Raw genomic sequence first — 71,214 nt, forward strand, 5'->3', positions numbered from 1 at the left:
TGAGCCACACGCAGGACATGAGAGGCACATATTCAGTTGTACCCAGTTAGAATATAATTAGTTCAAATCATGCTAATTGCTAGTTAATTTTCATTTAGCCGTTGATCGATGGTTAAACTTTAAAAGTCAAGATAACTAGTAAGCAGCCAGATTCAAATTTTAATCCGGCGTCAGTACATATTCAGTACCTAGCTAGAATATACTGATTAGTTCTAATTAACTCTATTTAGGGTTAAAAAAAAGGATCACTTAATTATCAGCATCACTTGTACAAGACCCAGCACATATCTCTACCGGATTCCTTCATCGACTATTTTTGAATCTTTCACCGGCACGACGCGGTAGGTTAGCTGATCATTCATTGCGATAGTTATTGCGTGCAGGCCACTGCCCACCTCGCCAACTGCACACGCTGAGATCAGCCGCCGAAAGGAACGTCTCCCTTCTACTGTTCTTCTTCACCATAGGTCTGCTCCCCGGCGAAACAACTAAACCACAACAGGAATATTAGGCTTAGGTCCGCTGGGAGTAAACATTCATCATTTTAAACCCAGTTTCAGCGTAAGATCGACCTCAATCTCAATAACTATCATCATGACAACGAACCAGACATATGTTAGTAGATTCTTAATCGACGACCTAGAATTATAATCATATCATAAGTTGATACCAGGCGCATCAACTGGTTGTCAACTAATTATTGACTTAATAGTACAGTACACAATATTCAGTTCTACTAGTATTCAACGAGGAAATGTCCTGATGACTCAGGTGAAACAATTCAATCATGTCTACAGTATTTCCTTGCCACAGCTGCTCCTCCTGTGACCAAGCACGCCACAGTTTGAACACTTGGGAGCTTTCCTGGGAGGTTTTGGAAGGTCGCCACGGTCAGGGCAAGTGGTGCTCTTATGACCTTCCTTTCGACAAATCTTACAAAACCTAGATCGTTTCACGGGCTTCTCATAAGGCGGCTTGTCGCGGCTTGTGGTTGGCCTTCCCATTGCTCTATTCCGTTTCGGGGCGCTGATTGAAGAGATGACATTGTCGTCTCCATCTAACTCACCGTCTTCCGTTCTATCAGCTAGTGCTGCAGCTTCCCTATTTGCAACACCCATCCCATCTCGTTCCGCACAAATTGGTGCCAGCTTGGCTTTAGCTTGTTGCAGCAGTAACATGGTCGCTTCATAAGATTGTACATTTGCATCACCCATTCGAACAAGCTCTAGCGCGGATAAATACAGCTTGGTATGTCTTGTAGTATCTGACTTCGGCCGTCCTTGATCATTCTGATACATCACTATATCCTCAGGGAGAATGTCCCGTGCATCCCTAGTCCATCGCTTGACAACATGTTCCGCTGGAATCTCACCCAGACGGACGTGTAGTATAACCTGACAATCCAATAGCAGAATCTGATAGACAATCATCTCATATCATAAAACTCAAGACAAACAATTTGATCAAGCGTTCTGAATTTACCTTAATCGCGTGGCAGCACAACATCCCAGAGTGGGCAAAGAACCCACACTTACATATGAATTCATCCTTCAACTCGTTTGTTTCCACTTTGAAACTAGCTTTGCACCACTTTTCCCTTGATGGCGAGTCAACATGATTCGCCAAATAAATTTTCTGCGAAACAACTTCCTCGATGTTGTACAAACCGGATTTGTACAACTCATCTCCAAACTGCTCAAACATAGTTCTGGTGTATATTCTGCTTGCGTGCCATCCAAGGGGGAAGTTCCCCTTCAAAATAATTCCGGCCTGTGATAATGAACAAATAATGTAAACATGAGGATCGACAACTAACTAGATATGCCAAGACAATGCATAACTAAAACACTTACTATCGATGTCCTCTTTTCCTGATAACTCTCCTCAGACTCGCGATCGAACTGTATTTTCTCAAACTGCTTAACAAACAGATGCATTGGGCAACCAGGCGGGATGTATCCCTTCAGTAGGTGATTTGCACTTTCACTCCTCTGCGTAATAGTCATCTTGGCACAGAACACACCCATGAAGTAAGGTTTTGCCCACATCTTCCGCACTTCATAAACCTGAGTCAGGAATGGATGCTTCTGCAAACCATACTTTGTTAGCATATCACTCCACCCAGTCTCAAATTCTTCCACCGTCAACACATGGTGAACAAGCATGTGGAAGTCCGTCTTGAACTCTGATTTCTTGCCATAGAGTATTCCAAGGCTCTCCTTCGCCTTCCGAAGAACATGCCACTTGCACCACCGGTGAGTTGTGTCAGGTAGTTCAGCTTTAATTGCCAACTCCATAGCACGCGCTTGGTCTGAAAAATGTCCATCGTAAATTAATCAGAACATCAAGTTAAGGTACATAAAACACAAACTGGCAAACACCTGTGTGTCTCACCGGTTAGTATGGTTAGTGGAGCCTTCCCACCAACCATTCTGATAAACTCCTTGAACACCCATTTGAAACTTTCGACCTTCTCGTCTCGCATCATGACACCGCCAAATATAATACTCTGGAAGTGATTGTTTACTCCAACAAATAAGCCAAAAGGCATATCGTACAAGTTCGTCCGGTAAGTGATGTCGAAAGTTATAGCATCACCGAAATACTTGTACTGCTCGATTCCCCGACCTGTCGCCCACATCAGTGTTTTTATACGGCTCTCTTCATCGACCTGGATGTTGTATGTAAAATCATGATTTGTTGCTTTTAAATCTTGGAGGAGACCTATTGTCTTGGTAGCATCATTGTCCGATTGCTCCCTGCTCAACTTGCCACACAGTGTGCGCAAAGACCTCTTGGTGAATGGTACATTCTCCAAAGTTCCAAAAAAACTACTGACAATGCTATAGACCTTGCTAAGACTAACGTTATTCTCCCTGAGCTGCAGCACCAGATTCCTAGTGTACCTATCAATGTGCCTGTGTGATTTCCAATGCAACTTCTCTCCGCAAGTCAGAGACATGCGGTGGTTGTGAACTGTACGGTGTTCGCATATGTACCAACCATTGTCTGATGACCTCAACAATCTGATCATGGCTGTACACTCGCACCTTGTAGACCTGCTGTTTTTGACGGGCTTCCCATGGTAAGCATGAAATGAGACCAAACAGAAAATTGGAATTAAACAACAAGGATATGTAATGTTCAATTAAAATGGTGTAACACATACCGCGCAACCACAGACAATCTCCTGCATACATTTCATTCGGTGAACATTCAATCGGCTCTTTGCTAACCTAACCCCAAATCTGCTTTCCCATGAATATAGGTTGTAGAAGTCGTAAGCCTCGTCCAGGGAATCAAAGGATTTGCCAACGGTTGGGTTCACTACAATTCCCTCCTTGCGTTCAACAAATTCCCTAACAGAAATTTCCAGAGCACTTTTTCTGTTCGGATTGAACTCCCTTTCGGCAGCAGCCTTTCCCACACGCACCCTGCATGACCCAGCAAAATTTACACACGCAATCGATATTCAGTCTAATCTTTAGTGCCCAACAGTAGCATAATTATTCTGATTTGTCCATCCCAACACCAAGAATCTCATGCAAGAGGAATATTATTATCCCAGGATTACCAAACCTTTTCTAAATCAAACATAAACAAAACACACCTTGTTCAATGAGCTACCACTGTTTACAACAATCTAAAAACGTCAAAAGTACTCTGTACTAGATTTTGGGGGAAATACGGGTGTTAATTGATTTGAATATTAGACTAACTACACAGAGACAAACCAATCAAGCTACGTGTGTATCCAAAGCAAAAATTGACCCATAGATAAGACCATAGTGTCGCAAGCACTGTAGATATTCATACATTCCAGATTTTTCAAGTTCTTACCTTTTAATCCATCCAGATGTTGCCTCAGCGGTCGCATCTTGCCCTCCTGAATCCCCCACCACTGCATCATCCGCACTCGCCTGGGACGAGGCAGATCCTTGCGTGCCAAAACTCTCGCACACACCCGCCCTTGCCGCGCGTACAGGAGCTTGAACATGATGCGCCGATGCAGCGCCCGTTCGTTCTAGCACCCCGAGCCTGGACATCGGTCCTGATGACATTGAGCCATTTTGGTCCAACTCCCCGGCAGTCCTCCTTGATTCTGCAGAGGGAGGAGGAACAAGACTGTACCTAGAAAACAAAATCATCCGGATTTGATTCACAAGCTCGAACTGAAAACAGGTACAGATCTGACGAACTCACCTTGATAGTTCATGGTCGCCCAGGAATTCCATCTTCAGAGTGTCTGATCTCCACACGGGCTGTCGTGGAAATCCACGGCGAAAGGACCTCGCGAAGAAATTTTTGATGCCCAGCGCTAATCTGGAAGAAGATCTGCAGTGGTTTGGGGGGACGGGGAAACACAAACCTGCCATGTTATTTACTCCCGCAGGGTACTGTTCCTGCTCCATCAATACGTCCAAAACATTTAACCAAAAGGGGCTATTCTGTACCAACGTGGGCCCAAAAAGGAGCGGACGCGTTTTGTACTACCACGTATTATACAGCATGTCCCGTTGTATAACAAGGCCAAGACTGTTTGTAAGGCTGGTCGTAATGGTAGTATCATAGCTAGTATCATGCATGCCAACTAGGCTATTTTGATGAGGTGTCATAGTATTAAATGAAGAAAAAGAGGGTGTAGTATCATATCATGATACCGTATCATATTAAATGATATGCTACTTTGTGTCATGCATGGCAATAAATAAAGTACTACATGGTACTAATATATGATACTATGCATTAGGGAGGTAGTATCATACACTAGTATCATATGCATGATACTAGTATATGATACTCCCCATTACAACTAGCCTAATGCCAGCATGGGCAACAGCTCGGGAATCGCGAGACTGATATGGCCGGACAAGATACCGGCCTCACAGGTGCTCGTCCACTGAAAATCCGCTCTGATTATTAGAGACCCTGTGTTGGTTTGTTGTTGTTTCCTTCAGGAGATATTTGGGATCGAAGGGTGTATTATGCCAAATGTTGCATGACGGCTGTTGAGTCTGATTTGCCACATTGAATTATTTGGTCATAAACACACTAGTTTGATTAATCGAGCTGATATCTATATCATTAATATTATTTAGACGATTATTCAAGCTAGTTAATGATCTGTAAATTGCTTAGGCTGGTCACAATGGGCAGGAACTTAGGAGTAACATCACACACTCCAATACAAGTTTGCTTATGTGGCACATATTTAATAAAGAGAGAGGTGCTTGTGGTAACTAGCTAAGTTATCGAAACATCACACACTTCAAAAAACAATGAGTCTATATCCTAATAAATACATCGATGCATGACACTACATACATGTTCCTACCCACTATGAAGGTAGTAATATAATCTAGGAAACTGTGTTCCGGTGCCTTGCTATTACAATTTCCCATACTTCGTTGGGGATGTAGATCAACAAGAGGGGGTAGAGGTCAGTTTCAATGACAACGTACAGGAGGACATTTATCCATGTGCTTCCTTTGAGCCTGCTGATTTCTGTGCTTCCTTTCGTAAAGCTTCCTTTGGTACGTGCTTACAGGAAAAACTGAAACCTGGTCGAGCTGGGAACATTTATAAAGAAAAGGTGTAAATCAGCTTTGTGTATAATTCAAAGAAGCATCAACTTGTATGTATGTGCTGCCGGCGGAAGCATCAAATTGTATGTATGTGCTGCCGACGGATCTGTAAAATTCCGAAAACCTTCAAGTGTCTTATTGTATGTATGTGTTGTATTATTGAATCGGGCCTTGTTGAATGGATGAAGGGTTTAGCGTTTAGGGAACCTGATTTAGGCGGACCTGATTCGGCGCAGCCTTCGTGAGATCGACGGCACCCTCACTGGCAGATGCGTGCGTGGTGTTGTGCGGCGGGCTCCCACGGATCGGCGGCGGCATAGGCGTCAGTGGGATTGTGCGGTGGCACTGTCACCTATGTGCATGATCTGCGCCGGCCTTCATGAGATCGGCTGCGGACAAGCCGGGATAGACGACAGAAGGGATCGATGGCGGCGGCGAAGTGATCGATGGCGGTTGGGGTGGTTCACGTCGTCGTAGGAAAATTTCGAGGGCAGCCTAATTGTGCGAGGGGGCCGGCGTCCTGGTTCGTTTTTTTTGTGTGGGATAGGAGGAGTCGAAAAAACCATACGGGGTGGGAAGAGGATGAAAAAAAACCTGCGAAGGTGGGAGGTGGGACGAAAATAAACCGTACCAGGCTACCAACTCGTCCATTAGGAATAGAGAAGTGGTAGTTCTGTGGGACGCAAACCTCTAAAGTGGTAGTTTTTTTGTCAATCACTCGATATTAGGCTATTTTTAAGAGCATCTTCAACACTGATCCACAAATTCGCTCCGGCATCGTTTGGCATATAGAGAGGACCAGCGTGTGTCAAGGCAACAGAGGCGAGCACTAAACAGCTGGGTGTTCACAGGGTGCCGCTGGAGTTCGATTGTCAAGTGTTGGTTAAGGCGCTGAACTCTGATGAGTATGAGCAGGCAATGATTGGCGTTCTTGTACGCGCAGTTCGTATCACACAAACTTTAAGTCTTTTAGCTTTAATTTCTGTAACCCGGACTGTAATAAGGTTGCCCATAGAGTAGCTGCTTATAGCTACAGGGTAGGAGCAGCTGACCTTTCGTGGATTGATCAGGCCAGCGAGTTGGCTGTGCAGGTTTAGGGGTGGAATGAAATCTTAAGAAAAGGAGTTTCCTAGCTTACGTGTCTCTCTTTGCTGCTTCAAGATCTGCGCAAATAATCTGACACCACAAAATGTGTATGCGACGAGAGCCCAAAAATCTGACAGTCAAATTTTATCAACTCCGAAATAAAAATGAAGACTCGCTAAGATGGCCGTTACGCTCTTCCTCCTCTACCTTGGTATAAATAAGGTTCCAGAACAGACAAAGAGACGCACACAATGTACACAGAGGCTGGATGTGTGCTCTTTGAATTTGTATCCTTTTGATGGACGCGGATTTGGTGAACATGGGTGCACGCGCACCCTTTATAAATAGTAAATTCGAAAAAATGTTAGAAAAAATTAAAAAAATCTGATTTTTTTTGTAATATACATGGTCAACCAGTATACTCGCATATGAAGGTGGCACAAATTGGTGCCAGCTTGGCTTTAGCTTGTTGCAGCAGTAACATGGTCGCTTCATAAGATTGTACATTTGCATCACCCATTCGAACAAGCTCTAGCGCGGATAAATACAGCTTGGTATGTCTTGTAGTATCTGACTTCGGCCGCCCTTGATCATTCTGATACATCACTATATCCTCAGGGAGAATGTCCCGTGCATCCCTAGTCCATCGCTTGACAACATGTTCCGCTGGAATCTCACCCAGACGGACGTGTAGTATAACCTGACAATCCAATAGCAGAATCTGATAGACAATCATCTCATATCATAAAACTCAAGACAAACAATTTGATCAAGCGTTCTGAATTTACCTTAATCGCGTGGCAGCACAACATCCCAGAGTGGGCAAAGAACCCACACTTACATATGAATTCATCCTTCAACTCGTTTGTTTCCACTTTGAAACTAGCTTTGCACCACTTTTCCCTTGATGGCGAGTCAACATGATTCGCCAAATAAATTTTCTGCGAAACAACTTCCTCGATGTTGTACAAACCGGATTTGTACAACTCATCTCCAAACTGCTCAAACATAGTTCTGGTGTATATTCTGCTTGCGTGCCATCCAAGGGGGAAGTTCCCCTTCAAAATAATTCCGGCCTGTGATAATGAACAAATAATGCAAACATGAGGATCGACAACTAACTAGATATGCCAAGACAATGCATAACTAAAACACTTACTATCAATGTCCTCTTTTCCTGATAACTCTCCTCAGACTCGCGATCGAACTGTATTTTCTCAAACTGCTTAACAAACAGATGCATTGGGCAACCAGGCGGGATGTATCCCTTCAGTAGGTGATTTGCACTTTCACTCCTCTGCGTACTAGTCATCTTGGCACAGAACACACCCATGAAGTAAGGTTTTGCCCACATCTTCCGCACTTCATAAACCTGAGTCAGGAATGGATGCTTCTGCAAACCATACTTTGTTAGCATATCACTCCACCCAGTCTCAAATTCTTCCACCGTCAACACATGGTGAACAAGCATGTGGAAGTCCGTCTTGAACTCTGATTTCTTGCCATAGAGTACTCCAAGGCTCTCCTTCGCCTTCCGAAGAACATGCCACTTGCACCACCGGTGAGTTGTGTCAGGTAGTTCAGCTTTAATTGCCAACTCCATAGCACGCGCTTGGTCTGAAAAATGTCCATCGTAAATTAATCAGAACATCAAGTTAAGGTACATAAAACACAAACTGGCAAACACCTGTGTGTCTCACCGGTTAGTATGGTTAGTGGAGCCTTCCCACCAACCATTCTGATAAACTCCTTGAACACCCATTTGAAACTTTCGACCTTCTCGTCTCGCATCATGACACCGCCAAATATAATACTCTGGAAGTGATTGTTTACTCCAACAAATAAGCCAAAAGGCATATCGTACAAGTTCGTCCCGTAAGTGATGTCGAAAGTTATAGCATCACCGAAATACTTGTACTGCTCGATTCCCCGACCTGTCGCCCACATCAGTGTTTTTACACGGCTCTCTTCATCGACCTGGATGTTGTATGTAAAATCATGATTTGTTGCTTTTAAATCTTGGAGGAGACCTATTGTCTTGGTAGCATCATTGTCCGATTGCTCCCTGCTCAACTTGCCACACAGTGTGCGCAAAGACCTCTTGGTGAATGGTACATTCTCCAAAGTTCCAAAAAAAACTACTGACAATGCTATAGACCTTGCTAAGACTAACGTTATTCTCCCTGAGCTGCAGCACCAGATTCCTAGTGTACCTATCAATGTGCCTGTGTGATTTCCAATGCAACTTCTCTCCGCAAGTCAGAGACATGCGGTGGTTGTGAACTGTACGGTGTTCGCATATGTACCAACCATTGTCTGATGACCTCAACAATCTGATCATGGCTGTACACTCGCACCTTGTAGACCTGCTGTTTTTGACGGGCTTCCCATGGTAAACATGAAATGAGACCAAATAGAAAATTGGAATTAAACAACAAGGATATGTAATGTTCAATTAGCATGGTGCAACACATACCGCGCAACCACAGACAATCTCCTGCATACATTTCATTCGGTGAACATTCAATCGGCTCTTTGCTAACCTAACCCCAAATCTGCTTTCCCATGAATATAGGTTGTAGAAGTCGTAAGCCTCGTCCAGGGAATCAAAGGATTTGCCAACGGTTGGGTTCACTACAATTCCCTCCTTGCGTTCAACAAATTCCCTAACAGAAATTTCCAGAGCACTTTTTCTGTTCGGATTGAACTCCCTTTCGGCAGCAGCCTTTCCCACACGCACCCTGCATGACCCAGCAAAATTTACACACGCAATCGATATTCAGTCTAATCTTTAGTGCCCAACAGTAGCATAATTATTCTGATTTGTCCATCCCCAACACCAAGAATCTCATGCAAGAGGAATATTATTATCCCAGGATTACCAAACCTTTTCTAAATCAAACATAAACAAAACACACCTTGTTCAATGAGCTACCACTGTTTACAACAATCTAAAAACGTCAAAAGTACTCTGTACTAGATTTTGGGGGAAATACGGGTGTTAATTGATTTGAATATTAGAACAACTACACAGAGACAAACCAATCAAGCTACGTGTGTATCCAAAGCAAAAATTGACCCATAGATAAGACCATAGTGTCGCAAGCACCGTAGATATTCATACATTCCAGATTTTTCAAGTTCTTACCTTTTAATCCATCCAGATGTTGCCTCAGCGGTCGCATCTTGCCCTCCCGAATCCCCCACCACTGCATCATCCGCACTCGCCTGGGACGAGGCAGATCCTTGCGTGCCAAAACTCACGCACACAACCGCCCTTGCCGCGCGTACAGGAGCTTGAACATGATGCGCCGATGCAGCGCCCGTTCGTTCTAGCACCCCGAGCCTGGACATCGGTCCTGATGACATTGAGCCATTTTGGTCCAACTCCCCGGCAGTCCTCCTTGATTCTGCAGAGGGAGGAGGAACAAGACTGTACCTAGAAAACAAAATCATCCGGATTTGATTCACAAGCTCGAACTGAAAACAGGTACAGATCTGACGAACTCACCTTGATAGTTCATGGTCGCCCAGGAATTCCATGTTCAGAGTGTCTGATCTCCACACGGGCTGTCGTGGAAATCCACGGCGAAAGGACCCCGCGAAGAAATTTTTGATGCCCAGCGCTAATCTGGAAGAAGATCTGCAGTGGTTTGGGGGGACGGGGAAACACAAACCTGCCATGTTATTTACTCCCGCAGGGTACTGTTCCTGCTCCATCAATACGTCCAAAACATTTAACCAAAAGGGGCTATTCTGTACCAACGTGGGCCCAAAAAGGAGCGGACGCGTTTTGTACTACCACGTATTATACAGCATGTCCCGTTGTATAACAAGGCCAAGACTGTTTGTAAGGCTGGTCGTAATGGTAGTATCATAGCTACTATCATGCATGCCAACTAGGCTATTTTGATGAGGTGTCATAGTATTAAATGAAGAAAGAGAGGGTGTAGTATCATATCTTGATACCGTATCATATTAAATGATATGCTACTTTGTGTCATGCATGGCAATAAATAAAGTACTACATGATACTAATATATGATACTATGCATTAGGGAGGTAGTATCATACACTAGTATCATATGCATGATACTAGTATATGATACTCCCCATTACAACTAGCCTAATGCCAGCATGGGCAACAGCTCGGGAATCGCGAGACTGATATGGCCGGACAAGATACCGGCCTCACAGGTGCTCGTCCGCTGAAAATCCGCTCTGATTATTAGAGACCCTGTGTTGGTTTGTTGTTGTTTCCTTCAGGAGATATTTGGGATCGAAGGGTGTATTATGCCAAATGCTGCATGACGGATGTTGAGTCTGATTTGCCACATTGAATTATTTGGTCATAAACACACTAGTTTGATTAATCGAGCTGATATCTATATCATTAATATTATTTAGACGATTATTCAAGCTAGTTAATGATCTGTAAATTGCTTAGGCTGGTCACAATGGGCAGGAACTTAGGAGTAACATCACACACTCCAATACAAGTTTGCTTATGTGGCACATATTTAATAAAGAGAGAGGTGCTTGTGGTAACTAGCTAAGTTATCGAAACATCACACACTTCAAAAAACAATGAGTCTATATCCTAATAAATACATCGATGCATGACACTACATACATGTTCCTACCCACTATGAAGGTAGTAATATAATCTAGGAAACTGTGTTCCGGTGCCTTGCTATTACAATTTCCCATACTTCGTTGGGGATGTAGATCAACAAGAGGGGGTAGAGGTCAGTTTCAATGACAACGTACAGGAGGACATTTATCCATGTGCTTCCTTTGAGCCTGCTGATTTCTGTGCTTCCTTTCGTAAAGCTTCCTTTGGTACGTGCTTACAGGAAAAACTGAAACCTGGTCGAGCTGGGAACATTTATAAAGAAAAGGTGTAAATCAGCTTTGTGTATAATTCAAAGAAGCATCAACTTGTATGTATGTGCTGCTGGCGGAAGCATCAAATTGTATGTATGTGCTGCCGACGGATCTGTAAAATTCCGAAAACCTTCAAGTGTCTTATTGTATGTATGTGTTGTATTGTTGAATCGGGCCTTGTTGAATGGATGAAGGGTTTAGCGTTTAGGGAACCTGATTTAGGCGGACCTGATCCGGCGCAGCCTTCGTGAGATCGGCGGCACCCTCAATAGCAGATGCGTGCGTGGTGTTGTGCGGCGGGCTCCCACGGATCGGCGGCGGCATAGGCGTCAGTGGGATTGTGCGGTGGCACTGTCACCTATGTGCATGATCTGCGCCGGCCTTCATGAGATCGGCTGCGGACAAGCCGGGATAGACGACAGAAGGGATCGATGGCGGCGGCGAAGTGATCGATGGCGGTTGGGGTGGTTCACGTCGTCGTAGGAAAATTTCGAGGGCAGCCTAATTGTGCGAGGGGGCCGGCGTCCTGGTTCGTTTTTTTTGTGTGGGACAGGAGGAGTCGAAAAAACCATACGGGGTGGGAAGAGGATGAAGAAAAACCTGCGAAGGTGGGAGGTGGGACGAAAATAAACCGTACCAGGCTACCAACTCGTCCATTAGGAATAGAGAAGTGGTAGTTCTGTGGGACGCAAACCTCTAAAGTGGTAGTTTTTTTGTCAATCACTCGATATTAGGCTATTTTTAAGAGCATCTTCAACACTGATCCACAAATTCGCTCCGGCATCGTTTGGCATATAGAGAGGACCAGCGTGTGTCAAAGCAACAGAGGCGAGCACTAAACAGATGGGTGTTCATAGGGTGCCGCTGGAGTTCGATTGTCAAGTGTTGGTTAAGGCGCTGAACTCTGATGAGTATGAGCAGGCAATGATTGGCGTTCTTCTACGCGCAGTTCGTATCATACAAACTTTAAGTCTTTTAGCTTTAATTTTTGTAACCCGGACTGTAATGAGGTTGCCCATAGAGTAGCTGCTTATAGCTACAGGGTAGGAGCAGCTGACCTTTCGTGGATTGATCAGGCCAGCGAGTTGGCTGTGCAGGTTTAGGGGTGGAATGAAATCTTAAGAAAAGGAGTTTCCTAGCTTACGTGTCTCTCTTTGCTGCTTCAAGATCTGCGCAAATAATCTGACACCACAAAATGTGTATGCGACGAGAGCCCAAAAATCTGACAGTCAAATTTTATCAACTCCGAAATAAAAATGAAGACTCGCTAAGATGGTCGTTACGCTCTTCCTCCTCTACCTTGGTATAAATAAGGTTCCAGAACAGACAAAGAGACGCACACAATGTACACAGAGGCTGGATGTGTGCTCTTTGAATTTGTATCCTTTTGATGGACGCGGATTTGGTGAACATGGGTGCGCGCGCACCCTTTATAAATAGTAAATTCGAAAAAATGTTAGAAAAAATTAAAAAAATCTGATTTTTTTTGTAATATACATGGTCAACCAGTATACTCGCATATGAAGGTGGCACAAATTGGTGCCAGCTTGGCTTTAGCTTGTTGCAGCAGTAACATGGTCGCTTCATAAGATTGTACATTTGCATCACCCATTCGAACAAGCTCTAGCGCGGATAAATACAGCTTGGTATGTCTTGTAGTATCTGACTTCGGCCGCCCTGGATCATTCTGATACATCACTATATCCTCAGGGAGAATGTCCCGTGCATCCCTAGTCCATCGCTTGACAACACGTTCCGCTGGAATCTCACCCAGACGGACGTGTAGTATAACCTGACAATCCAATAGCAGAATCTGATAGACAATCATCTCATATCATAAAACTCAAGACAAACAATTTGATCAAGCGTTCTGAATTTACCTTAATCGCGTGGCAGCACAACATCCCAGAGTGGGCAAAGAACCCACACTTACATATGAATTCATCCTTCAACTCGTTTGTTTCCACTTTGAAACTAGCTTTGCACCACTTTTCCCTTGATGGCGAGTCAACATGATTCGCCAAATAAATTTTCTGCGAAACAACTTCCTCGATGTTGTACAAACCGGATTTGTACAACTCATCTCCAAACTGCTCAAACATAGTTCTGGTGTATATTCTGCTTGCGTGCCATCCAAGGGGGAAGTTCCCCTTCAAAATAATTCCGGCCTGTGATAATGAACAAATAATGCAAACATGAGGATCGACAACTAACTAGATATGCCAAGACAATGCATAACTAAAACACTTACTATCGATGTCCTCTTTTCCTGATAACTCTCCTTAGACTCGCGATCGAATTGTATTTTCTCAAACTGCTTAACAAACAGATGCATTGGGCAACCAGGCAGGATGTATCCCTTCAGTAGGTGATTTGCACTTTCACTCCTCTGCGTAGTAGTCATCTTGGCACAGAACACACCCATGAAGTAAGGCTTTGCCCACATCTTCCGCACTTCATAAACCTGAGTCAGGAATGGATGCTTCTGCAAACCATACTTTGTTAGCATATCACTCCACCCAGTCTCAAATTCTTCCACCATCAACACATGGTGAACAAGCATGTGGAAGTCCATCTTGAACTCTGATTTCTTGCCATAGAGTACTCCAAGGCTCTCCTTCGCCTTCCGAAGAACATGTCACTTGCACCACCGGTGAGTTGTGTCACGTAGTTCAGCTTTAATTGCCAACTCCATAGCACGCGCTTGGTCTGAAAAATGTCATCGTAAATTAATCAGAACATCAAGTTAAGGTACATAAAACACAAACTGGCAAACACCTGTGTGTCTCACCGGTTAGTATGGTTAGTGGAGCCTTCCCACCAACCATTCTGATAAACTCCTTGAACACCCATTTGAAACTTTCGACCTTCTCGTCTCGTATCATGACACCGCCAAATATAATACTCTGGAAGTGATTGTTTACTCCAACAAATAAGCCAAAAGGCATATCGTACAAGTTCGTCCGGTAAGTGATGTCGAAAGTTATAGCATCACCGAAATACTTGTACTGCTCGATTCCCCGACCTGTCGCCCACATCAGTGTTTTTACACGGCTCTCTTCATCGACCTGGATGTTGTATGTAAAATCATGATTTGTTGCTTTTAAATCTTGGAGGAGACCTATTGTCTTGGTAGCATCATTGTCCGATTGCTCCCTGCTCAACTTGCCACACAGTGTGCGCAAAGACCTCTTGGTGAATGGTACATTCTCCAAAGTTCCAAAAAAACTACTGACAATGCTATAGACCTTGCTAAGACTAACGTTATTCTCCCTGAGCTGCAGCACCAGATTCCTAGTGTACCTATCAATGTGCCTGTGTGATTTCCAATGCAACTTCTCTCCGCAAGTCAGAGACATGCGGTGGTTGTGAACTGTACGGTGTTCGCATATGTACCAACCATTGTCTGATGACCTCAACAATCTGATCATGGCTGTACACTCGCACCTTGTAGACCTGCTGTTTTTGACGGGCTTCCCATGGTAAGCATGAAATGAGACCAAACAGAAAATTGGAATTAAACAACAAGGATATGTAATGTTCAATTAGCATGGTGTAACACATACCGCGCAACCACAGACAATCTCCTGCATACATTTCATTCGGTGAACATTCAATCGGCTCTTTGCTAACCTAACCCCAAATCTGCTTTCCCATGAATATAGGTTGTAGAAGTCGTAAGCCTCGTCCAGGGAATCAAAGGATTTGCCAACGGTTGGGTTCACTACAATTCCCTCCTTGCGTTCAACAAATTCCCTAACAGAAATTTCCAGAGCACTTTTTCTGTTCGGATTGAACTCCCTTTCGGCAGCAGCCTTTCCCACACGCACCCTGCATGACCCAGCAAAATTTACACACGCAATCGATATTCAGTCTAATCTTTAGTGCCCAACAGTAGCATAATTATTCTGATTTGTCCATCCCCAACACCAAGAATCTCATGCAAGAGGAATATTATTATCCCAGGATTACCAAACCTTTTCTAAATCAAACATAAACAAAACACACCTTGTTCAATGAGCTACCACTGTTTACAACAATCTAAAAACGTCAAAAGTACTCTGTACTAGATTTTGGGGGAAATACGGGTGTTAATTGATTTGAATATTAGAACAACTACACAGAGACAAACCAATCAAGCTACGTGTGTATCCAAAGCAAAAATTGACCCATAGATAAGACCATAGTGTCGCAAGCACCGTAGATATTCATACATTCCAGATTTTTCAAGTTCTTACCTTTTAATCCATCCAGATGTTGCGTCAGCGGTCGCATCTTGCCCTCCCGAATCCCCCACCACTTCATCATCCGCACTCGCCTGGGACGAGGCAGATCCTTGCATGCCAAAACTCTCGCACACACCCGCCCTTGCCGCGCGTACAGGAGCTTGAACATGATGTGCCGATGCAGCGCCCGTTCGTTCTAGCACCCCGAGCCTGGACATCGGTCCTGATGACATTGAGCCATTTTGGTCCAACTCCCCGGCAGTCCTCCTTGATTCTGCAGAGGGAGGTGGAACAAGACTGTACCTAGAAAACAAAATCATCCGGATTTGATTCACAAGCTCGAACTGAAAACAGGTACAGATCTGACGAACTCACCTTGATAGTTCATGGTCGCCCAGGAATTCCATGTTCAGAGTGTCTGATCTCCACACGGGCTGTCGTGGAAATCCACGGCGAAAGGACCCCACGAAGAAATTTTTGATGCCCAGCGCTAATCTGGAAGAAGATCTGCAGTGGTTTGGGGGGACGGGGAAATACAAACCTGCCATGTTATTTACTCCCGCAGGGTACTGTTCCTGCTCCATCAATACGTCCAAAATATTTAACCAAAAGGGGCTATTCTGTACCAACGTGGGCCCAAAAAGGAGCGGACGCGTTTTGTACTACCACGTATTATACAGCATGTCCCGTTGTATAACAAGGCCAAGACTGTTTGTAAGGCTGGTCGTAATGGTAGTATCATAGCTAGTATCATGCATGCCAACTAGGCTATTTTGATGAGGTGTCATAGTATTAAATGAAGAAAGAGAGGGTGTAGTATCATATCATGATACCGTATCATATTAAATGATATGCTACTTTGTGTCATGCATGGCAATAAATAAAGTACTACATGATACTAATATATGATACTATGCATTAGGGAGGTAGTATCATACACTAGTATCATATGCATGATACTAGTATATGATACTCCCCATTACAACTAGCCTAATGCCAGCATGGGCAACAGCTCGGGAATCGCGAGACTGATATGGCCGGACAAGAGAGAGGTGCTTATGGTAACTAGCTAAGTTATCGAAACATCACACACTTTAAAAAACAATGAGTCTATATCCTAATAAATACATCGATGCATGACACTACATACATGTTCCTACCCACTATGAAGGTAGTAATATAATCTAGGAAACTGTGTTCCAGTGCCTTGCTATTACAATTTCCCATACTTCGTTGGGGATGTAGATCAACAAGAGGGGGTAGAGGTCAGTTTCAATGACAACGTACAGGAGGACATTTATCCATGTGCTTCCTTTGAGCCTGCTGATTTCTGTGCTTCCTTTCGTAAAGCTTCCTTTGGTACGTGCTTACAGGAAAAACTGAAACCTGGTCGAGCTGGGAACATTTATAAAGAAAAGGTGTAAATCAGCTTTGTGTATAATTCAAAGAAGCATCAACTTGTATGTATGTGCTGCCGGCGGAAGCATCAAATTGTATGTATGTGCTGCCGACGGATCTGTAAAATTCCGAAAACCTTCAAGTGTCTTATTGTATGTATGTGTTGTATTATTGAATCGGGCCTTGTTGAATGGATGAAGGGTTTAGCGTTTAGGGAACCTGATTTAGGCGGACCTGATCCGGCGCAGCCTTCGTGAGATCGGCGGCACCCTCACTGGCAGATGCGTGCGTGGTGTTGTGCGGCGGGCTCCCACGGATCGGCGGCGGCATAGGCGTCAGTGGGATTGTGCGGTGGCACTGTCACCTATGTGCATGATCTGCGCCGGCCTTCATGAGATCGGCTGCGGACAAGCCGGGATAGACGACAGAAGGGATCGATGGCGGTTGGGGTGGTTCACGTCGTCGTAGGAAAATTTCGAGGGCAGCCTAATTGTGCGAGGGGGCCGGCGTCCTGGTTCGTTTTTTTTGTGTGGGACAGGAGGAGTCGAAAAAACCATACGGGGTGGGAAGAGGATGAAGAAAAACCTGCGAAGGTGGGAGGTGGGACGAAAATAAACTGTACCAGGCTACCAACTCGTCCATTAGGAATAGAGAAGTGGTAGTTCTGTGGGACGCAAACCTCTAAAGTGGTAGTTTTTTTGTCAATCACTCGATATTAGGCTATTTTTAAGAGCATCTTCAACACTGATCCACAAATTCGCTCCGGCATCGTTTGGCATATAGAGAGGACCAGCGTGTGTCAAGGCAACAGAGGCGAGCACTAAACAGCTGGGTGTTCACAGTGTGCCGCTGGAGTTCGATTGTCAAGTGTTGGTTAAGGCGCTGAACTCTGATGAGTATGAGCAGGCAATGATTGGCGTTCTTCTACGCGCAGTTCGTATCATACAAACTTTAAATCTTTTAGCTTTAATTTCTGTAACCCGGACTGTAATGAGGTTGCCCATAGAGTAGCTGCTTATAGCTACAGGGTAGGAGCAGCTGACCTTTCGTGGATTGATCAGGCCAGCGAGTTGGCTGTGCAGGTTTAGGGGTGGAATGAAATCTTAAGAAAAGGAGTTTCCTAGCTTACGTGTCTCTCTTTGCTGCTTCAAGATCTGCGCAAATAATCTGACACCACAAAATGTGTATGCGACGAGAGCCCAAAAATCTGACAGTCAAATTTTATCAACTCCGAAATAAAAATGAAGACTCGCTAAGATGGCCGTTACGCTCTTCCTCCTCTACCTTGGTATAAGTAAGGTTCCAGAACAGACAAAGAGACGCACACAATGTACACAGAGGCTGGTTGTGTGCTCTTTGAATTTGTATCCTCTTGATGGACGCGGATTTGGTGAACATGGGTGCGCGCGCACCCTTTATAAATAGTAAATTCGAAAAAATGCTAGAAAAAATCAAAAAAAATCCGATTTTTTTTTTGTAATATACATAGTCAACCAGTATACTCGCATATGAAGTTTTACGAAGTAATCACATCCGAGGTAATCTGGGCAAAAATGACACAATCAAAGCTAAACGAAGCTATATTAAAAAACACTGTTTTAATGAATAGTATGGTCGCATTTGTATTTTCTTCACCAAGAATGGCATGGGTGGGTGTCAGTACATCATGAAACTTCACACATGAGTAGAATGATCAACTAAGGTTCATACCGCGAAATTTCAGAAATTTTTAATTTTCCTAGTATTTTTTATGAATTTATTACTATTCACGTGGGTGCGCGCGCACCCATGTTCACCTTTCTTTTTTCGCCTCTTTTTTTTTGAAAAGAAGGACATCCACCGGCCTCTGCATCGGAAAGATGCATGCGGCCACTTTATTAAATCAAGTTCAGCAAAATAAATAGTCTGGTCTGCAGAGTACAGCTCACAAAAGGAGCGCAAAACAGATAAAGTAACTCAAAGCCACAACCGGCTGGACGAACGTCCATTAAGGACCTATCCTATTATGCGACCGTCATCTAAACCGATTGAATATAGCCCGTGCGACCATCTTCCATCGGTTGCACCCAGTAGCCAAATGCTCCCTGGAACCCGTTGGAGTGAGTAGCAATCACGTACGGATCCATGCCGTAGCTCTGAAGATAACCTGCAAGAAGTTAATCATAGAAAGTCTGTTAAAAATCATATCGTTCCTGCGGTTCCATATAGCCCAAAGAAGTGCACATATTCTAATCCGAATACTTGACGCAATCTCAGGATTCACTTCATTTAGCCACGTCCCAAACAACGCATCAATGCTAACTGGAGGAACAATATTAAATGATATATGAATGGACCTCCAAAGTAACTTTGCAAGAGGGCAATCAATAAATAAGTATTGAATTGTTTCGTCATGAACACAAAAACAACATCGTGAACTACCAACCCATCTTCGCTTTAGTAAGTTATATTTGGTGAGGATCACTTGCTTGTGCACAAACCACATAAAAATTTTGATTCGCAAGGGAACCTTCACTTTCCAAATGTGTATCGATCTCGGGATTGGGCCAGAATTAATAAGGTTTAAGTACATCAATTTGGCCGAAAACACTCCATTACCCGTTAACTTCCAGCTCAAGGTGTCTCCCTGATCTGAGAGTTGAACGTCCATCAACCTCCGCATTAAGTGCAACCAGGAGTTCCATCGTTCCCCTACAAGAGACCTCCTGAACTGTATATTCAAAGGTACCGTCTACAAGACTGTTGCCACGTAATCCTCCTTACGTTGAGCAATATGGTACAGGGAAGGATATTGCAGAGCTAGTGGAACGTCACCTAACCAAGTATCCTCCCAAAACCTTGTTGTTGTTCCATCCCCAACGATGAATTTGGCCCTATGGAAGAAGGTCTCTTTCACTCTCATGAGTCTCTTCCAACAAGGCGAATCCTTAAGTCTTACGGTAACCTTAGCAAGAGTTTTAGAGTGCAAGTATTTATTTCTAAGGATTTGTGCCCATATACCCTCTGATTCATGTGATAGCCTAAATAGCCACTTGCTCAATAGACATTTATTTTTAATCTCGAGGTTTTCAATCCCAAGACCCCCCTGGTCCTTTGGTCGACAAATAATATCCCATCTTGCCAAGCGATATTTTGTCTTAACCTCATCAGACTGACAGAAAAAACAAGATCGATAGAAGTCAAGTCTCCTTCGTACCTCTTTAGGCACCTCAAAGAAAGATAGAAGGAAAATCGGCATACTTGTGAGTACTGAATTTATCAATACTAGCCGTCCTCCATATGACATAATATAAGCTTGCCCTTCCAGCAGCTTAGTTTCTTCTCGAATCGATCCTCGATATATTTCCACTCCTTATTAGTTAATTTCCTATGACGAATTGGAATGCCTAGATAACTGAACGGTAATGACCCCAGTTCACAACCGAACAATTGCCTATAACTTTTTTGATCTTCTTTGGCTCTACCAAAGCAAAACAATTCACTCTTGTGAAAATTGATATTTAAACAAGACAATTGTTCAAACAAACACAACAGTAGTTTCAACATTTTCGCCTCTTGATGCTCTATTTTATTTTGAGCCAATAAAATTAACCATTTGTATATAAATGTTTGTGGCACCTAGGTGCCTGGGCACCTTGATCAGGTCCAACCCGTTAGTGCGTTTTCTAGAATTTCTGATTTGTTTCCTACTATTTGCATGCATGACTTTCCATGTATGAGATATAGTCAAGTGTTTTAAATTGTTTGAATTAGTACATCCCTTTGATTGCTTTCCTTCCTTATGCATTTTCATGCAGAAGTTGTACACTACGTATTTGCGACTATGTACTCAAATTGATTCGCTACCATGCCTTTATATTTCTGCAGACATATATCCGAAAAAAGTTAGGTATCATACCCACTTTGTAACAACATATAAATACCTATGTATTATTGCGATACCTACACATAATTTTCACGTGAGGGTATGTAGTTGTAGATAAATATGATAAGTATGCACATACCTAAAAATATATTGAGTACTCTCAGTTTCGCATATCCGTAACTGTATTGGGTACTATCAATTTAAAATCATTTGATGAGTATATACCCGTATATGTTGACATACCCAAATAATATACCCTTTTGAATACATACACATAAATGGTATTGGAGACAGACCCCAAAAGTAATATACCCTAAAAATAAAATACATGTATACGCCTTGAACACATACCCGTAAATAATATACCAAAATAAAATATACATACTATGTTATAAAAAAAATTACACGTACTGTGTTTTAAAAATGAACTAATGTAATTTTAATGGTGAAATACCCGAAAATAATATTGGAGATATACCCATAATAAGATACCAAAAAGATAAATAAATGTACTTTGTTCTAAAAAATACACGCATGTGTGTTGACATATCCGTAAATGATTTTGAAGATATACCCAAAAATGAAAGAAGTGCATGTATAAGAAAGAAAGAAGGGCACGTATCATGGAGCCTTAATGGACCATTACTTGCTGATTTTATCTCTCCTGCCTAATGTGAGCATTAAGTGTCTATATTGAGCAATAATTAGCAATAATGTTTCGTAATAAAATAGTTAATGGGTCACCCATTAGTGGCAATACTAGTTAGACATGCACACATCTCAATGTAATCCAATGATTTATAGGCAAGGTGCCAGGATGCACGCATCTCTGCATCAAGCGTGCGCGGCAGAGGTGGAGGCGGAGGTGCGCAACGACGTCGAACAAGGGCAGTTGTGCTCGAGCTCCAGCGACAAGGAGCCATCAGGCGACACCACCACCACTCAGCTTAGACAAGGCACGAGGTGAAGGACACGGAGAGCGACACGGTTTGGGCATCCGGCCAGAAGACAAAGACCGAGTCCGAGTCCGAGTCCTAGTCCGGGAAGGAGATGGGGCCGAGGAATCCGAGGATGCAGGATAAATACTTGGCCGGCCGGCGCTCTTTCTCGATCGCCAACGTGAGATGTCAATGTGATACACCGGGAGATGACGTTCCTGAGTCAAGCACAGATGTCCAACTTTTGCGTTGAGGAGGAGGAGATGCAACAAATGAACAAGGTAAACAACAAGTGGGCCTACCTTGTTGATAACCCTGACAAGGCCCTCTGCTTTGTCATACACGAGACGCAACGGTTGCGCCGTCGGATTCAGTCCCGGCTGGCATCATCGGTTCCGAGGAATTCTCAAGATGATGAAAAAATGCCCTCGGACAAGCTCCAAAAGATTCGTCTCATGTCCACCGCATTGCTCAGCATCTCACAGCTTATAAAGAACCACATGTCTCCTCCTCATGACTACAAGGACGTCCACGAAATTCCTTGGCATCTTCGTTTTCACGATTCCGGCTGGGAGTCCACGTGGGGAAGCCCACCGCCAGCCCATGGCACATTTTACGACACAAGTAAGATAAGATTGCTTTTTTCCTTGTAATTATATATATGATTCAGTTTCCATATCGACGCAAAAATAATTCCTTATTTTAATTTTAATCTGGTGTTGCAGCTACATGGAGTCCTATGCAGTTTACGCACACGCCTCCTAAATTTCCATACTCTTCTATGGTCGGCCGCGCCTTGCAGATCTACTCTATCAAAATCGTCAACCTCAATCCCAATCTTGACTGGCCTCTCCATGTCTACGGCGTGGTTGCCGCACGAGACTGCTTTGACCACAACCGCAACATTCTCTTCTACCGGTACGAGGCTAACTGCCAACGACTCACCCAAGATGTATGTAAAGTACAGTGCCAATCTTCTTCCTATCTACTTTTTGATTAGTTTGTTTCTATCAAGTACAGTACAGTGATTATGATGATGCTGCTGCTTGCAGGACCCTTTCTTGCATTTGATCGGCCCGTCACGTGCAATTGTGGCCGAAGATCGTGTTATGTTTGAAGTCCAACTAAAAATGAAGTACGGAGCAGAGTCCAAAGATACAGCATTGTTCACTTCCAGCTATAGTTACGGCTTTGACACGCGGTGTTCCACCATTCTGATCTACAGCCGTTGTTGTATGGCAGAGTTAAGCCTTGAGGGGCTTACTAAAGCAATCCAGGCCACCATTGTTGGTGTTCGCCTTGTCAAAGGAAAGTGGCCTTGTAAGTATGGATGCCGAGTTTCTTGCTCCTTGTCTCCCCTAGTAGAGGAGGCTACTGAGTCCACGCCTATGGAAGTTGTGTTGCTTGAATCTCGCGGCAAAGAAATGCCTGCACGTTCAGATGGTTACATACATTTATCAAGGAATGTGGTTTCGGTGGATATACATAGTACATTGAAAGTTTGCATACAAGCTTACTCGAATGCTGGTCCCACTCCTCTACAGGGTCATGTGAACTTTCCTGTACATGAATGCCAAGTAAGCAAGCGGAAATGCTCACTTGGCAACTCTAGGGTGGTGGAGATCATTGTTGCTTGGTCCCTCCTTCCCATGGACGAGCTTGGCTAGTACCGGAGGGATATTGTACCCTGGTCGATGATTGCAGAATTTCTGTATCAAATCTAGCTTATGTTATCTAGTTGATAGTGCACCAACTATGACATGTTGAAGTATTTGAGTATCGACCATCTATCTAAGTGTTTTGAGTACCTGCAGCTTATGTTATCCAACTATTTACTGACTTCTCTTTTTCAAAAACAAACTATACTGACTTACGTTGGGTGAAATATTCTGGTTTGATTATAACTAGCAAGGTGGCCCACACAAATGCACGGGCTAGCTTATGATATATTCTGTTTTGATTAAGGTGTAGTTGTGTGGTTATGTTTTAGTTAACCCGCAAAGGAGTCTTGTATCCAGACGAGCATCCTTTAGTGGAGCAGATTTTCTTTCTAAGAAATGGTCGTGTCTAACCAATCTTCTAAATTTAGCGGAGTAAAATTTTGTTTTTTTCCCAAAAAATCAAATTCTAGTTTACATAGCACATTATAAGGTACATATTTGCACACATATTAAATCCAAACATATTAAGGTTCACACACTTTACACTATCCGATCATGTAGTAGTCATGGTCGACGGTGTAGTCGTCATGGATGATGAAGCCGCACAAAGCTGAAAGCGTAAAAAATTACGCTATGTTGTAGATGACAAAGTTGCAGCCGTGGATGACGCACCTTGCAGATGTCAGAGGGTGTCATCGGCGATGAGTCCACCGCTTTTTCAGGACCGGAGGACACCCATCGGGGGCACACATTGGTTTTGCCAAGACCGTTTGGCCGTGAAAGGGGCCATCAGTAAAGTTACAACGTGTCGATGCAGTCATGACGTCGTAGCTGAGGCGGACAATGTTGTCATGTCGTTGTAGATGACGTGGTCGATGCCACCGTCGAGATCGCGTACGTCTTGTCATTATACTGTCAAAGGACGCTGGAGATGTCCGTCTTGTGGACAGGGTGCCAGCGGCAGCGTGTTGTCGAAATCGTTGATGAAGACCTTAGTGATGAAGTATCGGCGTTGGCAATATAGTGACGTGTTGACAATGATGCATCGCATGAAGGCTGTTAAACCAAAATATTGGGCAACTGCTCGACACCCTTGGGGGGTGCGGCTATCTCATTATATATAAGTACCAAAGGGTACAAGTACAAGGTGTATACACAAGTCTACGTATAAACAAGTCTACGTATACATATACAGTCTAACACCCTTCCTCAATCTTAACTGTGGCCTGAAGTACAAACTAAGTTAAGATTACGCCTGCAGCCTACAAACTGTGGTTGTGGAAGAGGCTTCGTGAAGATGTCAGCAAGTTGATCCTTTGATGAGATGAACTTGATGCTAAGCAGCTTCTGTGCAACATGCTCTCGAACGAAGTGATAGTCAACCTCAATGTGTTTCGTCCGAGCATGAAACACTGGATTAGATGACAAGTATGTAGCACCAATGTTATCACACCAAAGCACCGGAGAATGAGCCGAAGGGACTCGCAACTCTCTCAACAAAGACTGAACCCAAATGATCTCAGCCGTCGCATCAGCAACTGCTTTGTACTCGGCTTCCATACTGCTGCGAGACATTGTAGCCTGCTTGCGAGCATTCCAAGCGATCAAGTTAGAGCCAAGAAACACTGCATACCCCCCCCCCCCTGGGATCGCCGGTCGTCAGGACTACCAGCCCAGTCTGCATCTGAAAAGGCTGAGATCTCATAAGACGGCGCAGGTTGGAGGAGCAAACCATAAGACGCAGTGAGACATATATAACACAGGATACGCTTCACAGCTGACCAATGAGATGTCCTGGGTGCATGGAGAAACTGACAGACACGATTGATTGCATAAGAGACATCTGGTCTGGTGATAGCAAGATACTGCAGGCCTCCAACAAGACTGCGGTACTCAGTGGCATCATCAGGTGAGAGAGGGTCTCCATCAAAAGCAAACAACCTATCAGTGGCAGACATCGGAGTACTGGCAGGTTTACACTTCAGCATACCAGCACGACGCAACAAATCCAGAGAATACTTCTTCTGAGTAAGAGTTACTCCAGCAGAAGACCGTGAAACCTCCAGACCAAGGAAGAAGTGCAGAGCACCTAGATCCTTGACAGCAAAATCATCACTCAACGCAGCCACAAGACGATTTGCCGCAACATCTGAGGAACTGATGAGGATGATATCATCAACATAGACCAGTAAGTACATCGTAACCTTAGGACGCTGAAGAAGAAACAGCGATGTGTCAGCAGTGGAGGGAATAAACCCAATCGCCCTCAAAACCGAGCCAAGACGTGCGTGCCAGGCACGGGGAGCCTGCTTAAGCCCATAGAGCGCCTTAAAAAGACGACAGAGATGATGAGGACGTGCAGGATCCACAAACCCTGGCGGCTGACGCATATAAACCTCCTCCTCCAGGACTCCATGCAAGAAAGTGTTCTGCACATCAAGTTGACGGAGAAACCATCCTCGAGTAACAGCAAGGGACAGCAGCAAACGAATGGTAGTGGGCTTGATAACTGGACTGAACGTGTCTTCATAATCAAGACCATACCTCTGTTTGAAGCCCTTAGCCACTAGCCTTGCTTTGTAACGCTCGATGGAGCCATCAACATGTCTTTTAACTTTAAACACCCACTTAGAATCAATTATATTGACCCCAGATACTGGGGGAACAAGTTGCCAGGTGTCGTTCTTCAGCAACGCTTGAAACTCCTGTTCCATAGCGGCACGCCAGTGAGGAATGCCTAGCGCAGCCTGAAAATGGCGAGGCTCGGCAGTGGGATCCTTAGCAGCATGAGCCATGCACGCTGCGAGCCATGCTACAGTCCCATCGGTTCAGATCTTAGGCTGAAAGACACCTGTCTGGCTGCGTGTGCGAGGTTGAGGAGCAGCAGGCTGTGGTTGCTGCGCAGGGCTTGATGCAGGCGATGACAGAGGTGAGGCCGAGTCGCCCAGGCTCACGCCAGAGCCACTTGGCGCTGGAGAGGCGGGCAGTGTTGGGCCCGGCGAGGCCGGCCCATCAGGAGTTGAAGCCGGCGCGCATGAGACAGCCCCTGGGCCAGGGGAGGAAGGGGTCGGCCCAGGCGAAGCCACCTGTGAAGCAGGCTCGGGCGACACCCGCGAGGCGGCTGCAGGCGAGGGCGATGCCCGCGAGGTGGGCGAGGGCGGTGCCCGCGAGGTGGCTGCGGGTGCAGCTCCCGCGGGTTGCTGGGTACTGCCCGGTATGCATGCCCCATGCACGCGATCATCCTTCGGATTCGGAGCGAGCGTCGGTGCCTGTTCCTCAAGGAGCTCAAGACGAGCACCACGTCCAACACCTGCAGCATGGTTAGGAAGCAACACATGAGCATTTGCAACATCCACAAATTGATCAGGCATAGGTGTGTTAGAAGAAACGTCCGGCATAGGAGTGATAGAAGTGTTCGGAAGTGCATGAAAGGGAAACACATTCTCATCAAATACAATGTCACGAGAAATGTAGACGCGATTGGTGGGAACATGTAGGCATTTGTACCCTTTGTGAAGGGAACTATACCCAAGAAAAACACACTTTTTCGACCGAAACTCTAGCTTATGTTTGTTATACGGACGCAAATGAGGCCAACATGCACACCCGAAGACTTTGAGAAAGGTGTAGTCTGGGATTTCATTGAGCAAGAGTTCAAGCGGAGTTTTCATATTCAGTAGTCGTGAGGGCAGCCTATTGATAAAAAACAGGCAGTGGAGAAAGCATCACTCCAGAACCTAAAAGGTACGGAGGCATGAGCTAATAAAGTAACGCCAGTTTCTACAAGATGACGATGCTTACGTTCAGCAGTCCCATTCTGCTGATGTGTATGAGGACAAGACACACGATGTGCAATCCCAAGTTTGTTAAAGAACGAGTTGAGGTTGTGATATTCACCCCCCCCCCCAGTCGCTTTGGACATGAATAATTTTCTAGCTAAGGAGACGCTCAACATGTGCTTGGAACTCTATAAACACATCAAACACATCAGATTTTTTTCTTAATAAGATAAAGCCAAGTAAACCGACTATAAGCATCAATGAAACTGACATAATAATTGTGGCCACTGACAGACGTTTGGGCATGACCCCATACATCAGAAAACACAAGTTCAAGAGGATGTTTCACGACACGACTAGACTCTGAAAACGGCAATTGGTGACTCCTAGCCCTGCTGACAGGCATCACAAACCGTTTCAGCAGTTTTATTTGACACAACTGGTAGTTCATGACGATGCAACACATGACGGACTATGGGAGCAGCAGGATGACCAAGTCGCGCGTGCCAATGTGTATGTGAGACACGAACACCATTGAACGCCTGAGGAGAAAACTGCATGGGAGGTGCGGTCGGCGCGTCAAGTGCATACAAGCCACGGCGAAGACGACCGCTAAACAGAACGGCCCTCGTGTCACGATCCTTGATAAAGAAACGAAAAGGGTGAAATTCAGCAAGGAAATTATTGTCACGAGTAAGTTGTGGAACAGACAACAAACTGCGCGAAGCAGTGGGAATACGAAGAATATTAGAAAGATGCAGTTTTCGCGAATTGTGTGCAAGAAGGGATGCCTGACCAACATGGGAGATGCGCATACCTGCTCCGTTGGCGGTGTGCACCTGATCATGGCCGCGATATGGCTCCTGAGTGGAAAGCTTGCCCATGTCGTTGGTGAGGTGGTTCGTAGCTCCCGTGACCATGTACCATGTAGGGTCAATCGAGTAGGATGGAGTACGTCCGTGCTCATGACTCACTACCGCAGTGGCCGCCTGTTTTTCATTCCCCTTGCCATTGTTGCCTAGGCCAAGGAAATCTTGCTTGTAACGGCGATGACAACGAGAAGCTATGTGGCGCTCAATACCACACAGTTGGCAGGCCTGCTGAGCGCAGGGGCAGCAAGCCACCGGCCGTGATCCGCCTGTGATGGATGGCGCGGTGCCCCGCGAAGTCTGAGATGGAGCCGCCGGCTTGTCAGGGGGCGACGGCTTCTGTGATTTTCCACGGGTCGCGGCGTTAGCGGAGGCAAAACTCGGAGCTGTTCGACGCGCTTTGATGCGCTGTTCGCGACCAAGAAGACGCGCGTACAGTTCCCGTGGCGGGAGAGGCGCCTCGCGACCATGGACATTCTCAATAAGATTATCATAGTCATCATCGAGGCCATTGAGCACATGGGTGGTGAAATCCTCATCTCCAAGGGGCTGGCCAATTGAGGCCAACGTATCGGCAAGACCGGACATCTTGTTGAAGTACTCCGTGATAGTGAGGCCATCAAGCTTGGTCTCCCCCAACTCAGTGCGGATAGAGTGAGCGCGCGCCTGAGACTGAGAGGCAAAATTGATGTGAAGCGCAGATCAAGCATCCTGAGATGTCGCGGTGAAGATGACAAGCGACGATACGCTCGGAGTGAGCGAGGACTGAATGGCAGAAAGTATCGCCTGGTCTTGAGCCACCCACACATGATGAGCCGGATGATACGGCGGCGGACACGGGATGGAGCCATCAACATAACCCTCCAAGTAGCGACTCCGGAGGAGGGGTAGCACCTGCGCCCGCCACGACAAGTAGTTGTCCGGCATAAGCTTCACCGGAAGGAGATGCGAGAAGTAAAACGGCGATGGCGCCGGAGCATAACCCGCAGGAGCATGTGTCGATGGTGCATGGAGGCCCATCATCGGAGCATCAACATGAGGAGCAAGCGCCAAGGACGCCTCATAGCCAGGAGCAGCCGGGGCATCGACCGGACCGTGCGGAATTCCCGAGGACACGGGGGCGCAGCACCGTAAGCCGCCCCATAGGGCTGTAGATGCGACGGAGCCACCTGAGACGACGGAAGCGCCGACCCGTAGGGTGATGCCGGCCGGGCAGGGGGCGGTAGCGCAGCGCCGTAGGTTGATGCAGGGGCGCCGTACCACGGAGCGTACGGCTGGGGCGCGCCATAGGGTTGAGGGGCGCCGTAGGGCGGAGGAGCGCCGTAGGGCTGAGGGGGAGCCACCCCGTAGGCAGTCGGCGCATGCTCCAGCCAACTCATCCAAAAGTCCAAACTAATGGAGGGAGGCGGGCAATATATTTCAACACTCCCCCTCACGTCTAGGCTATTTTAGTCCTTAGACGTGGGATCGATGTAGGCCGCAGAGTCGTTTTATTTAATACTGCGTTGGCAGGGTCTTGAACTCAAGACCTATTGGCTCGGATACCATATTGAACCAAAATTTTGGGCAACTGCTCGACACCCTTGGGGGGTGCGGCTATCTCATTATATATAAGTACCAAAATATACAAGTACAAGATGTATACATAAGTCTACGTATAAATAAGTCTACGTATACATATACAGTCTAACAAAGGCGTCCCTCGCAGCGGCGGCGAAGTGTCGATGCCGGACAAGTCGATGTGTATGTCGGAGTCGCTTCTCGTGGACGTGCTCGACCAGGTATATATGTTGCCTTCTAGAGATTAAAACTCGATGACGGAGCTGATCAGGTTGCTTCCGTCAAGTAGTACATGCATGATTATGATTAGGAAAGCGTCAAGAGTCCATGATATACTATTAGTTTTGCTAGTCCATGATCAGGTTGCTTCCGGCTTGAAGTAGTACTTGTCCAAGTATAGGTACGCGCGTGTAGGTCTATGTTCCATAGTCGGAGTAGGATTGAGTTGGTCGTGAGTCTTGGTTGCCGGATATGTATGTACAGTAGTTGAACTAAAACCACGACGAGTAATTTGAAACGGAGGAAGTATATACATAAACAGCCAGGTAGACCATAGTTTTGTAGCACAAGGTGGGGAAAGATCTGAAACACCATCGTGGAGAAGATCCGATCGAGGACATGGCCGCCGTCCAAACGGACAAGATAATGGACTACTACCCAACCTCCAGCGCTGCTGACGACAAGGTACTCGTCGACTTCATCTTGCAAGACATGGAGAAGTTGGGCCATCGGATGCTATCCATGCTACATTCCCTGAAAACATCCAACGGCCACCGATACGCTTCCTCCGTCTGCTCCAACCAGGCCAGGGAGCTCTGTTGCACAACGTCCAGGTTAGACAGGGTCATCTCCAAGGAATTCCCCATTGATCAGCACGACCATGAGCGCAACCCGCGGCTTGTGGAGGAGGAGGAGGAGGAGGAGGAGAATCTTTCCACGGGATTTCTAAATATTTTCAACAAGTACTATGAGTTTCCTGAACATTACGAGAAGGAGCTGGCGCGGCTGGTTGTTGCAGAAGAAGAGGATGCGCATGAGGAGGATCCCAAGGAGGTTGGGATGACGTTCGCCGAGCTCGTGAAGAAGGAGGAGGAGGAGCAGGCGCACCTGGATAAATCCTCAATGGAGTACCTCAAAAAGAGGATGGAATCCGAGCGGATAGACTTGGCCTATGAACGCAGATTCTGGGAAAATTCATGGGGCAGCAAGGATGGAAGGTGCGGTGGCTTCGGAGATGCAAGTAAGTCAACATAGATACATACATACATACATACATACATACATACATACATGTTGCTCGCCTTACTAGCCTTCTTCTTGATCTATATACGTCTCTAGAAATTTATTTTAGCAGATCACTAACACACATGCTCAATCCTAAAATCTGAACAAGTAAAACGAAGGTAAACTCAAGAAGATACTCCACTGATTTACCTGACCATGCTCACAATCTTTATCATTTATTTGATACCACGTGTTTATAAAGTGGCGACAACGATTAAGCAAACAATAATAGCTCAACCAATTTCCTTTCTATTGTACAAGTACACATGCATGCTTCTTGCCAAACTTCGTTTCTCCTTGTGTAAGTAAAAGGAACGGCAGAAATGTTTAATTTGCTCACTTTATTTACTTATATTCATATTAGAATCCTGATAGTAAACACTTGTCTTTGATGCTGCAGCCACATTGAGTCCTATGTACTTTACACACTACACACCCGGTGTCATCCCATCCCCAGCTGCCGTCGCCGCTACCACCTTGCAGGTCTACTCCATCAAAATAACGGTTCCGAAAGACTTCAACTGGCCAGTCAGAGTGTACGGCACGGTCGCTGCTCGAGACACCGTGGATCGCAACCGCAACATTCTCTTCTCTCGATCAAGGTCTAAGTACCAAGAACTCACCCAAGAAGTATGTACTCTGTTCAGTTTTCTCGTCATTTTCCTTTGTTTCTTGTTCCTACATTTGTAGTCCATTGCGATCGATTAAGTATTTTTGTTTCTTTAATGAGAAGCATTCTTTTAGTATAATGATGATATGATGCTTGCAGGATTGTTCTTTATGCTTGACTGGTCCGTCTCGTGCGATTGTTGCTATGGACCCTGTTGACTTTGAAGTTGCACTCACAGTTGAGGGGGTGGACAAATATAGCGTGTCGATCACCCTTGACCACCGCGTTGAAGATGGTACCACTTTCTCGCTCTCCAGTGACCGTTGTGTCGCAGAGTTCAACATCCAGCAGCTCGATAGATCGCTCCAGGCTACTATCTTGGGTGTACGCGTGACAAAAGGACGGTGGCCTTTCAAATGTGGATGCCGAGTTGTCTGCTCCTGGTCTCCCTTGGCTGCAACAGAGGATATTCGTACCACTTATAGGCAAGTTGTGTTGCTTGACCACTGTGGTAAAGGAATGCCTATAGGATCAGATGACTACCTTCATCTCTCGAGGAAAGTGATTTCAGTGGAATCACATGGAACGCTGAGAGTGGCCATCGAAGCATATGGTAAGTCTCGTCACGGGATTGCTCGAAAGGTTCACATTGACTTCGATGTTCAACACTGCCAAATAAGCATGCGTGAGTGTTCAGTTGGGGATGCCACAGTGGAGGTTGCCGTAGCCTGGTCCTTGCTTGTCAATGAAAAGGCGGACCTCTTCCTCAGTTGATTGTGCAGCCATGTAGTAAGGTGGCTATGTAAGATGTCAAACTAATTGTTGTGTATCGTCTAGTCTAGCATATGTTAGTCATATACTTATCTACTCATCTTGGTGCTGAGTACAACTTGTATGTTGTGAATCGTTATGGTCTGAGTCATCAGACTGTTATTCTATCTGATCTGATCGATTGTTTTTCTTCCATTTTACTACTATTATTACTATGCAAAATCGTTATATGTCAGCTTCTTTTGGCAAGGGTGGGTGTGGAAATCTCCTTTCTATTATGGTGTATGTTTTGTGAAATGACATCTATTATTTTCAGACATAAAATTGACAAGTACCCCTCTCTTTTTTTGCGGCGTATGTTTGTGCAACTCGTATGTATGTTTGACCAATATTATAGAATAAAATTGTATTTCACATTTTCGCTTCAAATCGGATGTCATATTTTTTTATCAAGAAATTTTACCTCTCTGGCGTTTGATCGAACATGTTGTGGACGCCGGTGGAGTTGAAAGGATCGCGGGGTACATGTGCCGCCGGATTGGGTGGAGGAGGCGCCCGTCCTCCAGCCACCGTTGCCTTGCCCTTCCTCGGCCCCTTGGCTTGTGATTTAGCCCGTCTGCCAGAGGGGTTGGAGGAAGCGCCCGTCCTCGAGCCGGCACCCGAGATGGTACCCCCGTGCGCGGGAGGGGGGATGGTGCCCATGGTCGGAAGGGTCCTTACTTCATGGAGGACGTGTTGCCTTGCCATTCCGTTTCACCCCGGAGGTGGAAGGGATTGGCGCGACAGCAGAGAAGTTGGCCGTGGGAGACACAGAATCTCAAGGCAACACCGATGGGATCGGTGAGGCATGAAAACCAATGGGCAGTGGCTACGGGTGCTCCATGCCATTGTGGCACGGGGACGAGGAGATCGACGGCGGTGGCGGGTAGAAAGGAGCTGAAATGTCACTCCCGCCAACTCGCGCGAGAGATAGGGGAAATGGCAAATGGGGCGGCGAAAAATGGACATATGTGGGACTCGAGGTTGAATATACCGCTCCCTGGGCCGGGCCTATCTCCGGGACCTGCTCGGGTCGTTTTTCCGCTCTGGAACCTTAAAACGACGGTTATTTCCCGGGCCGGGGATGTTTTCCGGGATCAGCTAGAGATGCTCTAACCAAGCATCTTGGCTGAGTGAAATTCTTGGAACTCAGGAGAAGATAGGTATAGTGGATGTCAATGCTGACAAGCAGGTTTAGGGGGAAGAAAATGTTACTAGTATAAACCTTGCTCTGGTTATAAAAAAAAGGTATAAACCTTGCTCTGGTCTTGTGATGTACTAGTATGTGTTGCACAAGTGAACAAGTTAGTTTGTGACATGTTTCATTCGTCGGAACAGTCATGAGTGTGTTGCATGGACGCTGCGCTGTACATGGTCCAGAAGTGTTGTATGCAATGGTCGTTCGGGGTTCATGGACCTCGATGCAATTTTTACTATGATTGAGATGCTTTGTAGTTCCGATGAATCTTTATAATAGATTTGATCCTTTTTGCAAAAAAAAAAGTAAATAAATAAACCAGCATTTGTTGCTGGAGAAGCAGAATGAAAATTTGGCATTGATTGCCTGAAAAAACTAGTGTGTAGAGGTTACTCTCTTTTATCTCCTCCGTTCCATCTCTTTGAGTTAACTCGGCGGAGGACAGACAGACAGAAATTCAGTTGGTGTGTTGGTGAGTCCCCTGGACTGAAAGAGGGAGCTTGGTCGACAACTTGTGGTAAAACTAAATTCACTTGGTGCATTTGGCTATGAAGTGCAGAGGTGGATGAATGAATGAATGAATGAATGAAGTTGGTACAATCGACTTTTATGTTGCAAAATGTCGAAAACTCATCAAGCGGTCGGTTCGGTGGCATTCTCATGGTTATATATCATGGCTAAAAAATAAAATCCCTATTTCTTTTATAGTTATGTAAAATCCCAACGATTGACAGTTAGTGTGGTTGTGTTTTATGTTAGCAGAAGTAAATTGCCCAGTTGAACACCAGCAGGAAGAGCTTAACGCGCTGTATATGAAAGATCGTGAATGTACTTGGAAAAACAATGAGCATGAGCCTGCCTGCCTGCCTGATGCATTGAGCAGTGATGAACATATAATATAATTAGTATATTCATTGGTGATAAATTAGTACTCCCTCCGTCCGAAAATACTCGTCATCAAAATGGACAAAAAGGATGTATCTAGATGACGAGTATTTCTGAACGGAGGGAGTACTCTACTAGATTCCATGGAGCAATCATCAACCAGGCACTGGATTGAAGGAAGAAAACAGACATGGCTGGCGGTAAGCGTCTGAGTTGCAGTAATCTAGTCTAATCAATATGATTACATCTTTCCTAGGCATGGCTGGCTGACTGAATGTATGAATGTTGAGCGCCATGGCCAAGCACCAGCAGGTGTTGGTTCTTGCTTATCAGTGGATCTCCGTTGTGTTGTACTACCTGACTGACCTGACGGCATCCATCCTCATTGCTGCTCCTGGCTGTTAGGGTGGGTGGCTAGAGGAGGCCGCGCCGGCGGGCGAGCGTGAGGAAGTCCTCCATGCCATTCTCATTGCTGCCGCTGCTGCTCCTGTCGGTGGTGGCGCCGGTGAGAGCGCCCACCATTTGCACCGCCCTGTAGAGGGGATCCGCATCCGCATCCGCATGGGGCTGCTCCTCTGGTTGCTCCGGCTGTTGGTCTGGGCTGGGTGTCGGCGTGCGGATCTTGGCGCCCCTCACCCTCACCTTCCTCACGCACACCCTCGGCTTCCGGCGCGGGGGCGGGGAGGGAGGCGACGGCGACCTGGTGGGGGAAGGGGTGGAGGGGAGGGTGCACATGGTGACGGCGTCCTCCTCCTGCTGCTGCTGGGAGAGATCGAGAGCGGTGGCGAATGCCTCCGAGTCCTCGTCGTGGTCGCCGGCGGCGCCGAGGAAGGGGGAGGCGGCGAGGGCGTCCTCCTGGGAGGCGGAGATGTCGCCGCCGCACTCGCACTCGCGCGCCACCCTGCCCATCATAGACCCGGCCTCGGAGGCGGCCATGGTCGGTGGGTGTGTGTGTTCCTGGCGCTCAGTCAGGTCGCCGGGGGTGCGGCGGCGGATTGGGGATACGAATCGGGACAGGCGCGTCGGTTACAAACATATAGTACGATGCTGCGGTTCAGAACTGCTCTGCTCCGCCTCTGTTTTGAGGAAAAAAAATAGGAAGACAGAGGCCGTGGTGCGGTTAGCCTTCTCTCTGTCTCCCTCTCCGGCGGACACGCAAATTAAGAGTGACACAACTCCGGCCGGCGACTCCATTAGCATCATCGTATCGGCACCAAAACCATCCTGCAGGTAGCAATTATTTCTCACCTTCATGATCACTGCGTACCTGATGATGAAACCGACGATGCGAATGGCAGGAAGCAAATGGGGAACGTGTTGGAGTCGGTGGTGTCGGGGTTCACCAAGGTCCTCGCCGGCCTCCTCTCCAAGCCCATCGACTTCCTCTCCGGCAAGGCATGCAGGTTTTTACATTGGCTCACTCAACACCCTCCCACATTCATTCATTCAGTTTCCCTTCTTCTTTCTACTGACCGCGAACCTCTCATCTCCTCGCCGGCCATGGCATGGCAGCACGGTCTGTGGCCCAACATGGGACATCTTCTGCTACGTCGAGAACTTCTGCGTCGCCAGCCTCGCCAAGACCGCCGTCACGCTCTTCCTCCTCTACCTTGGTAAGCAAAGCAAGAGTGGTTCCACAACAGAGACACACACAAATGCACATATACTACATGCCACTGCTTAAGGATATCTACTGCTTGCATTACAAATGACATATGAAGAATGCAGTGCTCCTCTTCTTCTACGTCGTCTACAAGCTGGGCATATGCCGCTGCGTCGGCCATGTGATCTCCAAGATACTCTGCTCCTGCCTCTCCTGCTGCTCCTCCGCCTGCAAGCACGGCTGCGCGCGTATCTGCAACAAGATGAGGAGCATCAAGCACGCACGGCAGAGACGACCGAGAAGAAGGCGCCCACGCCACGACGACGACATCGAACAAGGGCACTTCTCCTCCAGCGACAGTGACAGCGAGCCGCCAGAGGATACTGCTGGTAGGCATAGAAGACATGCCGCGGCGAGGCATGGCAACTCTGAAGGATCATCAGTGTCAAGGAGGAGGGTTTATCTGGAGAGGTCCCTCAGGCCCAGGAACCACCGGGTCACCGTCGGCGTCAGCCGTCGCTCCGACGCCGTCATCAAGGAGGGGAAGGAGCCCAGGGTGAGCCACAGGCATGATGGGAGTCACAGGGAGCTTCACCATCACCACGGCATCAAGGTGACACACACCTCCCGGTTCGCGCGCAAGGCCAGTGCAAGGAGCAGGAGTACTCTTAGAGCTTGAAACAATCCCACGGTTCACTTCTTCTGTGAAGACCCAAGGCTATGGAGGTTTCAACAAGAACATTGTTGTATTGTTTTGCAACACTGAACAGCACTACTCTAGCCATGTCTGAGACCAACAACAGATTCCAGAAAATTCACCAGCATAACTCCCCTTGTTTTCTTGACCAAACATGCACATCTTACATACCCCAGCCAACAAAATAATAAGTCCATGGTATGTATAGCTAGCGGCGGGTATAGAAGGCGCCGGCATTGAACAAGGGCAGTTCGGCTCGAGCGACAGCCGCACCGAGCCGTCAGAGGGCACCACCACCAGGCACAGGCACGCCGTGGCAAGATGCCCAACCCAGGCTCACTTCTCTTCTCAAGATCTAGTCCAGGACTATGGATGGATGGAGTCTTAGCAAAAGAAAAATATATAACAACATATCATTTTTCATATCCACAATGCCGAATAACTAGCAGCAGTCTATCTGCATCTCAAACGAGTAGCAGACCACCACCATTAAAACACCCGCTACCATAGATTTTCCTTGTTTTCTCGGCCCAACATATACATCTGAACATAATTCAGCTACAAAAAAAACACACCCATGATATAGCGGCGGATATAGACAAGGAGGACAATACCTAACGCTGCCGTGGACGCTACCCTTTGCGACGCCGCGGTCCTAAATCCTCATAACGGCTGACTGAGGGCACACTCGATGTAATCATGAATTGCGGCGGATGGTGCGGGTTCGCGAGGCCCACACTCCAAACACGAGGAACCAGGACACGAACAGGATCCCCCAGTATCGCATCGACCCAAACTGGATTCTTGGGAAGACCTGCACATGTAAAAGGACGGCGGGAATTACACCAAAGTAGGCAGAAACGATGCCACCACCAGCAACTATCATCTGAACAAGTGCTAGCAGTAAAAAGTTCAGAACAAACCATATATGTTAAGCATCCTAGTTTACTTACAAATCTCAGCGAGATTATTATAGTCAACGAGCATAGGCCTCCCAGAAGCATGTGAAGGATGATCGCAGCCGCTCTCTGCACAGAAATTTCAAAAAAGAGGAGAGGCATCACACTTCTGGTCAAATATTTTGAATCCAATAAACATGGTTTATACATGCAGATCATACCATACACAATACAGAGAAATGAAAACATTTGTAGTCGCAAACATGATGAGCTTACAACCTGAGAATATATATTCATGGCTGGCTAGCTGCATCTAAGTTTTGTGCTTCAGACTATCTTAACTTAGATCTACAAACAAATTCAGTGCCTACTGACACAACTTTTGGGTAAAGACAAGACACATTAATTTCTGACATATCACTAGCCGTTACTGTAATACTCTGTCAATACTCTGTCTTGAGGAGAAAAAAAATATGCAAGAGGCCTATCATTACATGCAAAAGTATGCGTTGGTGCACAATAGCAGTGGGCACTGATTTATTTATTTTAAGATGCACACCACATTCAGAAGATAAAGTTGGGGGAAAGTGCAAGATTAAAACAGCTGCCTATGTCTCTAGAAATGCCATCAGTTCATCTTAGGAGGGATGGGCAGCTGAATGTTCGTCTCAAATAATTGTATGTATGTAATTCTTTGAACACACATGTAAGGTTTGTCTATCATTACATGACAAGGTATGAGTTGGTACATAACAGCAATATGCACTGATAATTTTAAGATGCACATAACATTCAGAAGATAAATTCGATACGGACCACAAGACAAGATTATAAAAGCTGCTCTATGCCTCTAACAATATCATCAGGTTCCTTCGAAAAGGATGTGAAGCTGGATTTTCATCTCAAATGATTGTATTTGCATGTGATTCCGTTGGACACAAATATACCTATATAAGGTTTGTCTATCTGCTCTTGTGAACAAAATTATGAAGAAATTTGAACGGTCCTACTCCTGTCCAGAAGAAGAGTGGCAGGCACCAAGTTTTAACTTTGTAATGCAATGCCACAGCATATGCAGAGACAAGAATGAAGCTTTGAGGGGTAGATAATTACCTTGCCAACATGTGGAGCAACAAACCATGCAAGAATACCAAAAGCTAGGGCGATGGCGACAAAAGCTCCGGTACTCCCGACACTTGAACCCCCGTGTGATGGCCCCCAAGCCGAAACACTATAGTCTGCAGAGTTATTGCTCGGGCTAACTGGCACCTCTTCGCTGTTGTTGGTGTGCCTCTGACTCTGAGAAAACACGAAATGCGTGTTGTGAGGGTTGAACCATGACGATATCTCGCAGAGCCGCTGTCTCCGTACCGCGGCAAGCGCGACCGGGTCGACGGACGCCTCCGCCCGGTAGTGCAAGTAGGAGAGGTCCCCGGTGGACGTCCTCTCCCTCAGAGCTTCGTAGTCCTTGAGTGACGCGAGCACCGTGTTGAAATCCTCGGGCCGCACGTTGGTGGCGACGTTCCCGCATATCTCGCACACGGTCGACCCGTGGCTGATGAACCACTTGAGCGCGCACGCGTAGTGTGCGAGCGCGAGCTCGTTCTTGCAGGAGCACCCTAGGTTCACGATGTCGTCTTGCGGGTGCAAATGGCCCGATTCGATGTCGGTGGCGCACTTGAAGATCTCCCCCTCGGGGCTTATGAACTCGAGAAATGTTGGAGCATTGGCGCTATCCTTGCTGATGGAAGTCTTGGTGGCGCCGTTGCCCGGGTCCTTGTCGGTCTTGAGGCTGGATGGATCAGGGGAAGGCGGCACGATGCCTAGGAAACCCAGAGCGGACTCGCCTCTGAGGTCAGGCTCCACGCAGTGGCACACCCGGCAGAGAGCGAGGCCGTCGTCCTTGTCCGTGCTGCAGGTCGACACGCGGGGGTTGCTCGGTTTTTGCTGGTCGCTTTCCGGAGGCGGCGGCTTGGCGATGGCGGCATCAGGCTTTCTGCCGGTGTCCGGTTGCTGCACGTCTTGCTCCTCGACGACGCCCATTGCGCCAACTGACGGACCGACCACCTTCAGAATCTGAAAGGAAACATAACAAAAAACAGTTGAGTAACCAAGCAGTGGGCTTGCTAGTACTACAGACTAGAGACAGGCAGCTAGTTGATGATGAGAGAAAAAAATGTTTGTGAGTAAGTGAGGTGAAATTATTCAGTGACCCAGATGAAATGGTGAATCAGCAGCAAGCAACCTCATTCACCAGATGAAATGGATGCGGTCTAGCCTAGTCTAGTGTGGAGTTGTGTTGTGCAGCAACCTCATTCGACGGCGTGTGTTGCAATCTACTCACTCGTGACGGACGGCGCAAAATTAGTTGGGATCCGGCTTAGATTAGATAAGCAAGAAGGAGGAGAAGGGGAGGAACACTAGACGAGGAGACAGGGCAGAGGCGGTAAATCTGGGGTACCTGCGCTGTCGTGTGGTGGTTGAGGAGTTGGATCCGGCAGCGGAGTCCGAGGGGAAGGGGAAGGGGAATGGCGCCGGAGACGGGGAACTGGGGAAGGGAAACCCGGTGAGACGGCAGCAGGGGAGCGAACGGAAGGAGAGGAGAGGAAAGGAAAGGCGGATCCTTTAGTACCTTGCTTGCTCGGAGCCGAGCAGGAAACCCTGGCCCTGGTGGCGCGGCGACCGCGAGCGGGCGGGGGACCGCCGGAGCGGGGCGAGAAGGGGCGAAGCGAAGCAGCTTGCGGCGGCGCCGGAGGTTGCGGAATCTGCTCTCCCGGAGGCCAAGGCCAGATTTTTGTTTCCCCTCTCCGCTCCCTCCGGCGTGGCGTTGTTTAATTTTAATTTGGTGGCGAGGTGAGGTGACGGGAGGAAGAGGAAGATGGAAGACGGAGGGGGGAGAAGAGTCAGTCACCCGACAGTCGCTGGCCGGCTCGCTGTTTGGTGGGCCCGCCGGAATCTGGCGGTGATGTGGGCCCCACTTCCAGCTTGACTCCAGTCCAGTCCACTCCGATTCCTGCTCCTCTCCTGATCCACCACGGTGATGCCACTGCGTCGACCGCATCATGACTTAAACCCTGATGGGCTGACGATACTAATGCCCACTTAACCACGGGTTGGTTCCACCTAACTACTCCCTCCGTTCCAGACATGTCGGTGTGGTGTGATTGACAGGGTGCTTCATCATCGCCATGGCATCAAGGTCAGCCACACCTCACGGTTTGCGCGCAAGGGCAATGGCAGGATAAGAGCATCTCTGACAGACTTCGGGGCTGTTTGGTTCTAGGCCTAGCATTGTCACATATTTTTGCCAAACTTGTCTAAGGTTAGTTTATAAAAATGAAAGCCACAAGTTGGCAAGCCTAAGGGAATCTTGTCACATTTTTGTGTGTATGTCATGTGGGGTCCAAGTATGACTTGCCTAAGGTGTGGCTTGAACCAAACACTCACCTAAGTTAGTCAAACTTGCTTAGCTTTACGTGTGGCAACATTTGGCAAAGTTAGTCACAAACTAAACAGCCCCTTCATATATCAACGGCCCTTATATAGCGGATAAGGGTCGATAAATCAGAGATTTGAGGGGCGAAATCGGATGCGACCGAGCAGAGCACTCAATTTGAAACCATAAATTTTGAAAAAAGCAGTCCCGGGCGAAATGAAGAACACATACTACATACATAATTTGATCATCGCTACATTTCGACAGTTATTTTACATCGCGATGCCGCCCTATCCCAGACTAGCCAAAATCGGAGCTCTCCGGGTGCGACAGCGACGCGGCGGCGGCGGCGGCGGCGGCGGCGGCGCTCACTCGTCGTCGGAGGGGGAGACAAGATCGATGTACATCTTATCTTGCTCCTCGGCTTCGCGGTGCCATCTCGCCTGCTTGGCGTCGAACTTGCGTGCAGCAGCGAGCGCCTACTCGTAGAGGAGGTCACTGAGCTCCTCGTCCCACCGGCGACGCGCGTCCTACTACTCCTGCTCGCACGCACTGCGCTCGGCGAGTGCCGCTTCGAGGGCGTCCGCGTCAGGCCCAATGAGGTAGTCCTTCGGGCCAATGAAGCCGCGGCCGCGCGGGCGCTCCTCACCCGACACCCTCTTGACGGCACGGAGCGGAAGAAGCTCGTCGGGCTCCCTCTTCACCGAAAGCAACGGCACGCCGGAAGAGCTCCGCGCGTCAAAGCGTCGCGCATGGCGGCGGTCGTACTCCTCCGTCTCGCGGCGAAGGAGGGACGCCTGCACCGGGAGCCCATAATTTGTGTACTGTTTGGCCGAGCACTTGCGCGCCGCGTCAGCAATGACACAACACTTGCGCTCCGAGTCTTCGTCGCCACCGCGCCGGCCAGAGCTCCACATCGTCGCAGATCAGTGGGTAGAGGGGCGGCGGATTTAGCTCACCGGCGGCGAGAAATGGGAGAGGGGATTGGGGAATCGCGGCGGCGGGGGGATAGGGTTTCAACCCATATCACGGGCACGAACCTCTAGTTATACTGCTCGAGGGGGGGGGGGCACCATAAAAGCTTTACAGGCTCTGGGCTTTTTGGGGGCACACCCATATAGTCGCCGGTTTTTTTTATAGTTTAGGCGTTTTTACGGAGTCTACTAGAGATGCACCAAGAGCAGCAGACCATAAAAAGGAGCATGACTAATACTCTTAGTAGACCATATAAAAGGCCCAGCTTCATTCACTTCTTCTGGTGAAGAAAGATCCAAGGCTATGGATGTTTTCAATCAAGAAAAACAGCTAAATATATACATTACTGTATTGTTTTGCAACACTGGCCAGCCCAGTACTACTCCAGCTATGTCTGAAACCACCATCAGATTCCACAACACTCAGTAACATAACTCCCCTTGTTTTCTTGCCCAAACATGTAGTACGTCCATGGCATAGCTCGCGGCTAATATAGACAGGGGTAATAGTACCTAACGCCGTCGTGGACGCTACTCTTGCGACGCGGTCCCAAATCCTCACAACGGCTGACAGAGGGCACACTCGGTATCATCATGAAGCGCGACGGGCGGTGCGGGTTCGCGAGGCCCACACTCCAAAGACGAGGAACCAGGACACGAACAGGATCGCCCAGCATCGGATCGAGCCAAACTGGATTCTCGGGAAGACCTGCAAATGTACCAGGATGGTGAAAATTACACACCATTGCGGAAACTGGAAGAGCAAGTATCATCTGAACAATTAAGTATGTTTGAGAATCATAGCTTACTAACAAATCTTAGAGAGATTATTATAGTCAATGAGCAAAGGCCTCCCAGAAGCATATGAAGAATGATTGCAGCAGCTCTCTGCACAGAAATTCCAAAAAAGAGGAAAGGCGTCACACTTCTGGTCAATATTCGACCCACAGGAATATTGTTTATGCAAGCAGATAACACCATACACAATAACAGAGAAAATGAAAACATTTGCAGTCATAGGCTGCATCTAAGTTTTGTACTGTACTTCAGAGTTCAGACTAGCTTAGCTTAGATCTACAGACAGTTTAGTGCCTTCTCAGACAACTTTTTACTAATAAAGAAGATACAGTACAAATTAACTTCTGACATGTCACTGGCCGTTACTCTACTGCTCTGTTTTGTGGGAAAAAAAAGAAGAGGCCTATTGTTACATACACAAGTACTCCCTCCGTCCGAAAATACTTTTTCGGACAGTTTGCAGAATAGCAGTGGGCACAGATAATTTTAAGATGCACACCACATTCAGAAGATAAAGTTGGGGAAAGTACAAGATTAAAACAGTTGTCTATGCCTCTAGAAATGTCGTCAGCTGATCTCAGAATTCTTCGAACACAAATATAAGGTTTGTCTATCGTTACACTGCATTGAATGGCATGAGTTGGTGCAGTACAGCAATGTGCACTGACAATTTTAAGATGCAAACCACATTCAGAAGATAAAGTTGATAGGAACCACAAGATGTAAAACTACTTGGACACAAATATGTATAAGGTATGTCTATCTGCAGTTCTGCACTTGTGGGAAAAACAATAGAAGAACTTCCAATGATCCTGTTCAGAAGAGTGGCACCAAGTTTTATCTTTGTAATGCCACATCATGCACAGAACTAAGAATGAAGCTTTGAGGGATCGATACCTTGCCAACATGTGGAGCAACGAACCATGCAAGAAGAACAAAACCCAGGGCGATAGCAACAAAAGCTCCACTACTCCCGAACTTCCGCCTCGCATGTGCTGCCCTCGCAGCCGTAACACTATAGTCTACAGAATTATTACTTGGGCTGACTGGCACTTCTTCGTTGTTGTGCCTCTAAGAAAACACGAAATGTGTATTGTGAGGGTTGAACCATGACGATATCTCGCAGAGCCGCTGCCTCCGTACCGCCGCGAGGGCGACCGGGTCGACCAACGCGTCTGCCCTGTAGTGCAAGTAGGACAGATCCCCGGTGGACGTCCTTTCCCTCAGAGCTTCGTAGTCCTTCAAGGACGCGAGCACCATGTTGAAATCCTCGGGCCTCACGTTTGTGGCGACATCTCCGCAAATCTCACACACGGTCGACCCGTGGCTGATGAACCACTTGAGTGCGCACGCGTAGTGCGCGAGGGCCAGCTCGTTCTTGCAAGAGCATCCGAGGTTCACGACGTCGTCTTGCCGTTGCAAATGGCCTGATTCTATGTCTGTGGCGCATTTGAAGATCTCCCCCTCGGGGCTTATGAACTCGAGAAATGTTGGAACATTGGAGCTATCCTTGCTGGTGGACTTCTTGGCGGCGTCATTGCTTGGGTCCTTGTCAGTCCTCGTGCACGAAGGGTCTGGCGAAGGCGGTACAATGCCTAGGAAACCCAGTGCAGACTCGCCTCTCAGATCAGGCTCCACGCAGTGGCACACCCGACAGAGAGCAAGGCCGTCATCTTTATCGGTGCTGCAGGTTGATACACGGGGGCTGCTCGGTTTTTGCTGACCGTGTTCCGGAGTTGGTGACTTGGCGGTGGCGGCATCAGGCTTTCCGCCGCCGTCCGGTTGCTGCACAACTTGCTCCTCGACGCCCATCGAGCCAATGGGCTAGTGGTGACCTTCAAAACTTAAAAGTGTGGCTGATATAGCACTTGACCTGTAAAAAAATGGAAAAGAAGACAGAAAACGAAGTTGAGTAACTAAATATTGTGCTAGGACAGTACAGACTAGAGATAGTTAGTTAACGAGAGAAAGAAACTGAAGCAAGATCCTTGTCAGTAAGTGAGGTGAAATGATTCAGTGAGGAATCGCTGGGCAACCCACCCAAACCAAATAATGATGAGTAGTGGGTGGAGCTAAGATGAGAGCACAGGGTTAGTAGTAACTGGTAGTAGATGCAAATCTGCAGCTAGAGGAGCGCCCCTCAACCAGGCAGCAGAGGTGAAAGGGTGAAACTAGGGAGGGGATTCTGATTCTGACGGACGGGGGACGGCGCAAGCAAAATTAACAGGATCCGGGCTAGATAAGCAACAAGGGGATGGATATTACTCCGGACTAGTGGTCAGGTCAGGGCAGAGAGGCTGTAAACAGATAAATCTGGAGGAGGGGATGGGAGGGGATACCTGTCCTGGCGTGGCGTGGCGTGGGTGAGGAAATCGAGCGGCGGAGCCCAGGAATGGCGCCTGCGGCGGCACCGGAGACGGGATAAGAAGAGAAATCCAGTGAGACGGCCGGCGACCCACAGGCAGCAGGGGAGCGCACGGAAGGTAGGAAAGGGAGATCCTTTTTTACCTAGCTTGCTTGCTTGGAGCCGAGCAGTGAACCCTGGTGGAGCCGGAGAGGGACGACGGCGACGGACGGGGGAGGCGGGCAGGCAAAGGATCGGAGCAAGGCGAGAAGCGAAGCGAAGCACCTGGCGGCGCCGGAGCAGAATCGCCCGCCCGGAGGAGCAAGGCAAGGCCAGATTTTTATTTTCTTTTGTTTCCCCTCTCCCTCCGGCCTCCGGCGTTGTTTAATTTTAATTGGTGGCGAGGTGACGGGAGGAAGAGGAAGACGGAAGAGTCAGTGGTCGCCTGCTGGCTCGCTCGCTGTTTGGTGGGGCCGCCGGCGATGTGGGCCCCGCCTCCAGCCTGCTCCGGTCCAGTCCACGACGGTGATGCCGATTTTCACGCGTTAAAATCTCCACTATAAATAATACTACTAGCAAATATTATGCACAAGATTTGTTCTTTTCCTTTTTTTAGGTGCACAAGATTTTTCTTGATTTGAAATTAGTGTGTGCAATCCCGTTAAAGAAATCGAAGCAGGTGGGAACCAGATGGATAGTGGTATCTCTAGCACACGAGAGTTCAAGTTCTAGTGCTAGCGTTTATCCTACAATTATTTCAAGATCTTTAGTGACGTGCGTTCAGTGGGAGGAGACATTCCCATCGACTTCGTAAAATTTCAAGATGATAAGTCTCTCGCTTGCGTCTGTACTACGTGTGTGTGGGTGGGTGGGGTTGCGAGCGTCCGGGCTGTTGTCATGTCCACTTCTAACTGCCCGATCCCACCAGCAGCCGCGTCCGCTTCTGACTGTCCTGCCACACCACTGCAGAGACTGGAGCCAAGCGCCGCCGCCACCTTGACGGCGAGGAGTGGTCATCGGTACGTGCCTGCCAAGCGTTCATAACATCTTGTTCTGCAGGGAGAACGGGTGTGTCACCAAGTGGTGCTTGTAGGACATAATCTTTCTTGGCAGCTATGAGGATGATCCTCAGGTTCCGGACCCAGTCCGTATAGTTGCTGCCATCGTCTTTCAGCTTAGTTTTCTCTAGGAACGCGTTGAAGTTGAGGACTACGTTGGCCATTTGATCTACAAGACATATTGTAAAAAATTTAGACTAAGTTCATGATAATTAAGTTCATCTAATCAAATTGTAATGAACTCCCACTTAGATAGACATCCCTTTCTAGTCATCTAAGTATTACATGATCCGAGTTAACTAGACCGTGTCCGATCATCACGTGAGACGGACTAGTCAACATCGGTGAACATCTTCATGTTGATCGTATCTTCTATACGACTCATGCTCGACCTTTCGGTCTTCTGTGTTCCGAGGCCATGTCTGTACATGCTAGGCTCGTCAAGTCAACCTAAGTGTTTGCATGTGTAAATCTGTCTTACACCCGTTGTATGTGAACGTCTAAATAAAACACCCGATCATCACGTGGTGTTTTGAAACAGCGAACTGTCGCAACGGTGCACAGTTAGGGGGAACACTTCTTGAAATTAGTATGAGGGATCATCTTATTTACTACCGTCGTTCTAAGTAAACAAGATGCAAAACATGATAAGCATCACATGCAATCAAATAATAAACGTGACATGATATGGCCAATATCACATAGCTCCTTTGATCTCCATCTTGGGGCTCCATGATCATCTTGTCACCGGCTTGACACCATGATCTCCATCATCATGATCCCCATCATCGTGTCTCCATGAAGTTGCTCGCCAACTATTACTTCTACTACTATGGCTAACGCGTTTAGCAATAAAGTAAAGTAATTTACATGGCGTTTCTCAATGACGCGCAGGTCATATAAAAGAATAAAGACAACTCCTATGGCTCCTGCCGGTTGTCATACTCATCGACATGCAAGTCGTGATTCCTATTACAATAGCATGAACATCTCATACATCACATATAGATCATTCATCATTCATCACAACTTTGGCCATATCATATCACAAACCACTTGCTGGAAAAACAAGTTAGACGTCCTCTAATTGTTGTTGCAAGTTTTACGTGGCTGAATTAGGGTTCTAGCAAGAACGTCTTCTTACCTACGTTAAAGCCACAACGTGATTTGTCAACTTCTATTTACCCTTCATAAGGACCCTGTTCATCGAATCTGCTCCAACTAAAGTAGGAGAGGCAGACACCCGCCAGCCACCTTATGCAACTAGTGCATGTTAGTCGGTGGAACCGGTCTCACGTAAGCGTACGTGTAAGGTTGGTCCGGGCCGCTTCATCCCACAATACCGCTGAAGCAAGAAAAGACTAGTAACGGCAAGAAAGTTGACAAATCCACGCCCACAACTAATTGTGTTCTACTCGCGCAAGAAGAACTACGCATAGACCTAGCTCATGATGCCACTGTTGGGGAACGTTGCAGAAAACAGAAAATTTCCTACTCGTTTCACCAAGATCATCTAGAAGTTCATCTAGCAACGAGCTTTCGGATGCATCTACATACCTTTGTAGATCGCGCACGGAAGCGTTCAAAAGAACGGTGATGATGTAGTCGTACTCGACGTGATCCAAATCACCGATGACCAAGCACCGAACGGACGGCACCTCCACGTTCAACACACGTACGGGACGGGAGACGTCTCCTCCTTCTTGATCCAGCAAGGGGGGAGGAGAGGTTGATGAAGATCCAGCAGCACGACGGCGTGGTGGTGGATGCAGGGCGTCACAGCAGCAGGGCTTCGCCAATACTACAAGGGAGAGACGTAACGGGGAGAGAGGGAGGCGCCAGGGGCTGGTGTTTCAAGTCCCTCCTCTCCCCCACTATATATAGGGGTGCTAGGGGGGGCGCCGGCCCTTGTAGATGGCATCTACTAGGGGGGGCGGCGGCCAAGGGGAGGTTTCCCTCCCCCCCAAGGCACCTAGGGGTGCCTTCCACCACTTGGACTCTTCCTTGGTGGAAACCCTAGGCGCATGGGCCTATAGGGGCTGGTGCCCTTGGCCCATCTAGGCCAAGGCGCACCCCCTACAGCCCATGTGGCCCCCCGGGACAGGTGGCCCCACCCGGTGGGCCCACGGGACCCATCCGGTGGTCCCGGTACAATACCGATAACCCCGAAACTTGTCCCGATGCCCGAAACTGTACTTCCTATATATAATTCTTTACCTCCGGACCATTCCGGAACTCCTTGTGACGTCTGGGATCTCATCCGGGACTCCGAACAACATTCGGGTTACTGCATATACATATCTTCACAACCCTAGCGTCACCGAACCTTAAGTGTGTAGACCCTACGGGTTCGGGAGACAAGCAGACATGACCGAGACGACTCTCAGGTCAATAACCAACAGCGGGATCTGGATACCCATGTTGGCTCCCACATGCTCCACGATGATCTCATCGGATGAACCACGATGTCGAGGATTCAATCAACCCCGTACGCAATTCCCTTTGTCAATCGATATGTTACTTGCCCGAGATTCGATCGTCGGTATCCCAATACCTCGTTCAATCTCGTTACCGGCAAGTCACTTTACTCGTACCGTAATGCATGATCCCGTGACCAGACACTTGGTCACTCTGAGCTCATTATGATGATGTATTACCGAGTGGGCCCAGTGATACCTCTCCGTCATACGGAGTGACAAATCCTAGTCTTGATCCATGTCAACCCAACAGACACTTTCGGAGATACCCGTAGTCTACCTTTATAGTCACCCAGTTACGTTGTGACGTTTGGTATACCCAAAGCACTCCTACGGTATCCGGGAGTTACACGATCTCATGGTCTAAGGAAAAGATACTTTGACATTGGAAAACTCTAGCAAATGAACTATACGATCTTGTGCTATGTTTAGGATTGGGTCTTGTCCATCACATCATTCTCCTAATGATGTGATCTCGTTATCAATGACATCCAATGTCCATAGTCAGGAAACCATGACTATCTATTGATCAACGAGCTAGTCAACCAGAGGCTTACTAGGGACATGTTGGTTTCTGTTATTCACACATGTATTACGATTTCCGGATAACACAATTATAGCATGAATAAAGACAATTATCATGAACAAGGAAATATAATAATAATGCTTTTATTATTGCCTCTAGGGCATATTTCCAACACGCGGTACTACCGCTGGCATAGAACGGAGCAGGTACGGAAGAGAAGGGGCAGGAAGGAAGACGACGGGTGTGATAGGGATGTGTACGTGTTGATTCCACCCTAGTCTTACCAAAGTGGATCCCCTCTTGATAGTACGGTGACTCCTACGAAACTAGTCCACCAACAACGAAACGAAGGAGCTACACCGTCTTGAATAAAACACCGAGGGGAGGAAATCGTCTCGTGCCAATGGATGCATCTCTGAAAGAACTTAACGCACACGATTAGTCCGCAAAAGCATTGTCATCAATCACCAAAACCACTTGGGGATAAATATGCCCTTACACTTGATCTGGTGATATCCTGAATATGCATCTAAGAAGCGCAACAGCTCGCATTCGGCTGTGGAGTCTATCACCTGATCAATTCTTTGCAGAGCAAATGGGTCCTTGGGGCAAGCTTTGTTGAGGCTTGTGTAGTCAATACACATCCGCCACTACTTATTCTTCTTCAACACCAGGATCGGGTTTGCCAACCATTCTGGAAAAAACACCTCCATAATGAAGCCGGCCGCTAGGAGCCGGGCTATCTTTTCTCCAATGACTCTTCTCTTCTCTTCTGACTGGCGGCGGAAGGGCTGCCTGACGGGCTTCACATCGGGTCGGACATGTAACTTGTGCTCGGCGAATTCCGTCGGTACAACTGGCATGTCTTTAGGGGACCATGCAAAGATGTCCCGATTCTCACGGAGGAAATCGACAAGCTCGCCTTCCTATTTGCTATCAAGGTTTGCACCTATGACAGCGTACCTCTCTGGGTGCTCCGGGTCCAAGGGTATCTTCTTGGTCTCTTTGGCCGGCTTGAACGAACCCTCAGCTTCCAACTCCTTGGGGTCGGGCGACATCTCTGGCTGCTTTCCGGCCATCGCCACGACCCGATCAAGGAGCCGCTTCTCAGCTGCGATTACCAGGGACTCGGCCAGCCGACTGCTCTCAGCCGCGCAAGCGGATGACTTCCTGTAGTCGCCGGCTACAGTCAGAATCCCCTTGGAACTCGGCATCTTCATCTTGAGGTAGGCGTAGTTGGGGACCGCCATGAACTTGGCCAAAGCAGGTCGGCCAAGCAACGCATGGTATGGGCTTTCGAGGTCCACCACTTCAAACCAAACTGGCTCTCGGCGGAAATGATCTTTGTCTCCGAAGAGGACGTCTATCAGTATCTTGCCGATTGGTGAGCAGGAAAGGCCAGGTACAATGCCGTGGAACACAGTCCGGCTGCTCTGCAGTTGTCTTTGCTTGATTCCTAACTTCTCCATGGTATCCTTGTACAGGATGTTGATGCTACTGCCTCCGTCTATCAGCACTCGCGAGAAGCGAGCAACCCGCCTATCTGTGGCCAAGGTGGCACTCAAAACCAGGGCGTAGGAGCCTGGATTCGGCATCACCTCTGGGTGATCAGCTCTGCTCCAACTGATAGGCTTCTCGGACCAATGCATAAACTCCGGGGCTTCTGATTCTACTGCGTTTACTTCTTGCTGCTGCAGTCTCCTGATGCGTCGATCATCAGCCACACTGGTGAACACCACATAGGCTCCATGATCTTCCGGGTACTCATCTCGTACTGCGCCGACTGACCAGGCAGCCGGCTGCTGGGGCGGCGGTGGAGGCGGCGGCCCAGCGGGCGGAGGAGGAAGGAGGCCGTCTCCCTTGGCGATTCTAGTGAGCCGGTGGCACTTTCGGGTGGTGTGGTTTGACGGCTTCGCGCCGCTGTGGAACTTGCAGGGACCATCTAGAGTCTGCTCGTAAGAGAAGGCCGGCAACCAGTTGGACTTGCCGCCTTTCTGTCGCTTGGTCGGAGGCTGCCCCTCCGGCTGTTGATCTTCGACTGTCGCAACCTACCGACTGCTGGAAGTCGGTTGTGGGGCCTTGCGCTTGTTATCGTTCTGTTGTTGTCGCCGGCTGGCGTCTCCAGCCGGAGTTCTGGGAGCCTGAGGGGCCACTTTGCCAGTCGCATTAACTTGAATCTCCGTCTTCATGGAGGAGTCGGCTGTGGCATACTTGTCTGCTATGATCAACAGCTTGTTGAGAGTCTCCGGCTCGTCGCAGGGGAGCTTGTGCTTGAGGAGGGTGCCTTCTCTGCACCCGGCGGTGAAGTATTCGATAGCATGCACCTCATGCACGCCCTCGCAGGAGTTCCGAAGCTCGGCCCAACGCATGAGGTAGTCGCGTGTTGACTCTTCGGGGCCTTGCACGCACAAGGAAAGCTGGCGAGGCTTGGGAGGTCGCTTTGTACATGCTTGTGAAGTTGCGGATAAAGGCTTCAGTGAAGTCGACCTAGCTGTTGATGCTGCGGGGCTTCAGGCTGTTCAACCATGTCCGGGTCGTGCCCTGGAGCATGAGTGGAACATACTTTACGGCAACACGCTTGTTGCCGTTCGCTATGCTGACGGCTGTGGAGTAGTCAACTAGCCAGTATTCCGGCTTCACGGAGCCGGTATACTTGGGTGTGTCTCGGGGGAGTGTGAACCCTTTGGGAAAAGGCTCGTCTCGGATGCGGGGTCCGAAACATGGCGGACCCAACTCGTCTTCTTCTTCCAGCGCCAGGGATCGGTGGAGTTGGTCGATCCGGTGGAGGGCGTCATTTTCTCCGACTCCTTCTCGGTGGCCAAGGCGGCCACCAAGAGTCGGATGCTCAACAGGCGGTGGGGAAACTCGCCTTTCTCTTCTCGGTGGGGGAGGCAGATAGTCGCCCTGTCGTTCCACTGCTCTTGGGCGGCCGTCTTGGTCGCGCTCGATGGTGATGCGAGTCCGACTGTGGCTGACAGCCGACTCTTTGTCTTTTCTTCCGCGGACTCCACCAGTCGGCGTCCGAGACGTCGCGCCTTGATCTCGGCGGGGAGGCAGGTCGTCGTCTGGTCGTTGCGGCGCCTCTGTGCGGCCGCCGGCTGCATTCTGCGCGCAACCGCGTCGAGGAGCTGTTGGACTCGCTCCATCATCATGCGGCACTCTTCGCCTTCAAACTTCTTCAGCTCGTCAGTCGCCGCCTGGGCGACGCGAATGTTCTCTGCTGGCATGGCGTATACTGGGCGATTGGCCCCGAACAGGTTGGCGATAGCCACGCCACGCTGTCGGACGGCGCCTAGGCGGCTAGGCCCTGTCGGAGCCGGCGAGCCGCCCACGGCGCGATCCATCTCACGCTGGTAGGCTTCTGACAAACGCCTCATGCTTGCCAGCTTCTTCGCGCCTTCGATGATCTGAAGGCGGCGTGCCTCCAGCGTCTCGGCGTCAGCGTCCTCCGGAATGGGCGCGGTCAGGTCTTGCAGAGCTGCGTCGAGTGGGTCATGGGCTCCCTCACCGAAACGCTCATCATGACTGATGACGAGCACCTCCGTGACGGTGCTTCCGCCGCTCTCCTCGTGAGGAAGTGGCTCGTCATAGACCACCACATTGGTGGGGAAAGCGTCAAGCGACGCGGCGTCGGAGTCGACCAGCATCGGGTCGGTGGAGCCTACGGACTCCAAGTCCACGGCAGGCTCGCCGGTGACCTGGAGTTGGTCGAGGAGGCCCGCGAGGAGGTTTTTGGGGCCGCCCGTGCCTGCGTCGGATGCAGGCTCATCGGAGAGGCGAACCTCGCCGATAAGTTCGGTGAGGCAGCTTGCTGCGCAGGCGGCCTCAGCGCCGCGCAGCGCGTCGATGCAGACTCCGTCTGGCGCGCCTGGCTGGCTGCGCTCGCCAGGGAGGAAAAGGGTTCCCGTCCAGAACAGATCTCTGGACGGTGCACCGGGCCTCACGGTGGGCGCCAAATGTCGGGGGTTGGGTGCGACATATGCCAAAGGATGGCTTATCATGGTGGGGGCGAGTAGAACGTCGCCGGTGCCTGGAAACGGGATGAGGCGAAGACATGCACGCCGGCAGATCTTACCCAGCTTCGGGGCTCTCCGTGGAGATAACACCCCTACTGCTGCTCTGCGGGGTCTCCGCATGATCACTAAGGCAAAGTGAGTACAAGGTTGCTCCTTGAGCTGTTTCTGGAGGTAGGAGAAGGCAAGGCTAGCTCTCTCCTTCCTATATGGTCTGTCTAGTGCTAATGGATTCGAACCCTTTGCATGGGTGCCCTGGGGGTTTATATAGGCCTACCCCCAGGGGTACAATGGTAAAACCGACTGGGTGCGGGTCCCAGCCGTCTGTCTCTCAAGCCGCCGTCTTCCCCGCTGACTACTGGGGCCCGCCGACTGGTGGGTCCCGCCGACTTGCCTGGTATGGGGCCGACAGCCCGTGTCCGCCGCGGGCGGGTCTTGCCGGCTGCAGATTACTGTAGCCGTGCTTCTAATGACGCTAGCTTGGTCATGGGGTCATGGCAACAGTGCCGCCGCCTTACGGGCGATCACTGTTGCCATTCCCCTGTCGTGTCCGGTTAATGGCGTGTGAAGCCCGTGGGAGGGGTCGGCCGACTCCCGGGGGCCGACTTCCAACGGGTCCGTCTTGTGGCACTCTTGCCGTCTTCAGTATTCCCGTTGATTGGTAGGCCCCGCCGTCTCTAGGTCGTATAGACAGGCCGTCGTGGGCACAGTGCTCCGCCCCCAAGGGCTGATGTCAGGGCCGGCATGGCAACAGTGCCGCGCCGGACGGAGATCTCCGTCGGTACGGCGCACTGTGGCCATGCCCGCCCTTAATTAACAGGGTGGTTGGAGATGCAGGCCGACTCCCTATAGACGGCCTCTTCGGAAGTCGCCGGCCAGGAGTCGGCATATCTTGGAGTCGTCTCTGGGACTCGGCTTATCTTGGAGTCGCCTCTGGACTCGGCTTAACTGGGAGCCGCCTCTGGTACTCGGCTTATCTTGGAGTCGCCTCTGGTACTCGGCTTATCTTGGAGTCGCCTCTGGGACTCGGATTAACTGGGAGTCGCCTCTGGGACTTGGCTTGTCTTGGAGTCGCCTCCAGGACTCGCGGGGCACAGCCTGCCCCGATGTCTTGAAAGGTTCTGGGACTCGGGTTAGCCTACCCGTGGCCCATTACTCCAACAGTTTTCTATTTTCAAAAGGTCATCGGTAGTTAAAAAGCCAAAACCGGCAAAAACTATGCGTGAAACCAATAAAAAAAATCTATGACAAGGTGCCATAATTTGAAGCCGTCAAATCCATCATATATGAAATGTTCAAGGACTTGTTGTTCAGCTAACCAGCAAGTGTTCATACACTTCTTGTAAGGGCGCAAAATCATAGTATTTTTTGTTGACTCAACTTCTTTTATGAAATTACCATTTTTTACACAATATTTGGCCATAGACCTCGCTGCTTGCAACCATACTCAAATAAACAAAACAAGTTTACCACAAGATACTAAAGCAAGTTATGCAGCATATTCTCATGTGTGATGTAATGATTCAATTGTTGGTAATGTTGGTGATCGGCCACCACCTGAGACTGCTATCGAATAATATAATAAATATTTTTCTATAAACCTTTCACTTATGTAGACACGCTAATATAATTTGCAAAAATTCAACTTTGTACAGTCTTCATCACGCCAATATGTGATGTGAGTTCAGATTTGAGGATTGAGTCTCTTGCACTTTATTTTGAAATACATAATGAGTCAGAGAGTCGCATTTATTTGTAAATATATAATATTTAAGTAGAAAAATCAATTTGCCTTTTTTTAGTCCATGGCATTTCAAATACATTTTGTCAAACAATGTTATTGCTTAAGATTGACTATGCAAATTATAAAAGACAAAGTCACATTTAAGGCCACATTTTTTGTTTTACCAGGTATATCATATTAATTTTTACCACCTGGATATAGTAGTATGTTTATGCGTGTTTGTGCTCATTGTGGCATTCTTAAGTATATTGATACAGAGTTCTGGAGCATAAGATTCTAACAAATATCTTGATAGAGATTTCAATATTATTTCGATATAGAGGTTATCTGTAATTCAACAAATAGTCTAGACAACATGACTCTAAGAGCATGTTCATCCTTGCCCTCGATCCTTGACATTGCTTATTATTTGATAAATTCTATATCAATAATCTCTTTGGTTTGAAAGATAACCTTTTTAGTATTCTTGGGCTCCATTTACTAGGCAGAAAGACAATGACAAGATTCCCTACTTAATGTTTTCTTTGAAAAAAATATGCTTTTGGTCTTCAAACTAATTCCAAATCATAGATTCCGTGTGTGAACTCTTAAACATCACAAGTTGCACCCTTAACTTACAAAACTAGCGCTAGTTCCTTTGTTATGGGCAAACTAACGCCCGCACAAGCTTCTTAGGCAACATAACTGGACTGGCCCAGTTGAGATATCACACATCACCGGTTTGGGCACCTTCTAGAACGTCCCGTTTCAGTTTTTTCGGGCTGGTTTCTCTTGTTTTTGTTTGTATTTGTTTTCTCGTGTCTTTTTCTTTTCCTTTCTTCATTTTTGCTTTCATGCTTTTTAGTTCATAATTTTATTTTAAATTGCGATTTTTTAAATTGAAAAATAATAATAACATTGATGACCCTTTCCAAATCCACAAATATGTTTTCAAATTCATGATCATTTTTCAAATGGACAACCTATTTTCAAATTCATGAGCTATTGTAAAATTCATGTATTTTCTTAATGTTCTTGAATATTTTTATAAATTTTAGAACTTTATTAAAATTCATGAACTGTTTTCAATTTAACGAACGTTATTTCAAATTCGTGTTTTTTTGTCTAAAATCTGCGAATTGTTTTTCAAATCCACGAGCTTTTTCTAAAATCGACAAACTTTTCCTTAATTTCATGATTTTTTTAATTCACAAACTTTTGTAAAGTCCACAAACTTATTTTCAAATTTATAACCTTTGCAAATTCACAATTTTTTCATAATTCATGAACTTTTTTCAATTTCATGAACAATTTTTTCAAATTCATGAACTTTTTGAAAATGTGAGATTTTTTCAGAAAGTCAACGGTCAACCATTGAGGGAGGTAGGCGACCGAGCAAACGAACTATTGACCGAGCAAGTGAGCATGCCACATTGATGGGCCGACACGCACGAGCATTCATGTTAGCGCCAGATCGCTTGTCTAGTGCGTGAAGTGCTGGCAAGGAGCACTCCTAAACAGGAGGTGGTCGCTGCTTATCTAAGTTCGTTGGTTCCCTAAAAAAAACGCAATTCACCGGGTTGTGGTTGATCGATCATGTGTGACCGTTGAATTTAAAGAAAACCTTTTTCAGAAAATAGGAATCCAAAAATTCCCAAAAATAAATCTTTTTTACTGAATTCGAAGAGAGCTTGCGATTTTGAACAAAAAAACTCAGGAATTGGATTATTTTTACGGATTTTTAAATAAATCAACATTTGAAAAAAATTCATCGATTTTGAAAAAAATATCGTCAATTCAAAAACGTCCGTACAATTTTAGAAAAATATTCCCCAATTTCAACAAGATCATCAATTTCGAAAAATATATATCAAATGTTTTTAAAACTTCATGGGTTTTCGAAGAAATGATGAATTTTAAGTTTGGATTTGAGAAAAAGTTCACGAATTTGAAGAAAAGCTCTCTTGAATGAAAAACAAAATTCACAAATTTGAGAAACATTTCACAGATTCAGAAAAACTCAAAAATTTGAAATAGTTCACAAATTTAAGAAAATGTTAATGGATTTGGAAAATGTTCAAGAATTTAAGAAAATTTCATTATTTTCAGAAAAATTGAAGATTTCTTTAAAATTAAGTAAAAAATAAAAAGAAATAGAAATAAGAAAAATGTATAAATGGACCGGCCCAGGGTGGAGGGGGGTGGTCGTGTGCATCTGTTAGTGAGTTAACCTATAACCGACGCTTGAGGCGCGAAATAGGATCGGGGGTGACTTTGTGTGTCTCTTATTGCATGACCCAAACAAGGTCTCTCTTGAAGCACCAACAATAATGAACGCTCTTATTGGAGGTTCTATCGAACGTTCGGTACGTCCAAGCAGCGCGCTGCACATGAGCGTCGCACAAGACCGACCGATTGGAGTGTGGTACTATAGAGCGAGACATGCCAATGACTGATCGATTACTATAACTCCGATTCACTGTTTCACATTTACTGTAATGTGGTACTAATGTGTTACTGTACTATGATTTGTGAACAATATTTCAACTCTGAACCTTTTGTGCAAAAAGCAAACATTTGTTTCAATTTTTTTTAATTGTGGACAATTTTGAAAAATGTGAAAAGGTGATTTTAAAAACATTTCCTTAAATTTTAAATAAAAAATAAATATTCTTAAATTTAAATCATTTTTGAAAAGAAACATTAATTTTGAACATAGAGACAATTTTTGAAACTTTCACTTCTTTAAAAACATTTTATGGAAGTGGGAAAAATATTTGAAAGAAGCCAACAATTTTATAAAATCATAATGAATTTAAGTTTTTTGATTTATTTTGCAATTGCCAACATTTTTTTAAATGTGATTCTATTCAAATTTGAGAATTTTTGAAAAAAAAGAATAAATGAAACAAAAGAAAACCGAAGAAGAAAAAACTACTCCCTCCATCCCATAATATAAAACATCTTATATTAGGGAACGGTGGGGTAGTAGAATAGAAACAAACATAAAACACTGGTCCATGAACCTTTTAGAAGTTTTCAGAAACCGGTACTGTGATCAGCTAACATGGGGCGACCCATTACTCGTTCGCTTGTCTCTCTCATGTGGGAACCCGTGACAGTTTGATGCAATAAGGGTTATATAGGGATCATTATGGGTAAGTAGATATAGCAGTAGCGCGGGCAAACCCACGCTACTGCTACAGTTTTGCTGTAGAGCCGTAGCAGTAGCGCGGTGCCCCCACGCTACTGCTATACCTAAAACCGGCGCTACTATTAGGCTTTTTTCTAGTAGTGTGTGTATGAGGCAATGTATGCGTTCTCTGTTTCTTCTTTGTTGATGTATGGGAATGGTAAGGGTACTTTTGCTACTAACAAAAGTTAGCATTTCTACCCAAAAAAATAGGTAGCATTTGGAAACACTTAATAAACTGCATTTTACGATGTCAATGAACTTCCGTCCTTTTTAGTGAACATCTGACCTTATTGAAATTTTCTGACCATTTACCAGCCATTACAGTTGTTGACAGGCTACTGCTCATGCCCGCTTAACTTCACCCCAAAACATTTAATTTTCCCATGTTCCCAAGATAAACGGTCGATTGATTTTCTATTTGGCGCTCAGTAGAATTTTGATCCAGTAGCACCTGACACGTGTCCATGTTGCTTATTGCCCCCCAACCCTTGCTGCTTCGGCTGTTTTTCCGTACAGTCGTGGTCAATTTTCGTTTGGAGTAAACGGGCCTCAACAGAACCCATAAGGCTGGTCGTAATGGCGAGTATCATATACTAGTATCATGCATATGAAACTAGTGTATGATACTACATCCGTAGTGCATAGTATCATATATGCTAGTATCATGGATGACATCATTTATTGCCATGCATGACACATAGTAGCATAACATTTAATATAACACGGTATCATGATATGATACCCCAGCCCTCTCTTTCTTCATTTAATTATATGTCATATCAACAAATTTGCTTAGTTGGCATGCATGATACTACCTATGATATTTTCATTACGACCAGCCTAATACCGGGTCAACACAATAACACACGTGCATCCTTAGGAACAGGTTCTTCTATAAAGTCAGTGATCTGCCATCAGTGTTCTATAAAACATTTCACAATAAATGCCACCCTTTGATAAAGAAACATAATACATGCTCTCAGGTCGGCCGGAGCGATGTATAAAATGAATAAGACGAGGCGGAAATAACACAGCGGGGGAACATATCTGCACCTCAGGTCTGAAATGATGTTTTTTAACAATTTGACATAGTCTCATAATTTTTTATCCAATACCTAAGGAAAATCGAAGGAAAACAAAAAAAAACATCTAAAAGCCGACAACGCGAACCCATTAAAAAAATGGAGGGAATACCCAGCAAGTGGTGCGCTCCCGGGCCATCAAAAATGACCCTTAGGGGCACCCCAAGATGTACTCGCTCGTTAGTTGCTCTCGACAAAGTCCCGAGTGAGGCCAAACCCCCTCTCCGAGCTGGGCCAGCCCATTACCTTTTCTTTCTGTTTCTAAAAAAAAAAGGTGCATGCGACGGATTTGAAATCAAGATTGCGACGTTCTAATCGCAACACTTGTGCCTAGGTAATACGTTCCAATATTTATCATTTCGCCGGTTCGTGAAACCCTGCTTTTGGGAAGCTTCCAACCGGGTTTTGTTTCTTTTGTCGTTGCGTTTTTTCTAGATCTATTTTTGTTTGGTTTTTCTTTCTTTTTCAATTTCTTTTCTTGAATCTTTTTGTCCCTTTTCTCTATTTTATTAATTTATTATTGTTTTTTTATTTTTATCAAAATGCACGAGTTTTCTATAAATTTGTGATTTTTTAAAGTCAATAATCTTTTTCCAGCATTAATGATCTTTTTTCCAATACGATGAACATTTAGCAAATTTGACTATCTTTCTTGATATTCAATGATTTTTTTGTAAAATCAATGATATGTTTTCAAATTGAATGAACTTTTTTTCAAATTCAATGAACTTTATCAAAATTCATTGTATTGCTTTTCCAAAATCTATGAATTGTTTTCAATTTCAATGTTTTTTTAAATCTGATGCACTTCTATTTTAAATTTGATGAACTTTTTTCAAATAGATGATTTTTTTTCAATAATTCATTAACTCTCTTCAATATGGTCGAACTGTTTTTCAAATTTTATGAATCATTTTTCAATTTTTGTGATTTTTCCAAATTCAATGAACTTTTTTCAGAATCATTGATTTTTTTTGTCAAATTCGTTACCTTTTTTGAAGTTTTCTGAATTGTCTTTGAAATCCGTGAACATTTTGAAATTTATGATTTTTTTATTTTGGGGGTATTTTTTGTTCCTTTTCGGAAATCAACGGCTGACTGGTCAATAGTTTAACCTCTACTGGTCCAATGCGACCGAGCAACCAGAGGGGAAAAATGGTGAGATGTGATCGAGCTATCTTCTACATGGGTCGGCCCACGATCGTGTGCGCGTGAGAGCCAGTATCGATAAACGACGCTAAGAGCGCCGATTAGGAGCTACCACGCTTGATTATGGGCAGCCCTTTGTTCGGCCTATTGCGGCACAGGATGGGCCACTGAAAAGGAATGTTCCAATAACTGTATTAATGGGCTGGGCCGCTGAAAAGGAACAAGCCACGCGCCAAATATGACAAATAGCAGTGACGTGGTCGACCGACAAGAAATGTGTTGCATCCTGGTCCCGTCCAATTAGATGCTCCTCTTCCGTTTTGGGAAAATTCTCCCACACCGAATTTCCTATTTTATTTTTTGTGTTTCTTTTTGTTTCTCTTTATTTATATTTATTGTTTCCTATTAAATTCAAGCATAATTTTTGAGTTCTCAAACATTTTCTGATTAAGAACATTTTTTAAATTAAAAAATATTTTTGGAAATGATGAAGATATTTTCAATTCATGGGCATTTTTTCAATTCCCGTACATTTTCAAATCCCAAAAGTTTTAATAATCAATTTTTCTTGACTTTACAAACCGTTTTCTGAATTCATGAGCATTCTTTAGAATATATTTTGGAATTTTTTTATTTTGTGAACATTTTTGAAATAATGATTTTTTTATTTTGTGAACATTTTGTTGTACTATCGGTTTTTAATTCGGATTTATTTCGAAAATTGCAAAAAGAAATTGATTTTGTGAACTTGTTTATGTTCATGATAAGTATTCAATTCATGAAATATTCAATGAATTGGTGAACAGTTTTTGAATTCAAAACTAATTTTGGAAATCATGAACATTTTTTAAATTCATGAAAAATCTTTGGTGGGCCCATTGTCATCCAGCCCTAACGTTTCTTCTTGGGGCCATCCGTGGTACTTTTAGTCCTGGTTTGTGTAGGTGTAGGTCATAGGATCATGAGAAAACCAAAGAAAGTGCCAGATCTGGACGGGGCCGACGCGCCCGACACCACCCCTGACCTGCAGCCGCCGTGCTGCCAGAGCACGCTCCAGGCACTGCATCGCTGACAGCACGCTCAGGCTGCCGCACGCTTAGGCCGCCACATTGCGGAACCGCCTAGACCACCGTCCCGAGCGTCCACCGCCGCCCCGCCGCCCCGCTGCGCCCCACCCCAACGCAGCGCCTCCACGCGCCGAGGCTGCCCAGCGCCAGCCGGGATGGGCGAGAGGAGGACGATGCCCCGCCGCCGCCGAAGCTAATCGGGCTTTGCCCGCGGGCGCCTGCCGACGGCGGCGAGGGGAGGAGGGAGGGGGACCGCGGCGGCTAGGTCCCCCCCCCCCACCGGGGGGGGGGGGGGTTGCTGCATTTAAGTCCATCATCATGGATGTCCATATGCACTGCCCGTTCTCGACCTAATGCCGAGGTAGTGACGAAACTCCTGTCGCGGTACGGTATAGCTACATGCCAGCATTTCATTTGGGACCGCATGGCTACAACCTCAGCCATAAAATCCTGAAATAACTTTAGGACGCTGAAATATACACTGTGTTATAAATTTTCAAGATCCTAGCAGTTCATGGTGGTAATGACCATATCCAAGGCCATCCTGAACTAGCTAGCTATTATTCTTATGTATAGTTGTCTTCTTCTTCTTCTTTTTCTTCTTCTTTTTCTAGAGTAATAATGCTTTAAAAAGATGGTTTTAGATTTTTGTGACAAGAACAATAAAATTTTTATTTACTTTATCATTTTTTCTTTTCATTTCTTGTAATTTTTATGATGTGTTTTTTGGAGAGAAAATGCCGCGAATATAAAGTAGCTAGGAATACTAGCTAGGTCAATCCCAGAAAAGCATGCAGTTTTGGGAGAAATTAAGATTGATGGGGATAGTAGTTCTGTAGCAGAAAAACTAATTCCAGGTGAATTAAGTTGATTTGAAAAGTCTTGTTCATGCGCCTAGTCTATTCTTTCGTTCTGCGCACAAGCAAGCTAACACAGATGGTTGTCCGCGGGTTCTGCCGGTCGTCCGCGGGTCCGGCAACGGTTGGCTCCACAGAACTGGTTGGCAATTTGTTGGCTCCACAAAACTGGTTCCGGCTTTGCCCTTGCGTCTTGTGCTGACATCCTTTCCTTCTCCTTCATCATACTACTACCTGGCCCAAGGGCATTTCAGGAAATCAATAGGTCAATGCTTTGTGTACAACAAGTTGGCCTCCGCCTATATAAGGAGACACACCAAAGTAGGTAGCTCAGCATCGATATACTACCAACATCTCCTCCCTTATTACATTCCGGCGTGATTACGTACGTCAAGGAGGCAGCCATGGGCGACGTTCCACCGGTGGTGGTGGTGGCGGCGGCGGAGCTCCACCATTCTCCCCTGCCCGGCTTCCGGTTCTACCCGACCGACCAAGAGCTCGTCGTCTGCTTCCTCACCCGCAAGGTCCTCGGCCTCCCCATGGACCTCGACATCATCCCCGTGGTGGACTACTGTAGGTTCGAACCCCACCAGCTACCAGGTACTGCACACCAGTACAATCTTGGGTCACAACACATGCATATGTTTCAAATCAAACCGTACTTGTGTGCAGGGTTAAAATTTTCAACGAAATTTCAGTGAAATTTCGCATATTTTAGTGGGCTCCGAATTATTTTCAACCCTGAAATTTTGTGGCAGAGGTTTTACCGATTTAAAATAAATTTAAATTATGTTAAAATTCATTAGAATTAAACTCGAAATACTTTGAAATTTCTCATATGTCGATGAGGTCAGGAAATATTCTTTCCGAAATTAAAAACCTTGCTTGTGTGTGTGTGTGTGTGTGTGTGTCTCTGTGTCCGCGCGCGTCCCATTTTTTACGTTTGTGTTCACTTGAATTTATACATTCATGATCCGTACAAAAAGATCGTTGCAGTCGATTAAGTTGATTCCTCTTTGCGAGTCAAGTAGTAGTATACGTCAGTTCAATTGATGCATATTCCGTGTGTTTGCAACTGGGCGCAGACAAGTCCTTCTCACCCAGCACAGACGACCCCGGGGCCAAAGTGGTGTGGTACTTTTTCGCGCCAAGGAGCCGAAAGTACCCAACCGGGCTTCGCATCAAGCGGGCAACACTGAACGGGTTCTGGAAGTCCACCGGGAAAGACCGCCCCGTCATGCACAACGGCGCCATCGTTGGCATGAAGAAGACGCTCGTGTTCCACGCCGGCCGTGCGCCTACGGGCATGCGCACCGACTGGGTCATGCACGAGTACCGCCTCCACGGCCACCACATCCAGGTATCTTCCTTTCTTTCTTTTCTTGATAAAGTTGTAATTGAGCTCCACACCTCACATACACGTGAATGGCTGATCTTATCAGGAAACATACGCGTTGTGTCGGGTCTTCAACAAGAATACGGGTGATCCCTTCGACGGATGTGTCCAGTGGTGCCGATGCAGATGAGGATCCAATGCACTTTGTGCCCGACAGCGTTGACATGAACCCTGATCTGATGGAATACATGTTTGACGGCGCCAACTCGGACACGTACTTGAACTTCACGCTTGAAGGCATCAAGACGGACAACGGTCCAATTGTGAACAATGATCTGATGCATTTCTTGCTCGACGGGGTCGACACGGACAAGGATCCCATACAAGTTGAGTCCATGTCCGATGATGCTGTCGCGGGCAATGGAGGGGTGCAACTCCTCAGTGGTGGTGGCGACAAGGGCAAGGGAGGAGTGCAGTTTGTGGCTGGTGGTGACATCAGAAAAAAGGGAGGCACGGACTACGTGGTTGGCGGCGCCTACATTAATAGGGCAGCGATGCAGCCCTTGATTGTTGACATGGAAAAAGATGATGCGGGCAAGGACAAATCCTGGATGGAGTTCCTCCGCGGCGATGTCTACTGGAATCAGTTCATTCCCGATGACGGCTGGAACTCCAGCGCCACCTCGTAACCCATTAAGCTTGTTAATTAGAAGAGGCATGAGAAAACTACCAATGTATGCTCCTATAATACCACGGTTGAAACGCCTGTTCAGAAACAAAGAGCATGCCAAGTCGATGCGATGGCACAGAGATGACCGTAAGAAAGACGAGAAGTTGAGAGCACCCGCTGACTGGTCACAGTGGAGAAAAATCGAGAGAAAGTACTGTGAGGAGTTTGCAGGTGACGCAAGGAACGTATGGTTTGGTTTAAGCGCGGATGACATTAATCCTTTCGGGAAGCAGAGCAGCAATCACAGCACCTGGTCCGTGACTCCACCCTCTCGACATCTATCGGACGAGCCGGTTAAAAAAAGGGGCTCAGAGAAAATACAGAGGCATGGATGACGCTGTTGATCGTCCACAGAGTGGTTCCCCGATCGGCGTGGAAGCTATCGGAGGCAGGAATCCGGTTCCTGCCCAACAAGACGGGTTGCCTCGACGACATCGACCTGGACAACGGGAGGCTCTACATGCCAAAGGTCGTGCTGGACGACTCCACCGCCTACAGGATCCACAACATGATGGTGTTCGAGGCGATGCATGTCAGCACCCGCAACGACGTCACGGCGTACGTGTTGTTCATCAAGGACCTCGTCGACTCTGTGGACGACGTGCGCCTGCTGGAGTGGAAGGGGATCCTGGAGCATGACCTCCCGACAACCATGCCGCTGTGGTGAGGCTCTTCAACGGACTCACCAGGAACGTTTCGAAGAACTGGAAGAGTCAGCTGTGCCGCGTGCGTGAAGCCGTGGAGCACCACTACAGCAGCAACCGGATGCGTGTCATCTTGTACAAGTGGTGGGCAAACCTCAGGAGCAAGTACTTCAGGAGCCCGTGGACGCTGCTTGTCCTCGTCACCGCCATCTTGCTTGTCGACGGAGACATTGTGCAGGCAGTGTATGCAGTCCTATCCTACTATAAACCTGACAACGACAAGCCGAAAATGCATTAATCAGATAATCAATGTTTTTCTTTTTCTTTTTGGCATGTTTGTTTGGAAAGAATAAAAGTGAAAGAAAACCAGAAGACACTAGTGTGTTTGTGTTTACGCGCGCATGTGTGTGTGAGAGAGAGGGGCAGGTGATCGTGTGAGTACAAGGACGTGTACCTGACGCCGACAAAGATGAACTATGGATGGTCATTTTTCTAAACTGCTCTGCACATGACAGTGCACATACGAATTCTGGACGATGCCTACTTTGAACGGTGCTGATCTGCGAAATGGTGTAATCTAATGGATGATTTAAATCCATCATTAAATTAAAATTATCGCGTGAAAAGCTATCGTCCATATAGCACTTCTCGGCATTTTTATCTAGATAACGCTCAAGGGCCCACCGCCAATGGGATGCCCTCGACAAGCAGAGGCACGGGATGGTTACAGCATCTACAGCCACCATGTACAAATCTTACCTCCTCTATTTTCCAAACTACAGATGCACTTTTACTATTTTAATCCACAACCAAACCATAAGATCCTCATCCTCGCCATTCGATTTTGGGTGCCCCTCTTTATGTTACTCCAGCTGGCTACGCTGTTGTTGTTTACCGCTGCCAGCAGATTTTCGTTTTGCTGAGTGTGAGGGAATAGCGAATAGGATACATCTCAGTTTTCATATTCTTACAAATGTTTTGATGGGAGTCTTCAAGGGAAAGATTCAGTTCATCTCTATTTCCTCAATGGTTCTAGTCTTTGGATTATCTGTCAGCATTTGAGTAAGCAGGCGCTACAAGATTTACATTCTGTGTAAAGCAATCAAAGAATAAATTGCAAAAAACCACCACAATTGCGTCTCTTGGTGTGAAAAACCACCATTTTCATAAAAGTTTGCAGAAACCACCGTTTTTCAGTAATTTTGTTGCAAGAAGCACTAACTGGTCGATTGACCGTGTTTTGACAGAAAACCTGACGGGTCGGGCCCAGCCGTCAGGCCACGTGGCATGGGGCTGACGGCGCGCGCCTGACGCCCGTTAGCGGCGCTCCCTTGACCTGGTTCGACCGGACCAGCTCGTGCCCGCGCCACCATTCCCCCTCCTCTCCCTCGTGACCTAGTTCCTCTCTCGCGCCCTCCATGGCGACACGCGGCGGCGGCGGCGGCAAAGGAGAGGACGAAGGAGAGAAGGAGCACCTGAGGCCGGAGGGCGACAACGCGGTGAATATGACGGGTGGCGGCGGTGAAGTTCCTGCCGCATCTAGCCAATTGTCGGCGTCGTACGACGTGGGAGCCAGGTCGGCGGCGGCATTGGCTAAGGTGTGGAAGGCCAACCCTAGCCAAAGCCACCATTATATCTCTGGTCTTGGCGGTGTCGAGTAAGATTTTCTTCTCCTACCTCTATGCATCTGCCACCTCTGTGAAATGTAGAATTAGGGTTAGCTAGCTTGTTTACTTAGTACCGCCGTTGAATGTGTTAGATGTAATTATTGTTGTCAAAGATGTAGCAATTGTTTGGTTGTGCAAAATCCTAGTTCTGAAATCCTGTAAATAATTATTTTATATGCTCTGAGTAGGTTTGTGGTAATGTAAATACTTTTGAATGTTGTAAATAATTCTGTTATATGCTCTGTATAGGTTTTAGTCATTTAAATACTTCTGAGATGATGTAAATTTTTTTTGTGTTGTACATGGTTGTTCTTAATTATTATTTGCTGTCAAATTCATTGGTATTGTAAATAATGAGCTCTGTGTAGATAGTAAAGAGGAGGACAACTATGCATGAGAGGCATTGTGTTGCATTTAGAATTGTTAAATATGGATGAAGTCTGTTTAAATATGTGCTATCTATAGATTTTAAATTAGTGGAGGACAACTGAAGAATTTGTACATGTGTGATGTAAATTATAACTGGAAAAGGCTGTAGTCCTAACCATTGTTATTTTCTTTTGCTTTTGTAGCTTGGATGATGAAACTTGGGATGTCAGGTTTAATTTCATTGGAGAAGACAATTATGAGAGGCAGATAGGGGAGTCTGACATAACATTCAATCATTTGGTAGCTATCAAAGAGGAACAAGGTTATGATGGAAGTTATTCAATGTACTATCCAAAGGTGGTAGGTGCTGGGCATGTAGGGATGGACCTGATTATGTCAGATGACAATGTGGAGGAGATGCTTGATTTGTATGCGGAGAAAAAAAGTAGTGAACATAACTGTGATCAGTGCCAGCAAACCTGACTTGTTTGCATTAAAAGACCTTAACAAAAGGGGCTGTATGTGAAGATCAAGTGCCCATTTCTGAGATTGGTAATCCAATTGTTTATGAGATAAATGATGATGGTGTGTTGTTTCAATCACAAGGAAGTTCTGAAGCTAATGCACATGAGTGTACCCCAATGCAGCCAGATGACTCTCAAGCAGAGTATCTGATAACTCAACAGAGTTGCAATTTGCAGAACGAGAAAGAGAAGGAGATTGTCATTGTAAATGACAATGTAGATGACATTCTCAATGCATTTTTTGAGCAATATGCTGATCCTATTGATGATGGACAACCTATGGAAGAGGAAGCAGCCAATGCAGAACAAGAAGAAGGACAAGAGAATTATGAGTTTGCAGAAGGAGAACAATTTGATGATAGTTCAGAAGGAGAACAACTTGTGATAGTTCAGAAGGAGAAGAACTTGATGATCCAAAACTGAAGGAAAAGATTTGTGAGCTAAAGAGGAAGAAAAAAGATCCTAAGTACCACATGGAAGGTGATACAGACCCAGAAGATCTTTTCTGTGAGGAGGATAGTTCAGATGAGGATGAGGTTTTAGTACAGCAAGCTCCACCACAAAAACTACCAGTTAGAAGAGGGCCAACTAACAGATCTCACAGTAGTTCAGCAGCAACGATAGAACCAGATTATGTGCCCTCCTCTGATGAGAACATGGAAGATGTTAAGTGTGAATTATCAGATGAGGAGGAGATAAGATATGTGCCAAATACTGGCAAGAGATCAAGAGCTAAGAAGAGAGCAATGAGGAAGTGGTATAATAGGAACTGCAACAACCTGAAGATCAAATTTGTTGGCAGATGTGTTTTGAGGATGTGTATCAGTTCAGAAGGGCTCTGGTGAACTTGCATGTAACTCAGAGGAGGAATTTCCACTATCATAGGAATTGCAAGGACAGGATAATAGTTGACTGCAGTCAAGAGGGCTGCAACTTTCATATGACTGCCTCACAAGTGGGCAAAGAGAAAACCTTCTGCATAAAGAAACTCCAACTGCAGCACACATGTCCTGTAATTGGTGAGAACTGCAAAGTGCCCATTAAGTATGTGGCAAAGTCAATTGAGAGCAACTTACGGACAGATCCTAGCACATGTGTTGATACTGTGATAGAGAACACCAAGGAAAAGTTTGGTGTGGAGGTAGGGAAGAACAAGGCATACAGGGCAAGAAAACTAGCTTTGGCAGTGGTTCTGGGTGATCAGGAAAGGCAGTACACAAGAATCAGGGACTACCTTCAGACAGTGCTTGACACAAACCTTGGATCTAGATGTATAGTTACTACTAGAGTTGTGAGAGAGCACCCAAGTACCAATCCCAGATTTCATAGGTTGTTCATGTGTCTTGGAGCATCAATTGAAGGTTTCTTGAAAGGATGCAGGCCATTCATAGGTATGTTCATTGTTTTCAAATTCCAAATTATTTACATTGCACATTTAATCATCTTTGTAGTCCTAAAATTGTGTATTATTTCAGGTTTGGATGGGTGCTTTGTAAAGCTGAGCACAAGACAACAAATTCTAGCTGTCACTGCTAGGGATGGTAATAACAATATCTATCCTATTGCTTTTGGAGTGGTTGAAGTAGAGGACACACCTAGCTGGAGTTGGTTCCTCACACAGTTGAAAATAGCCATTGGTGGAGAAAAAGGGCAGTTTGGATACTATACAATTATCTCTGATAGGCAGAATGTTAGTTCTAGAGCTCTAATTAAAATTTCTTCTCTCCTTTATTGTTCATGCTTGTTGTCTATGTAAATGTTTGCATGTTTGCTACTCTCTGATGTACATGTTTGTTAAGTATTTACTATGCATTTGCATGTGAGCAGGGACTTCTAAATGCCATAGATGCAGTCTTTCCAAATTGTCCTCAGAGATACTGTTTAAGACACATATATGCTAATTTTCAAAGTGCTGGGTTTAGAGGGGAGGAACTTAAAAAGTATATGGATGGTGCTGCATATTCTTATACAAGACATGGGTTTGATGTTAACATGGAGAACTTGAGACAAGAGAGCCAAGAGGCTTGGGAGTGGTGAAAGGGATCGAGAAGAGGTGTCTAGAGGGGGGGTGATTAGACACCAAGTGCCGAAAGTTGCAGTTTTTAACTTCTTTAAGTTTAAGTGGAGTTTAGGCACAAGTTTAACAATCTCAATACATAACAAGCAAGCATGCAAAGAGTATATGAGCAGCGGAAAGTAAAGCATGCAACTTGCAAGAATGTAAAGGGGAGGGTTTGGAGAATTCAAACGCAACTGGAGACACGGATATTTTTGTCGTGGTTCCGATAGGTGGTGCTAGCGTACATCCACGTTGATGGAGACTTCAACCCACGAAGGTTAACAGTTGCACGAGTCCACGGAGGGCTCCACCCACGAAGGGTCCACGAAGAAGCAACCTTGTCTATCCCACCATGGCCGTCGCCCACGAAGGACTTGCCTCACTAGCGGTAGATCTTCATGAAGTAGGCGATCTCCTTGCCCTTACAAACTCCTTGGTTCAACTCCACAATCTTGTTGGAGGCTCCCAAGTGACACCTAGCCAATCTAGGAGACACCACTCTCCAAGAAGTAACAAATGGTGTGTTGATGATGAACTCCTTGCTCTTGTGCTTCAAATGATAGTCTCCCCAACACTCAACTCTCTCTCACAGGATTTGGATTTGGTGGAAAGAAGATTTGAGTGGAAAGCAACTTGGGGAAGGCTAGAGATCAAGATTCATAAGGTAGGAATGGAATATCTTGGCCTCAACACATGAGTAGGTGGTTCTCTCTCAGAAAATGGATGCTGGAAGTGTAGGTTCGTTCTGATGGCTCTCTCCACGAATGAAGAGGAGGTGGAGGGGTATATATAGCCTCCACACAAAATCTAACCGTTACACACAACTTGCAAAACTCGGTGGGACCGAATTGATAAACTCGGTCGGACCGATTCAACAAATCTAGTGACCGTTAGGATTTTCGGTGGGACCGACATGCAACTCGGTAGGACCGATGTGGTTAGGGTTAGGGCATAACGTAATCTCGGTGAGACCGATTACACAAACTCGGTGAGACCGATTTTGGTAATAAGCTAACCAGAGAGTTGGTCAGGCAAACTCGGTGAGACCGATTACACAAACTCGGTGGGACCGATTTTGGTAATAAGCTAACCAGAGAGTTTGCATTGTAATCTCGGTAGCACCGATTACTTGAACTCAATGAGACCGAATTTGGTAATGGACATACACAGAGAGATTACAATCCCATCTCGGTGAGACCTAGATCCCTATCGGTGAAACCGATTTGCCTAGGGTTTGTGGCAGTGGCTAAGACATCTGAACTCGGTGGCGCCGGGTAGAAAGAATCGGTAGGGCCGAGTTAGACTTTGGGTTTAGGACATATGTGGATGTGAGAAAGTAGTTGAG

The 71,214-nt window shown here is 46.5% G+C and overlaps 4 protein-coding genes and 2 pseudogenes across 6 annotated transcripts; 4 read left to right on the top strand and 2 right to left on the bottom strand.

Moving 5' to 3' along the window:
* Nucleotides 1-22,194: 22,194 nt before the first annotated feature.
* Nucleotides 22,195-23,240, top strand: LOC123039770 (uncharacterized). The gene is made up of 4 exons (XM_044462786.1): nt 22,195-22,609; nt 22,711-22,937; nt 23,038-23,120; nt 23,228-23,240. The coding sequence occupies exons 1-4, from the start codon at nt 22,195-22,197 to the stop codon at nt 23,238-23,240; spliced, it is 738 nt and encodes a 245-aa protein (XP_044318721.1).
* Nucleotides 23,241-30,472: 7,232 nt separating this feature from the next.
* Nucleotides 30,473-32,561, top strand: LOC123039771 (uncharacterized). The gene is made up of 3 exons (XM_044462787.1): nt 30,473-31,094; nt 31,539-31,768; nt 31,908-32,561. The coding sequence occupies exons 1-3, from the start codon at nt 30,473-30,475 to the stop codon at nt 32,520-32,522; spliced, it is 1,467 nt and encodes a 488-aa protein (XP_044318722.1). The 3' UTR covers nt 32,523-32,561.
* Nucleotides 32,562-35,946: 3,385 nt separating this feature from the next.
* On the top strand, nt 35,947-37,109 carry LOC123039772 (uncharacterized). The gene is made up of 3 exons (XM_044462788.1): nt 35,947-36,044; nt 36,154-36,254; nt 36,370-37,109. Exons 1-3 carry the CDS (start codon nt 35,947-35,949, stop codon nt 36,921-36,923), a joined length of 753 nt encoding a protein of 250 aa, XP_044318723.1. The 3' UTR covers nt 36,924-37,109.
* A 216-nt stretch (nt 37,110-37,325) lies between these two features.
* On the bottom strand, nt 37,326-40,782 carry LOC123047617 (uncharacterized). Of its 3 annotated transcripts, none has more exons than XM_044471201.1 (5): nt 40,473-40,782; nt 40,302-40,388; nt 38,954-39,916; nt 37,865-37,969; nt 37,326-37,755 (listed from the first exon to the last, which is right to left on the bottom strand). In XM_044471201.1, the coding sequence occupies exons 3-5, from the start codon at nt 39,881-39,883 to the stop codon at nt 37,639-37,641; spliced, it is 1,152 nt and encodes a 383-aa protein (XP_044327136.1). In that variant the 5' UTR covers nt 39,884-39,916; nt 40,302-40,388; nt 40,473-40,782; the 3' UTR covers nt 37,326-37,638. The 3 variants fall into 3 exon arrangements, with proteins under 3 accessions (XP_044327136.1, XP_044327139.1, XP_044327137.1); XM_044471204.1 differs by having other exon boundaries at nt 37,895-37,969; nt 40,473-40,736; XM_044471202.1 differs by lacking the exon at nt 40,302-40,388.
* A 1,709-nt stretch (nt 40,783-42,491) lies between these two features.
* LOC123047618 (uncharacterized) lies at nt 42,492-45,814 on the bottom strand (annotated as a pseudogene).
* Nucleotides 45,815-62,944: 17,130 nt separating this feature from the next.
* Nucleotides 62,945-64,565, top strand: LOC123039773 (NAC domain-containing protein 53-like; annotated as a pseudogene).
* The last annotated feature ends 6,649 nt before the right edge of the window (nt 64,566-71,214 follow it).

This window comes from Triticum aestivum, chromosome 2B (assembly GCF_018294505.1).
Source record: "Triticum aestivum cultivar Chinese Spring chromosome 2B, IWGSC CS RefSeq v2.1, whole genome shotgun sequence".
NCBI lineage: Eukaryota > Viridiplantae > Streptophyta > Magnoliopsida > Poales > Poaceae > Triticum > Triticum aestivum.

Excerpts from the sequence above, each read along its gene's own strand:
- LOC123039770 (XM_044462786.1), top strand. The coding sequence starts at position 22,195 with ATGACGTTCCTGAGTCAAGCACAGATGTCCAACTTTTGCGTTGAGGAG. Across the intron at positions 22,610-22,710 it reads TGGCACATTTTACGACACAA|CTACATGGAGTCCTATGCAG; the intron begins GTAAGATAAGAT and ends CTGGTGTTGCAG. Across the intron at positions 22,938-23,037 it reads GCCAACGACTCACCCAAGAT|GACCCTTTCTTGCATTTGAT; the intron begins GTATGTAAAGTA and ends TGCTGCTTGCAG.
- LOC123039771 (XM_044462787.1), top strand. The coding sequence starts at position 30,473 with ATGGCCGCCGTCCAAACGGACAAGATAATGGACTACTACCCAACCTCC. Across the intron at positions 31,095-31,538 it reads CGGTGGCTTCGGAGATGCAA|CCACATTGAGTCCTATGTAC; the intron begins GTAAGTCAACAT and ends TTGATGCTGCAG. Across the intron at positions 31,769-31,907 it reads ACCAAGAACTCACCCAAGAA|GATTGTTCTTTATGCTTGAC; the intron begins GTATGTACTCTG and ends TGATGCTTGCAG.
- LOC123039772 (XM_044462788.1), top strand. The coding sequence starts at position 35,947 with ATGGGGAACGTGTTGGAGTCGGTGGTGTCGGGGTTCACCAAGGTCCTC. Across the intron at positions 36,045-36,153 it reads CTCTCCGGCAAGGCATGCAG|CACGGTCTGTGGCCCAACAT; the intron begins GTTTTTACATTG and ends ATGGCATGGCAG. Across the intron at positions 36,255-36,369 it reads GCTCTTCCTCCTCTACCTTG|TGCTCCTCTTCTTCTACGTC; the intron begins GTAAGCAAAGCA and ends TGAAGAATGCAG.
- LOC123047617 (XM_044471202.1), bottom strand. The coding sequence starts at position 39,883 with ATGGGCGTCGTCGAGGAGCAAGACGTGCAGCAACCGGACACCGGCAGA. Across the intron at positions 37,970-38,953 it reads TTGCTCCACATGTTGGCAAG|AGAGCGGCTGCGATCATCCT; the intron begins GTAATTATCTAC and ends ATTTCTGTGCAG. Across the intron at positions 37,756-37,864 it reads TAGGATGCTTAACATATATG|GTCTTCCCAAGAATCCAGTT; the intron begins GTTTGTTCTGAA and ends TTACATGTGCAG.